At 37.8% G+C, this 72,089-nt stretch overlaps 1 long non-coding RNA gene across 1 annotated transcript; it reads left to right on the plus strand.

The window, feature by feature from the left end:
* Nucleotides 1-33,202: 33,202 nt before the first annotated feature.
* Nucleotides 33,203-37,226, plus strand: LOC107624409 (uncharacterized). Its single transcript, XR_001616880.3, has 3 exons — nucleotides 33,203-34,044; nucleotides 34,135-34,319; nucleotides 37,013-37,226. It is a non-coding gene; the product is annotated as an uncharacterized LOC107624409 (long non-coding RNA).
* Nucleotides 37,227-72,089: the final 34,863 nt, after the last annotated feature.

The following is a 72,089-nucleotide window of genomic DNA, read 5'->3' on the forward strand; positions in this document are numbered from 1 at the left end:
ATCTTTAATAAACCTTCTGTAAAAGTCGGCATGCCCTAAAAAGCTCCTAATTGCCTTGACATCACTTGGTGGGGGTAATTTTTCAATGAGTTCCACCTTAGCTCTGTCTACCTCAATGCCTCGGTTAGAAACCTTATGGCCAAGAACTATTCCCTCTGTCACCATAAAGTGACATTTCTCCCAGTTCAAGACCAAGTTGGTCTCTTGACATCTTTTTAATACCAGGGCCAAGTGATTTAGGCAATTAAGGAAGGAATCTCCGAATACCGAAATGTCATCCATAAAGACTTCAATGAATTTTTCTATCATATCTGAGAAAATGGAGAGCATGCAGCGTTGGAAAGTTGCAGGTGCATTACATAGCCCAAATGGCATGAGCCTGTAGGCAAACACTCCATATGGGCAAGTGAATGAGGTTTTCTCTTGGTCTCTTGGATCAACCACTATTTGGTTATATCCTGAATAACCATCGAGAAAACAGTAATAAGCGTGTCCTGCAAGTCTTTCCAGCATCTGATCCATGAAAGGAAGGGGGAAATGATCTTTTCTTGTAGCTTCATTGAGTTTTCTGTAGTCTATGCACATCCGCCATCCTGTGACGGTCCTTGTAGGGATTAGTTCGTTCTTCTCATTGGGGACTACAGTGATTCCTCCCTTTTTTGGGACAACTTGCACGGGGCTGACCCATGGGCTGTCAGAGATCGGGTAGATTACCCCTCCCTGCCATAACTTTATAACTTCTTTCTGTACCACTTCCTTCATGACTGGATTCAGCCTCCTTTGGGGTTGAATGGATGGTTTGACATCATCTTTCAACAGTATCTTATGCATGCATATGGCCGAACTGATTCCTTTCAGGTCAGCGAGGGTCCATCCAATAGTATCCTTATGCTTTCGCAATACTTGGAGTAATTCATCCTCTTGATCTCGGCTGAGGGATGAGTTTATGATCACTGGGTAACTTTCACTCTCTCCTAAGTATGCATATTTGAGAGTGGGTGGCAGAGCTTTGAGTTCAAGTTTGGGTGCTTCTATCTTTTCATTATCTTCCTTTGGTGCACCCTGTATATGAATCTCTGCTGTTGCAGCCTCTTCGCTAGATGTTGATTCCTCCTCTATTAACCCTTCAAGTTCTTCTTCTTCAAAGATCTCCTATACTACATCTTCCAGTGAATCCAACCTCATACATTCTCCCAATTGTTCTGGTGGGTAACTCATGGCCTTGAACACATTGAATGTCATCTTTTCATTGTGTAATCTCAGGGTGAGTTCACCTTTTTGAACGTCAATGACAGCTCCAGCAGTGGCCAAGAACGGTCTACCCAGGATGATGGAGGCTTTGGCTTCCTCCTGCATGTCCAGCACTACAAAGTCTGCTAGGAAGATGAAATCTCCTACCTTTACCAGCAAATCTTCTACTATGCCATGAGGAAACTTGAATGATCGGTCTGCCAGTTGTAGGGCCATTTTTGTTGGCTTAGCCTCCTCAACCCTCATTTTTCTCATCATAGCTACTGACATCAGATTTATGCTGGCTCCTAAGTCACACAGAGCCTTTTCCACTGTGATTTTCCCTATAATGCAAGGGATCTGGAAACTCCCAGGGTCCTTCAATTTCTGGAGTAGTTTATGTTGAATGATGGCACTACATTCTTCGGTTAGTATCACGGTCTCATTGCTCTTCCAGCTTCTCTTCTTAGTCATTAATTCCTTTAAAAACTTGGCATAGAGCGGCATTTGCTCTATTGCTTCAGCAAATGGTATGTTGATTTGTAGTTTCTTGAAGATTTCTAAAAATCTCAAGAACTGGTTGTCGTCCCCCTTCTTCTTTAATTGCTGAGGGTATGGAGCTTTTGGGACGTCTAGCTTCAGTATTTCTTCTTTTTGCTGTGAACTGGAAATGGGAATTTGGACTCCGTCTCGCTCCTTTTCCTTTTCATTTGAGTTCTTCTCTTGTGAATTCTTGGGAATTTCCTTCAATTCCTTCCCACTTCTGAGGGTGATAGCCTGGCATTCCTCTCTTGGGTTTGGATCAGTGTTGCTGCACAGGTTATGACTGGGAATTTGCTTGAATAGGTAGCCAATTTGTGTCTGAAGTTTCTTGATGGCAGCATCTTGATTCTGCATATTGGACCGCACTTCCTCTTGGAATACTTTACTGTCCTAGACTTCCTTACATATGACTTCAAGTAGAGTCTCAATCCTTGAGAGTCTGTCTTCGGATGATGGTGAGTTGAGATTGGAGGGATGAGAAGGGCCATTTTGGCTTTGGTATGGATGTTGAGGTGTGTTGTTAGGTGGGTATTGATATGATCTCTGTGTGGAATGTTGGTGAGCTGCATTATTGTTGGGGTTGTGGCGTCTCTGATCCTGGCCTTGGTCTTGTTGATTTCCCCACCCAAAGTTTGGGTGGTTCCTCCAACCAGGATTGTAAGTCTTGGAGTATGGGTCATGGTTCTGCCTAGGTGGATTTCCAATGTAGTTGGCTTGTTCCTGATCACCCTCTGCTTCTTCATTCACTCCTTCTTGAGATGCTGTTGAGGTGGTGATTACTGCTACTTGACTCCTCTCCATCTTCTTGATAAAGTCAGCCAGCTGCTTGGTGATCATCTTGTTTTGAGCTAGCAGTGCATCCACATTGTTTAGCTCCATTACTCCTCTAGTGTTACCCCTTTCAGAAGCATAGAAGTAGTCATTCTCAGCTACAGTCTCAATGACATCTATGGCTTCTTCAATGGTCTTCTTCTTGTTCAGAGATCCCCCGGATGAGTGGTCTACTGCCTTCTTTGATTCATAAGAAAGACCTTCATAGAAAATGTGTAACTACACCCATTCATTGAACATATCTGGCAGGCACCTTCTTGTCAGATCCTTAAACCTCTCCCATGCTTCGTAGAGAGTCTCACCATCCTGTTGCCTGAAAGTTTGAACCTCAGCTCTCAGCTTGTTGATTCTTTGAGGAGGATAGAATCTCGCCAAGAATTTGTTCACCACATCTTCCCAGGTTGTTAAGCTCTCTTTCGGGAAGGTTTCCAGCCATTTAGATGCCTTGTCCTTGAGTGAGAAGGGGAATAGAAGTAGTCTGTAGGTGTCAAGATGAACACCATTAGACTTTACAGTGTCACATATCCTCAGGAAGGTGGTTAGATGTTGATTGGGATCTTCTTGAACACTTCCTCCGAATGAACAGTTGTTCTGAACAAGGGTGATGAGCTGTGGCTTTAGTTCAAAGTTGTTTGCATGTATGGTTGGCTTTTGGATGCTACTTCCACAGTTTCCTGGGTTTGAATTGATGTAGGATCCCATAACTCTTCTCTCTTGCCCAGCATGATGCACTGGGCCTTCTCTGCCATGGTTGTGAGCCTCTTCTTCATGATGGTTCTCCATATTCTCATCCATGTCTGGTTCAAAATACTCCTCTTCTTCCTCCGTACCAAGTACTCTCTTTCCTCTTGCTTCCCTCCTTAATCTAAGGAAGGTCCTCTCAGGTTCAGAATCAAAGGAAGTTGAAGCCCCGCTTCTTCTACCTGTCATACAACTGACAAGACAAAAGCAAGAAGGGGGTAGATGCAGAGAGTATTCTTGTTAGAAATGTTGTTAGTGTGAGTGGTGCAATATATCAAACAGTTAGTGGGTTAGTGAACTGAATTGTAAACAACTAAGAAAAGGGTAGGGGAAAAGGAAGAAAACAGCTAAACTGAAAGTGAATTACTCAAATGAAATCAAACAAAATAAAAAAATATGCTCAATCTAGTTATCCACCAATTTAATCATTGTTGATGCAAAATCAATCCTCGGCAACGGCACCATAAACTTGATGCACGGAAACCTGTCTCTCAATAATTTCCCTCGGCAAGTATACCGAATTGTCGTCAAGTAAAAGACTCACAATAGAGTGAGGTCGAATCCCACAGGGATTGATTGGTCAATCAACTTTAATTAGAGGAATGTTCTAGTTGAGCTAAGCAGAATTTGATGTGAGAGTTGCAGAAAATTAAATGGCGGAAAGTAATTAGCAGAAAATGTAAATGCCAGGAATAAAGAGCTAAATATAAATGACGGAAAGTAAATTGCAGAATCTTAAATGGGGAATGGAGAATTTAGCATGAAAGTAAATTGCAAAAATTAAAGAGAATGGGTAAGATCAGAAATGGGGTATTCATTGGGCTTAGGAGATGTTGCATTCTCCGGATCAAGTTCATTTTCATCTCTTCCTCAATCAATGCATTCATTGATCTCCTTGGCAATCTTAAGTGATTGAACTCCAATTCCTTGGTAATTCAATCTCTCAAATCTTGATCAATAGCCAATTCCTTGGTCCAATTGCTCATGAGAAGAGATGAAGTATGGTCACTGATTATACCACATGTATTTCCAAATCAAAATGTTGGTAGGATTATATGTCACTATATCCATCCAGACCCCAATTTGGTCCAACATGAGAAAGTATTTCTAGCATGATCTCTTCATTCCTCTTCCAAGGTTCTGAAGAGATCCAAGTATGAATAGCTTCTTTTCCAAGACAACTACCCAATTGGATGAAGATTGAAAGCTTTCTAGTAAAATCAAGAGAAAAGAAAGAAGAATAATGAAAACTATTATTGATCCATCAAATTACAACAGAGCTCCCTAACCCAATGAAAGGGGTTTAGTTGTTCATGGCTCTGGGAATGGAAAACAAAGATGGAGAATGCATTCTGAAAAGTAAAACTAGAAGTTGCAGAGAAAGTAAAATTATACAGAGAGTAGTCCTCTCAATCCCCAAAAGCCCTTCTCTAGTTCAAAACTACTCCTATTTATACTACTCTTCTGATCTTCTAGTTGGCTCTTCAAGTCTTGGATATGGGCCTTTGGATCTTGAGTTGAAGCAGTTATCATCTTTAGTGGGCTCAGCTTCACTTGCAGAAAAAGTGTGTAGTAGGCATGGACTTTAGCTTAGAGCGTTAGTGGTGTTAACGTTAAGTGAAAATGTGGGGTCGAGAACGTTAGTGACAATCACCTTTTTCACTAACGTTCCTAACCCAAAATGGTCCACGTTAACTTCAACGTTAGTGGCACTAACGTGACCACTAACGTTGCCTCTTGGCCCTTCGCAAACATTACTGGGGTTTACCTTTCCCAATAACGTTGAGAGTACCCCTTTCTCCCTACGTTAGAGTTCACGTTAGTATAGTTAACGTGACCTTTAACGTAGGCTTGCCAAATCTTCGAGAGCGTTAGTGACACCTACCTTTTTCACTAACACTCCAAAACGCCCCTTTCCCACGTTAGTGCCTCACGTTAATTACATTAACGTGATCACTAACGTGGTGTTGATTGCCATCTCCAACGTTAGTGACAAAGGTGAGTGTCACTAACGTTGGCTCATCATCCCTTTCCTCCACGTTAGCTTCCACGTTAATGTAATTAACGTGGCAACTAATGTGGCTTATAGTGGCTTAGTCCAACGTTAGTGACAAAGGTGAGTGTCACTAACGTTGGCGATTCCTTGCTCCTTCCACGTTAAAGTTCTCGTTAACTAAGTTAACGTGGCTTTTAACGTAGCCAATATGGGCTTAGTCCAACGTTAGTGACAAAGGTGAGTGTCACTAACGTTGGCGTTATCTTTCTCTTCCACGTTAGAGTTCACGTTAACTGAGTTAACGTGACTCTTAACGTAGCCAATTCCCCTTTTTGGAGCGTTAGTGGCACTCACTTTTACCACTAACACTTAGAGCTTCCTTTTCCTCCACGTTAAATACTACGTTAACGTGGTATTTAACATGGGCTATGATGGCTTCGAAGACGTTATTGGCGATCACTTTTCTCATTAACGTTGCAAGCTAGCTCCCATTCCACGTTAGTGGTCACGTTAGTTAGACTAACGTGGCTACTAACGTGGCTTTTCCTTGCCTCCTTTGTCCTGAAATCAAGCAAATAAAGTGCATCAAAGCTCTAATCCAAGTTATGAGTCATGCATCATCCAATTTGTCATTAAATTCATGCATAATTCTCATGAAATCATATAAAATTCACAATGTTTGCTTGAATCAAGATGTAAGTGAAATTCTACCCAAAAATTGCTTATTTCCTAAGAAAATGCATGAAACTACCCTAAAATAGTAAAGAAAAGGTCAGTGAAACTGGCCGAAATGCCCTAGCATCAGAAAGAAAGGGGAAAATGGAAGAAAGGGAATGTGTGTGGTAAAGAGTGTGTAAGAAAGGGAAGAATAGTGAATGGTGTGGTGAAAGTGGATGAAATGAGGGGTATTAATAGGAGAGGGGGTAGGGTTGGTTCGGTCATGGGAAAGGAAAAATTGGGGGGAGGGGGAATTAAATTTGAATTTGAAGGGGGGTGGTGGGAAGAGAAATTAATGGGATTGATGAGAGGTTATTGAGTAGAATGAAAGGTGGAGTGAGGGAATCAAGGAAAGTGATGGGTGATGGGATGGATGAATATTGATGGAAAAGTGGGTGAAAGGAGAGAGAGAATAGATAAGATTGAGTTAATGATGGATTGGTGGGTGGTTGGGTGTGATCCATTGGCCAAAGACTTTAAAATTTGAACTCCCTTGCTGCCTCCCCACTGGGCATTCAGCGCTGGATTGGCGTTGAACGCCAGAAGGGATCCCCCCTTTTGGGGGGGTGGGTGCTCAATGCCAAGAATGGGTATTGAACACCCTAGATGTACCAAAACCTAGCTTGGAATAGCTCCCATTTGGACGTTTAACATCCAACTTTGCATCCCCCCTCCGGTACTGAACACCATCAAGGGGATCCTCCAGAGTGTTCTGTTTGTCCTGCTGTGCTTTTCTAAAGTGCTACACATGATCACAAACGTTAGAAAAGTGAGAAAAACTATGAAAATAAATAGAAAATAATTTAATATGAAATCAAACTCAATTAAACTAAATTGTCATAAAATAAAGGAAAAGTAAACTATAGGATACGTATGGTTGGGTTGCCTCCCAACAAGCGCTTCTTTACCATCATTAGCGTAACGGATAGCTCTTTTTATGGGGGTTCATGGGGGCTCAGATCTTCACCCCTGATGGTGAACTTCCTTCCTGTGCTCTCATAAATCAGTTCAACATGCTTCAGAGACAGGATCCGGTTCACAGTGTGTGGTATGACTGGACTTCTTGTGAAGACAACTCTCATGCCAGGTGAAAAGTCTTCAGTGTGAATCTTCTTGTTCCTCTAGCCTTTGGGTACTTTCTTCTTAAGACCTCCTCTTTCAATTGTGGGTGGTGAATACCCAACACCAAATTTAGGTTTGATGTCAGGGAACTCTGTATGGCTGTCCACTGAGAGAGAGTGAGGGTTGGGCATCTTAAACATTATATGGTCCTCCCATAACCTCAGAACCAACACTCTTCTCTCAACATCAATCAAGGCCTTCTTAGTTGTTAGGAATGGCCTTCCTAGGATGATTGAGTTGTTCTTGTCCTCTCTAGTGTCAAGTATCACAAAGTCTGTAGGGAGGTAAAGGTCTTCAACCTTTACAAGGACGTTCTCCACCATTCTAAATGCCTGCTTCAAGAACTTGTCTACCATCTCTAGTGAGATCCTCTTGGGCTGCACCTCTTGGATCCTCAGCTTCTTCATCACAGAGAGAGGCATCAGATTTATGCTTGATCCAAGGTCGTATAGTGCCTTCTCAAATGTAATGGTTCCTATAGTGCAGGGAATCAGGAAGCTTCCGGGATCTGGCATTTTTTGAGGTAGCTTTTTTTGCACTAATGCACTGCACTCTTTGGTCAGCACCACAGTTTCATCTCCCCTCATGGCTTCCTTCTCAGAAATTGCATTTTTCAGATAGGCCATATAGGGGGTTTCTTCTCCAATACCTTAGCAAAAGGAATATTAACATGTAACTTCTTGAAGACTGCCAAGAACTGAGCAAGTTGCTCATCCTTGGTCTCCTCTTGCACGTTCAGAGGGTGTTGTGCTCCAGGCTCCTTCATCTCTATAGGGGCGTGTATAGGTGCACTCCCAGTTTCTTATTGAGCCTTGTTCTCCTTCAAATCCTGAGCAACTTGCTCTTCCTTAGATTCGGCCTCCTTGTCCATAGTGAGAGTGATAAACCACTATTTTATGGTATATTTTGAATTGAATTGAGTGGATTTTATCAACTATTCTCATAGTTATTCATGTAAATTGCATGTTTTTAAGTTTCCTTCCTAATTTTGTGCTATGATTAAAAACATGCTTCCTAGGCCTTAAAATCGCTAATTTTTAATCCTCTTTCATTACCATTTGATGCCGTGATATGTGCGTTAAGTTATTTCAGTGTTTATAAGAAATGAGTGACATGGAGGATGGAAAGGAAGCATACAAAAGTTGAAGGAACACAAAGAATTGAAGATTTGAGAAGCTGATCCCGACGTGTACGCATGCTGACGCGTGAGCGTGACCAAGTGCAGCGTCCACATGACGCGTACGCCTGACAAGCGTCACGTGCTTCACTAAAGTGGTTTACCTCTGTATTGCTGGAAAGAGTGTTGGGAGGTCTCTTAGGTATCCAGCTGCTTAACTGACCCACTTGTATCTCCAAGTTCTGAATTGAAGATTGAGTCTCTTGTATAAAGCTATGAGTGGTCTTTAAGAGGTTAGAAACTACTGTGGCTAAGTCAGGGAGGCTTTGCTGAGGCGTCTCCATTTGCTGCTGAGAGGGTTGGAACTGTCTGTTGTTCAACCTTTTTGATTGGTTCTACCCTAATTGTTGTTGAAGCCTGATGAACCGGACTTTCCGCTAGTAAAGAATTTCACAATTAATATTTCGTTGAAAGTATAGTTTCTAAACCAACAGAAAATCCTTTCGTACAAAAACTTATTTGTCAGTTAAGCAAACCCAATAAAATTGATAACCGAAGTATTGAAACCTCGGGTCGTCTCACAAAGAATTGTAGGGAAGTATGATTTATTATTGGTTATGGAAAAAGGTATATTTTTTTATTTTTGAATATGAAACAAGGAAATAAATTGGCAAGGAAGTAAATTAATAACTAGAAAAACTCTTGGCAAGGTATGAGAACTAGAAATTCCATCCTAGTTATCCTTATCAGGTGTGATGAGAATTGTTATTGCTCCCACTTAGTTAACCCTTACTAAATAAAGGAAAGTCAAATGGACTAATCAATTTGATTCCTCAAGTCCTAGTCAACTCCTATGGAAAGACTAGCTTTAGAGGGATCCAAATCAATCAGCAATTTTCAATTTTCAATCAACAGCTGAGTTTGATAACTCAAGTGTCACCAATTACTCAACCAAAGCAAAGGGAGAAAAAATCTACTAGAATAAAAATGCCTTGAAAATAATAAAAGGGAACATGGTAATTAAAATTCAATTGGAAACAATTAAACAGATAATAGATTTAAATGGAAAAGTACTCTTTGCATTAATAATTTAAATGAACATTGAACCTGGAATTGAGAAGAAGAAGAAATCCTAATCCTAAAACCTAAGAGAGAGGAGAGAGCCTCTTTCTCTCTAAAACTACATCTAAAACCTAAAATTGTGAATTATGAATGTTGTTTTTTAATGAATGGATCGATTTCCCCACTTTATAGCCTATAATCTGTGTTTTCTGGGCCAAAATTGGGTCAAAAACAGCCCAAAATCACCCCCAGCGATTTCTGATACGTCCAGCCCGCGGTAAAGTCACGCGTACGCATCGTTCACGCGTACGCGTGGATTGAATTTTCTCCAGGTCACGCGTGTGCGTGATCCACGCGTTCGAGTCGCCTATCTTCGGGGCAGCTATAGCAAATTATATATCGTTGCTAAGCCCCGAATGTTAGCTTTCCAACGCAACTGAAACCGCCTCATTTGTACCTCTGTAGCTCAAGTTATCGCCAATTTAGTACCAAGAGGTCAGGCTGGACAGTTTTAGCAGTTCCTTTGGTTTCTTGTATTCCTTCCACTTTTCCATGCTTCCTTTCCATCCTCTAAGCCATTCCTACCCTATAAACCCTGAAATCAGTTAACACACATATTAAGGCATCGAATGGTAATAAGAGGGGATTAAACATAGCAAAATTAAGGCCAAAGAAACATGTTTTCAATCATAGCACAAGATTAGGAAGGAAAATATAAAACCGTGCAATTAGTATGAATAAGTGTGAGTTTAGTGGATAAAATCCACTCAATTAAGTACAAGATGTACCACCAAATAATGGTGCATCAAATCTCCCCACACTTAAACAGTAGCATGTCCTCATGCTAAGTTCAAGAGAAGCTATAAGAGTGAAGAGGAATGGTAGAATGTATAAAATGCAACCTATCTGTATGAATGTAGCTAAATGCAAAATGCTTTTACCTACTTGGTGAAAAGTAAATAAATCTTTCAAGAACAAATATGAACTGGATTTCACTAATTGAAATCATAAAAATGAAGTACAAATGGACTTGCAAGAAGAAGATAGCTCATGAAAGTCGGGAACAATGAATCGAGTATCGAACCCTCACTGGAAGTGTATACACTCTAATCACTCAAGTGTTTGAGATTCGATTCTCTCAATTCTCTACTAATCTTGCTTTCTAAGGCTTGCTCTTCTTCTACCAATCAACAAAAGTTTAATGCAGAAATACACAAATCAAGAGGTCTTTTAAGGGTTGTAATGGGGTTAGGGTCAAGGTAGGATTGTATTTGGTTAAGTGGACTAAAATCTGAATCCTTAATTAACCTAAACTTCTCACCTAACTTAGAACAATCCATGTAATCATAATATAAAGCCTAACTACCCATTAATTATGTTTTCCACATATTCATGCATCCGAATTCGAGTACAACTCATATGCATTGCTTTCACCATTTACTTTGGGGCATTTTGTCCCCTTTTATTATTTGCTCTTTTTCTTTTCTTTTTCTCTCTTTTTTTTTCTTTTTTTTTGTTTATATATATGCCTATATTTTTTTTCTTTTTTTCTTTTGTTTTTCTCAATGCATATGATTAAATTATTGAATGCATGAACATGTCCTAAACATTTCTTTCACATTTTCATAAAGAAGTTTAACATACTTAATTTCCAAAACCAAACGTTTCCAAACCCACTTTCCCCACACTTAATTCATGAGCACTCTCACTAGTCTAAGATAACCAAGGATTCAAATTAAGGACATTATTGTTTTCTGCTTAGAGTTAGTGATGAGGTAAAGTAAAGAACAAAGGGGTATAATAGGCTCAACATTGGTTTGCAAAGGATAATGAAAGGGTAAGGCCATATGGGTATGTAAGTTCAGTGAAACAAAGGCCTCAATCATATAAGTGCATGCATACATCAAACCATGGAAATATAGAATTAAGCAAGACAAATATCACAATTTTAGAGAGAACAACACACACCAAAAATAAAATATTGGTTGATAAAATACAACCAATCAAGTAGGCTCAAAATCTTACTGGTTTTGTGTGTTTGAGCTCTAAACCATGTTTCACTATAATATTTCTTCAAAAAAGTTCAATAAAAATTTTAATTCAAATTAGTGAAATGCTATAAAAAGTTTCTTGAAAAAGAAATTCGTTACTTCAACCAAGTAGTTGTAGAATATGCACAAAATCAAACAAATATGCAATCAAACATGCAAATGCAACAATGAACAAACAAAGAAAATAAAACATTGGTGTTGAGAAGAAGGTAACTAACCCACGAAAGTCGGTATCGACCTCCCCACACTTAAAGATCGCACCGTCCTCGGTGCATGCAAAGAAGTGCAAGTGGACGGGTTGCTACAACTGATGCTTTTCTCCAAAGATTGTGCAGATGGACTTGTCTGTTGCCCCATGTAAATGTTTTCTGTTTCCCTTCCTCGGTGGCCATCCTGAAAGAAGAGAAAAAAGAAGAAAAGTAACCCAAAAATAAAGATAGGAAACAATTTAAAATATGGTTGGGTTAATGCCATATGACGAGAGTCTCAATTACATGGTAGCTACAACATGCAAGTGAGAAAACAGTAGAAGCACATGGCAAATCAAGAGTGCAAAAATTTGCAACAATGGGGAAGAGAGTGTGGGTAATGCAAGAAAATATAAATTCATGTCAATGCAAAAGGGATACAGGTAACATAAAAGATTGGCAGTGACAGATAAATAATATCATCCAACAGTGTAAAACAAGTCACTCAGTACCAAAATAATACCAGAAAAGACACAACAATTGAATAAGAAAATGTGGCACCAATATAAAAAGAAGAACTTTAGAAAAGAAAATAAAAATATGCATAAAATTAAAATGCAGTGAATGAAAGTATGCAAATGCAATAGGAAAAATAGAATGAAAGAGAATAATTATGAGAAGGTAAATAAACAAAGAAAAAGAAAGTAATAAAGGAGGAAGAAAAAAAGAGAAAAGAGAGAGAAAAGGAGAAGAATGGAGTCTGTGAAGCAACGCGTAAGCGTCGCCTACGCGTACGCGTGGGTGTGCAAAAGAAGAGGCGACGCATAAGCGTCGCCCACACTTACGCGTGGGTAAGCAAGAATCCTGATGAGGCGTAAGCGTCGGTCACGTGTACGCGTGACCACTGGTTGTGCTAAATGCACAATACCAGCACCAAGGCAGCACAACTCTCGGCCAAATCACCCATTGACGCCGATCGGGCGATCCACGCATACGCGTCGCTGACGCTTACGCGTGGGGTGACTAAAATATGGATGACGCGCACGCGTACGCGTGGGTTGGCTCATGCGCAAGGCACCCTTCCTGCACAGCTCCCGCGTGACTTTCTGTAAGATTTAGCGTCGCATGTGATGCGTGCGCGTGATTCACGCGCACACGTGGAACACGCTTTTCTCCTTTTCTCTCTCTCTCTCTCTCTCTCTCTCTCTATATATATATATATATATATATATATATATTTATGCAGTATGCAGAATGCAGAATGCAAATGCTGATGCAGGCACTATAAATGAACACTAAGAAAAATAAAATAAAATAGAACTAAGAATAATACAAAATAAAATAAAACTAAGACTGAAAAAGAACGATCCTACCATGGTGGATTGTCTCCCACCTAGCATTTTTAGTTAAAGTCCTTAAGTTGGACATTTGATGAGCTCCCTGTTATGGTGGCTTGTGCTTGAACTCATCCAGGAATCCCCACCAATGTTTGCAATTCCAATATCCTCCGGGATCCCACACTAGTTGCATAAATCCTTCAAGCAAGTTAAAGCAAGTGACAAGGCCCCAAGAGTGTTGATTGCCAGAATGAATTCCGGGGTCCCAAACCTTGCTTTTGCACCCGTCTTCTTGTTGATCATCATTTTTCCACTTGGGTGGTGAACAGTCGGAATTCTCATAGAGACATCCAAACAATTTCCTAGACCCATTCAATTGAGAATTATACCAACCCTTATACTTCAATTTAGAGCATGCAACCATATTGAACCTTTCATGACAACTCTTACCACTAACCATCTCCCTCTTACTCTTATAGCCACAAAGAGCTCTAAGTTGCCCATCCGTCTCAAGCAAAGCATATTCAAGTGGGCTAATTAAGCTTAGAGATGAAAGATTTACCCATTTGAATGAAAGAATGGACGGTGATGGCTTTGGGGGAGAGGTCTCCAACAATTTTGGCAAGGTGATTTCCAGCTTCATTCCCTTGAGCTCTTCCTTGACAACTTCCACCTCCTTGCAAGCTTCTTCAATTTCAACCTCTTCCTCTTGGTAGCTTTCTTCCAATTTGATCTCTTCTTCATTGTTTACCAAGGGCATGGAAGGTTGTGCTTCTTCTTCTTTAATCTCTATGTCAAGTCCAATGGGAGAGGATTCAAATGTAGATAAGAATTCATCAATGATTGAATCCATCTCTTGATCATCCCCTTCAAAGTCTTCAACCATGATATGCCTTGGAGGTTGTACACCCTCCTCAACATCAAATTCAAACTCCTTAGAAGGGGGTTCTATGACTGGGCTTTTCCATGGACATTCCGCATCTCCTAAGTCTTCGACCACTTCTTCCTCTTTAACAATTACGGCTTCCTTCAATTGTTCCAATACAAAGTCATGCTGCTAACTGTCCACCGGAGTTTCTAGTGTCTCATTCATGCTACGTTCTTCATTAGATTCTCCACATGAAGCCATGGGTGTTCCTTGAGTGTCCGAACATCGGGAAGTGACGTGGCGGAAATTGGCGAGTTAAGAAATTATCATAAGAGATGCGTTGCAAGTATAGTTCTTAACCAACCAAAAATCCGCTTATCAATTTAGAAGGGGTTGTCACAAAATTAGAATTAAAATACTGGGAGTATGAATCCCAGGTCATCTCCCAACGAGTTACAGAAAGGTGTGCTATTTTATTAATCAGATGTTTTCCAAAAGGGGTTGAGTTTGCTAGACAGAAAATTAAATCAGAGAATTTGTGTAATTTAAATAAAAACCTTGACCGGGAGTAGATTAGTCGGAAGTCCTATCCTTGTTGGAGTTTTCCCAAGATAAAAGTGATAATTGAAGGTTGTCTGCTCAGTTATCCTTTACCAGATAAAGGAAAGTTAAGCAAGTTGGAAGTCAGTTTCTATTCACAAGTTCTAATCCTCTCCCTTAGGAAGGACTAGTGTCAGTGATTAGGGGCGACCCAACGCTAAACCCAACTATAATTTTACTCTTGAGCATCCAACTCAAGGTCCTCCTTTCAACCAACTCCCAATCAAGTTATGGAACTACTCGCTCATTATGATTGTAAAATTCACAAAATAAGAAAGGGAAATAAAAAAAGACATGATAAATAATAATCAAAAGGATCAATTAAAAATAAAAATAGTTCTTGTATTAATAAATTCTAAAAATAATCCAATAGTAACTCTGAATAAATTAAGGATATGAAAGAGTAAGTGACAAGTAAGGAAACAAACTAGAATGATGAAGTCTTGATGGAGGTAATAACTCTTCCCAATATCCCAATCCAAAAAACAATAAAATCAAAATCCTAAGAACTATGAATGTATAGAGAGAAAACCTAGAGGAGGAGTAAAATCAGATCTAAAAAAATAAAATTATGCGGAATGAATATTGTTGTTTGTCTCCGCATATTCCCTGGCTCTAATCTGCTTTTCTGGGCCGAAAACTGGGTCAAAACAGGGCCCAAAATTGCCCCCAGCGAATTCTACAGATTCTGCAGATCGCGCATGTCACGCGAGCGCATCCTCCACGCGTTCGCGTCATCCAGCGTTTTGCCTTGCCACGCGTGCGCGTCGTCCATGCATTCGTGTCACTTGTGCAGTTTCCAATCCATGTGTTCGCATCAGGCACGCGAGCGCGTCACTGTGATTTCTTCTATTTCATGCGGTCGCGTGAGCCATGCGTCCGCGTCACTTCTCGCTGGTCATCTCCTTAATTTCTTGTGTTCCTTCCATTTTTGCAAGCTTCCTTTCCAATCTTTAAGTCATTCATGCCCTATAAAGCCTGAAACACTTAACACACAGATCACAGCATCGAATGGAATAAAGGAGAATTAAAATACATAATTAAAAGTCTCTAGGAAGCAAGTTTTCAATTATGGAGTAATTTTGGGAAGGAATTGTAAATGCATGCTAATTTAATGAATAAGTGGGTAAAGATTTGATAAAACCACACAATTAAACACAATATAAACCATAAAATAATGGTTTATCAACCTCCCCACACTTAGACATTAGCATGTCATCATGCTTAGTTGAAGGAGATAAAATAAATGAGTAGGAACATGTAAAACTCATGCAATGCAATACAATCTATATATGTGAATGCAACTATATGATTCTTGTCCACTTGGTTAAAAGTAAATAAGCTCTTCAAGACAATCACAAATCAAATTCCACTAATTCAATTCTTATATAGTAACAACAGATAAAAATGCAAGAAGGTAGCTCATGAAAGCAGGGAACATAGAATTCAAGTATTGAACCCTCACTGATAATGTATGTACACTCTAGTCTCTCTAGTGTACAGGGTAATCACTCTATCCTTCTCTAATCATGCTTTCTAATTTTTGTTTTTCTCCTAACCAATCAACAACATTTAATATACCAATGCAAACATCATGAGGTCTTTTCAAGGTTGTAATGGGGCCAAGGTGAGGGTAAGGGTACATATATGGCTAAGTAAGCTTATAAATTGAATCTTTAATTAACCCAAGATTTCACCTAACACACATATATTTTCTTTATAACTTAAATTTCACACCTAGCTACCCAAAATTTTTTCTTTCACATTCCATACTCATGTATCAACTTTTATTTTAATTTTATCATATATGCATTAATCTTTTAATTTTAATTTAGCATTGGGGTAATTTTGTCCCCTTATTTAATTATTGAATATTGTTTGATCTTTTTAACATTAAAATAAACACAGCTTATCAATGCACATAGAATTTCAATTTTATTTTATAGTTTCACATGAGTAGGTACCCAAATTCCCATTATATTATCATGACACATTCCCTTATTAACTTTTGTTCCCACATCTTCCCATACTCAATTAACACACAATTCTATCTCAAGCTAACCAAAGATTCAATTGGGATATATAATTATTTTTCCGCTTAAGGCTAGTGATGTGGTAAAATAAAGAACAAATGGGATTTAAAGGCTCAAAATGGCTAACAAAGGTAACTTAAGGGGTAGGCTTAATTTGGATAAGTGAGATAAACAATTAATGGCCTCAGTCATATGCAAGCATATAAATATATTAAACATTAGACATATTGGATGAAACAAAATATAGATTACAATCATAGAGAAGTGAACACACAAGAATAAAATATTTATGGTTAAATAATGTAACCATGTGTTTAGGTTCAAAGTCTCACAGGTTGTGTGTTCTTTAGCTCAAAAACCATGTTCCAAATACAACTTCAAGCAAATTTAACATAAAAGTTTTGATTAAAATTAGTGAAATTTTGTTCTAAAAATAGAGTTGTAGAAGAAACTTATTATCTTTTCAATCAAGTAGAACATGCATGCAACTAACCTATTACTATGAAAAAAAATCCTATTCTGCAAAAGAAAAACTAACCAAATATCCTATTTTATTGGTGTTAGGGAAGAGAAATTACCTCCGGAAGTCAGGTACTGACCGACCTCCCCACACTTAAGGCTTTGCACCGTCCTCGGTGCCATCTGTCAGGAACAAAGGTGGGCTGGTAGCAGTATCTCTACAGTCGAGACCGTCATGGCTCCCTGTGCTGGTAAATGAAGTGGAGTCTGGGGTGTCTGGGTCTTTGTATTTTCCCATAAGTAGCTCCTTGAGGTATGTGAATCGGCACCTGTTACGGCGCTCTCTCAGCTTTGCTTTGTGTTCCTGCCGATCCAACCTCTCAAGTACTGATGGAGCAGTTGGTTTGTTGTAGGTGCTTGTGGTGTTGAAGGAGGAATGTTTTCAGCCGGTTCAGTAGGCTGGCTTGTAGTGGCTGCTGGAAGTCTGATATATTTCCCGTTACTGATCATCCTGTGGGAGCATGGCTTTGGTGTCTCCAGCTCTGTAGGAGACTCTGGCTGCTGAGATGAGATCTGAAACCAAGGCAGGAAAAGGTAAGTTGCCGCAATTTGTACGTGTCCCATGGCATTCCGGATGTGTCTTGGTAGGTTCAGAGGCTGGTCTGTAAGGATGCACCATAGTAGAACGGCCATGTCTGCAGTGACGGAGGACTTGTGGGTGCTTGGAAAGACGTAATGGGACATAATCTGTGCCCACACACGAGCCTCCAAGGTAAGTGCAGAAGCCAATATTTCCTTAGGTCGGAAATGATGGTATCCATAGATCCATCTGCTACCAGGTAGTGCAATAACTCTGAGAACAGCGTCCTAGTCAAATTGGTATGTCTGGCGCTTGAATGAGGCTTCTTGAAATGCGTCCAGTCCTTCTGGAGTAGGGGGAGATCTAGAGCTCGCTGAATGACCTCTTCTGTAATGGGGACTTGCTTCTGACGGATATAGACAGACTGCAGGGTTGGCAAGTGAAAGTTAGAGTAGAACTCGACTACCCGGGAAAGATTAACCTATCGTGGCTGTCTTTGTAGGAAACCCCATTGTCTTTGTTCAATTTGCGGCTCAACAAATTCAGCAATACGGGTCGAGAGGATAAGAAGGTATTCGTTGTTGTAACTCCTTTCTACCAGTATGGGGAACATCTGCTCACAGTAGCGATTGGTAAGTCGTGCAGTGTCCTTTGCTGGGAAGGCTTTCTCTTTTTCATCAACCTTTATAATCCTCTTAATTCTTTTTGTTGAGGGCTTAACTGCAGTTGAAGATGGCTCTGCCACTAATGCTCTTTTTGTTCCTCTTCTTGCAGGTGGTTTGGGAGTAGCTTTCCCCTTGCCTTTCTTGGTGGCCATCCTGAAAGGGGAAAAAGAAAGTAGCTTGAATTCAAAGGGATAGAGCAAGGAAGAGAATGGGGAAGGTGGTAATCATTGCACATTAAAAGATGGATGATGTAAGCACATGGTCATGACTACATGTGGAAAATCATCAATGAAAATATAGCAAGTGCATATGGGGACAAGTAAATGCAAGGTGTTTATTGGCATGCAGGCAAAGGCATGAGTAGCATAGATCAAGCATTCAATGTCCAAGTTAGATTACCAAGCCTTTCAAACTAATAACATGTTTGTAATAACAATTATATTTAAATAATAAAATAAAAGAAGGGTTTTTGTGAAAAGCAAGCATTTTAGAGGAGTAGGATAAAAGATATCAAAAAACAGTGCACAATGCCATACGGGCATTTTCACAAACACATAGCATGCATGGTAAATAAGCTAAAGAAAATAATAAATTGAACATGCAAGCAACCTTTAAAAATTAATATATAATTGCCAAATAATTTTGCAACAATCCACAAGCATATAATAAGAAACAATGACCCAAATAAATTTCCAACACCAATTAAAAGAAAAAGAAAGAAAAAGAAAACATGGATAATGAAAGAGAAAAGAAAAAGAAAAGAAGAAGAAAACATAAATTAAGAAGAAGAATAGAAAAGTAAGGAGGGAAGAAGAAAAGAAAAACCTTATTAATGGTGGTGAGAGAGAGAAAGTAGAAAGTGAGAAAGAAGGAAGAAGGAAGAAAGGGGAAGAAAAGAAAAAGTAGGATTAAGGGAGGAGAAAGAAAAGATATTTTGGCAGATTAGGATAAGCTGTGCGGCACCAGCGACGCGGACGCGTGGGGTACGCGTTTGCGCGAATAGCGCTCATTTGAATCGACGCGGTTGCGTCGGTCACGCGGACGCGTTACTCGTTTTATGCTACTGGCACGAGGGCAGCCTCGCTCTCGCACAACTCTCTGTTCGAAACTCATTGTTGCCAAATTCCAGGGTGACGCGTTCGCGTGGTGGACGTGATCGCGTGGGTGGCCAATGTTGGACTACGACGCGGACGCGTGGGGCATGCATTTGCGTGGTAAGGCTTGTGCGTCTAGTGCCAGTCCAGCCTCACTCCAGCACAACTTTCGGCCATGCACCCTTTCTTAGGTCGATTTTTAGGACACGCGTCCGCGTGGGTGACGCGGACGTGTGGGACGCATTTTTCCCAAATGACGCGGACACGTCAGCGATGCGGTCGCGTGGGGCGATTTGTGCCAAAGGCACGCCTCTAGCCACGCTCTCGCGTGACTTTCTGTTCGATTTATTTTTCTTTCATACTCACCTGCGACGCGGGCGCGTCGCGTGCCCCCTTTTTTTTTATTATGCAATATGCAAATGAAGATGTAAACTATAGACACTAGTACTGAGAAGAGTTATTGAGAAAGGAAATAAAGGAATAAAAGAAAGAAACAATCATACCATGGTGGGTTGTCTCCCACCCAGCACTTTGCTTTAACATCCTTAAGTTGGATGCTCCACTAGCTCAGTCTTCTGCTGTGGGTGGATCCTCCAAGAGGAAGATCTCTAGCTCCTTGGTTTTTGACGCCTTCTCACCATGATATAGCTTTAAGAGATGTCCATTAACTTTGATGAATTCAGAGCTTGAAGGATGACTCAGGTGGAAAACTCCGTATGGCTCAGCCTTCTCTACTCTGTATGGACCTTCCCATCTTGATCTCAACTTGCCTGGTATGAGCCTTAGTCTGAAGTTGTAAAGGAGGACAAAGTCCCCAGGTTTGAACTCTCTCCTCTTGATGTGCTTATCATGCACAGCCTTCATCTTTTCCTTGTACAGCCTTGAGTTCTCATAAGCTTCTAGGCGTAGGCTCTCTAATTCTTGCAGTTGCAATTTTCTCTCAGTTCCGGCCTTCTCAAATTCCATATTGCACTCCTTTACTGCCCAAAAGGCTTTGTGCTCTACCTCAACTAGAAGGTGATAGGCTTTTCCCTAAACTAAGCGGAAGGGACTCATCCCAATGGGTGTCTTGTACGCTGTTCTGTATGCCCAGAGTGCATCTTGTAGCCTGGTACTCCAGTCTCTTCTATTAGGTTTGACTATCTTCTGCAATATACTCTTTATTTCTTTGTTAGATACCTCAGCTTGCCCATTAGTTTGGGGATGGTAGGCTGTTGCCACTTTATGAACTATCCCATGCTTCTTCAGTAATCCTGTTAGTCTCCTGTTACAGAAATGGGTGCCTTGATCGCTCACGATTGCTCGTGGTGATCCAAAGTGACAAATAATGTGGTTTCAAACAAAGAAAACAACAGTGTTACCATCATCAGTGTGGGTAGGAATTGCTTCCACCCATTTAGAAACGTAATCTACAGCTAACAATATAAAAAATAACCATTAGAATTTGGAAATGGACCCATGAAGTCAATGCCCCAAACATAAAAAATTTCCACAGAAAAGCATAGTCTGTTGAGGCATCTCATCCCTCTTGGATATATTACCAAACCTTTGGCATGGGGGACAAGATTTATAAAATTCAGCAGTGTCTTTAAAAAGAGTAGGCCACCAGAATCTACAGTATAAAATTTTTCTAGCTGTTCTTTGAGGAGTGGCAGGCCTCTAAAATAGACTAGAATTCTGATTGAGGCACACATCGTCTAATTACCTGGTCAGCGCCACATCTCCATAAATATGGGTCATCCTATATATAATATTTGGACTCGCTTTTCAGCTTGTCTCTTTGATGCTTAGTAAAGTTTGGAGGAAAAGTGCGGCTAACTAGATAATTAGCTATAGGTGCATACCAAGGGGCTACTTCAGATACTGCTTGTAAGTTGTCGAATGGGAAATTATCATTTATAGGAGTGGAGGTATCCTTAATGTGCTCAAGGCGACTCAAGTGGTCTGCCACTAGATTCTGGTTACCACTCCTATCCTTGATTTCTAAATCAAATTCTTGTTGTAGCAGTATCCAACGTATAAGTCTTGGTTTGGACTCCTTTTTAGCTAATAAATACTTTAGAGCTGCGTGGGCTCAGAATTTATCCAGAGCAAAAACAATAGCAAGAAGCTCTTTCTCAGTAGTAGTGTAATTAGACTGAGCAATGTCCAAAGTCTTAGACGCATAAGCAATTACAAAAGGATCCTTACCTTCACGCTGAGCCAGCGCTGCTCCTACTGCATGATTGGAAGCATCGCACATGATTTCAAATGGCTGGCTCCAGTCTGGTCCTCTCACAATTGGAGCTTGAGTCAGGGCGGTCTTCAGCTTATCAAACGCTTGTTTGCAATCCTCACTGAACTCGAACTCAATATCTTTCTGCAGTAGTCTGGATAAGGGTAGTGCTACCTTACTGAAGTCCTTAATGAATCTTCGGTAAAAACCTGTATGGCCAAGGAACGAATGAACTTTCCTCACAGAGGAGGGGTAAGGTAAACTAGAAATAACATCCACCTTTGCTGGATCTACAGAAATGCCAGTATTAGACACAACATGTCCTAGTACAATCCCTTGTTTAACCATAAAGTGACATTTTTCAAAATTCAATACAAGGTTTGTACTGACACATCTATCTAATACTCTAGATAAACTATCCAAGCAAAGGCTAAATGAATCACCATAAATGCTAAAATCATCCATAAAAACCTCCATACAGTCCTCAATAAGGTCAGAGAAAAGACTCATCATGCACCTTTGGAAAGTAGCTGGGGCATTGCACAAGCCAAAGGGTATTCTCTTATAAGCATAAGTGCCAAAAGGACATGTAAAAGTAGTCTTTTCCTGATCTTCAGGAGCTATATGGATTTGAAAATAGCCTGTATAACCATCTAAAAACAATAATGGGATTTACCTGACAGGCGATCAAGCATCTGATCAATGAATGGCAAGGGGTAATGATCCTTGCGAGTGGCTTGGTTGAGACGCCTATAGTCAATGCAAACTCTCCACGAATTTTGTACTCTAGTTGTCAGAAGCTCTCCATGCTCATTTCTTACTATTGTGATTCCAGACTTCTTGGGCACCACTTGTACTGGACTGACCCATTCGCTATCTGAGATGGGGTAAATGATATTTGCTTCAAGTAGCCTAGTCACTTCTTTCTTGACAACTTCTAGGATGGTGAGATTCAGTCTTCTCTGAGGTTGACGGACGGGATTTTCTCCCTCTTCTAGGAATATTCTGTGCTCACAAACTTGAGGGCTGATACCTACTATATCCGCCAGGCTCCATCCAATTGCTTTCTTGTGTTTCCTCAGCACACTGAGTAGCTGTTCTTCTTGTTGGGAAGTGAGTTCCCTTGCAATGATAAATGGAAACTTCTGCTTGTCATCAAGGTAAGTATACTTGAGGTGTGGAGGGAGGGGCTTTAATTCCAATTTCTGCTCATGGTCAGGCTCTGAATTTATCTGGGGCTGGTGATAATGGCAAAGTGCCCTCATTGTCCTCTGAAAGTGTCCCCACACTTGGACCTTGTCCTGTGTACTTCTCTTCTAATTCTTCCTGGTGAACTTCAGCCACAGTTTCATCTATGATGTCACACTGGGAGATAGAAAGATCATCTGGAGGGTGCTCCATAGCTCCATGTAAACTGAATTTCACTATTCTGCATCTATTTCAAAAGAATAAGTTCCGAAAAATGCGTCCAACTTGAACTTTGAAGTCTTCAGGAATGGTCTTTCAAGCAGGATTGATGATGGCCTTCCTGAATCATTAGGAGGCATTTCCAAGATATAGAAGTCAATGGGAAATGTGAGCCCCTTAATGCTCACTAATACATCTTCGGCAATTCCAACCACTGTAATAATGCTTTTATCTGCTAACACAAAACGAGCTGCCGACCTTTTTAAGGGAGGGAGCCTCAAAGTATCATATATAGACAAAGGCATTATACTAACACATGCTCCTAAATCACACATGCAATCAGAAAATATCACACCTCCAATAATACAGTTAACCATACATGGACCTGGATCACTACACTTTTCAAGTATACCTCCCATTAAAGCAGATATAGAACTACCTAAAGGAATAGTTTCTAATTCATTAATTTTGTCTTTATGTATGCACAAGTCTTTTAGAAACTTTGCGTATTTAGGTACCTGCTGAATAACATCAAAAAGGGGAACAGTTACCTCAACCTTTTTGAATATTTCTACCATTTTGGGATCAAGTTCCATCTGCTTCCTGGGCTTCCTTGCAATTTGTGAAAATGGAATAGGGAGGGGGTTTTTTGCAGGGTCTGCATCCTTTGGTGCTTCCTTCTGTGGTTGAGCTTCTTCTTCTTCACCCATATCTTGTGCGTCATCTTCCTCTTCAGCATCCTCTACTTCCATCACCTTTTCAGCTGAGGCGTGTTCTGATGGGATTGGCACCTCCTGATTCCTCTCTTGTAGTGTGGTTCCGGACCTTAGGGTGATGGCATTGATGCCACCCTTTGGATTGGGTAAGGGTTGAGAAAGAATTCCACTGGATCTTGCATGTTGAGTGTTTGAAGTATTGGGTGATGCCAGCTGAGAGATGAGAGCTTGTATAGCGGATGCTAGGCCATTAAGTGAACTTTCCATATTCCTTTGTCCTTATGCAATGGATTGAAGTGCTTCATCACTCGGAGAGGAATTAGATTGAGTGATCTGCAGAACTTGTTGTTGGTTGTGTTGTGGTCCTTGGGATTGCCTCAGGTGAGGTACTCTGTAAGGCTGGTTCTAGTTCTGCTGCCTGTTGTTGTTATTATTCCACCTCTGATATCCTTGATTATCTCTGCCTTCTCTGTTATTGTTGTCTCTCCAGTACTGGTTAGAATTATCTCTCCAACCTTGGTTGGAATTGTCTTGCCATCCATGGTTGTAGCTGCCACCTTGATTGTATCCTTGGTTGGGGCGGTCATAGAAGTTATGAGTAGCTGCCACAATGTTGTCTTCGTGCTGGAGCTGCGGACATTCATCAGTGTAATGGCTATAATCAGCACAGATCCCGCACACTCTCTGTGGGACTAACTGTTGGCTTTGCTGTGCTTGTTGTTGATTCAACTGCATCTGCTTCAGTAAGTTGGTCATTTCACATATACTCTGAGTCAGAGCAGTAGTTTCCTTGCTAGAAGATACCTCTACAACAGCTTTTGACCGGCCTTGTTTCTGCCTGTGATTCCTAGTAGATTCAGCTAAGTCACTGATCAATTGCCATGCCTCATCAGTGGTCTTGTACTTTTTCATAGACCCATTACTAGCACTTTCCAATGTGGTCTTATCTTGGGGCCTCATGTCCTGTGTGACGTAGCCGAGCAACACTATCTTGTCAATCATATGGTGGGGACATGCTTCCAGAAGGTTGTTGAAGTGATCCCAGTATTCGTAGAGAGTCTCGGACTCGTCCTGGACAATCATGGAAATGTCTTTCCTCAGCTTATCAGTAACTTCAGCTGGAAAGAATTTTTTCGAAAATTCTCTTCTAAGTGTATTCCAGTCAGAAACAGTTGCCGCGGGTTGAGTGTAGTACCACTCTCTCGCCTTTCCCTCAAGAGAGAATGGGAAGGCTTTCAACAGAATAGAAGTTTCATCTACACCATCACGCCTGACAGTAGAACAGGCTGCTTGATAGGCTCTTGAGCAGGTAAACCATGAAACTTAGGTATCAAGTTGAGCAGTGCAATCTTTATTTCAAAATCTGTAGCCACTGCTGGGTGATGTGCTTGAAACGGTTGCATTGTAAAATCAGGGGCTCCAGCCTCCTGGATAGTAACTCTTCTAGGTGCTGCCATGTCACCTGCACGTAAATCAACCGAATCAGTAGAACGGGAGCTTGTTTCTTCCTTACGTGACGTTTCAGATTCGCCCTCGAGGAGGACTAACCGACGCCGAGCTTGCCTTATATGTGAAATAGTTCTTTCAATCTCAGGATCAAATATTGGCAAGCTTGGATCAGGAAGTGAACGCGTCATTTAACGAAAGAAACATGCAGCTCATAGTAGCAAAATAAAATAAAATGCAAATAAATAAATTCCAATCAATAACTTAGCACTCTATTGCAACTCCCCGGCAACGGCGCCAAAAATTGACGTGGCGGAAATTGGCGAGTTAAGAAATTATTATAAGAAATGCGTTGCAAGTATAGTTCTTAACCAACCAAAAATCCGCTTATCAATTTAGAAGGGGTTGTCACAAAATTAGAATTAAAATACTGGGAGTATGAATCCCAGGTCGTCTCCCAACGAGTTGCAGAAAGGTGTGCTATTTTATTAATCAGATGTTTTCCAAAAGGGGTTGAGTTTGCTAGACAGAAAATTAAATCAGAGAATTTGTGTAATTTAAATAAAAACCTTGACCGAGAGTAGATTAGTCGGAAGTCCTATCCTTGTTGGAGTTTTCCCAAGATAAAAGTGATAATTGAAGGTTGTCTGCTCAGTTATCCTTTACCAGATAAAGGAAAGTTAAGCAAGCTGGAAGTCAGTTTCTATTCACAAGTTCTAATCCTCTCCCTTGGGAAGGACTAGTGTCAGTGATTAGAGGGCGACCCAATGCTAAACCCAACTATAATTTTACTCTTGAGCATCCAACTCAAGGTCCTCCTTTCAACCAACTCCCAATCAAGTTATGGAACTACTCGCTCATTATGATTGTAAAATTCACAAAATAAGAAAGGGAAATAAAGAAAGACATGATAAATAATAATCAAAAGGATCAATTAAAAATAAAAATAGTTCTTGTATTAATAAATTCTAAAAATAATTCAATAGTAACTCTGAATAAATTAAGGATATGAAAGAGTAAGTGACAAGTAAGGAAACAAACTAGAATGATGAAGTCTTGACGGAGGTAATAACTCTTCCCAATATCCCAATCCAAAAAACAATAAAATCAAAATCCTAAGAACTATGAATGTGTAGAGAGAAAACCTAGAGGAGGAGTAAAATCAGATCTAAAAAAATAAAATTATGCGGAATGAATGTTGTTGTTTGTCTCCGCATGTTTCCTGGCTCTAATCTGTTTTTCTGGACCAAAAACTAGGTCAAAACAGGGCCCAAAATCGCCCCAGCAAATTCTGCAGATTCTGCAGATCGCGCATGTCACGCGAGCGCGTCCTCTACGCGTTCGCGTCATCCAGCGTTTTACCTTGCCACGCGTGCGCGTCGTCCACGCATTCGCGTCACTTGTGCAGTTTCCAATCCATGCGTTCGCGTCAGGCACGCAAGCGCGTCACTGCGATTTCTTCTATTTCACGCGGTCGCGTGAGCCATGCGTCCGCGTCACTTCTCGCTGGTCATCTCCTCAATTTCTTGTGTTCCTTCCATTTTTGCAAGCTTACTTTCCAATCTTTAAGTCATTCATGCCCTATAAAGCCTGAAACACTTAACACACGGATCACAGCATCGAATGGAATAAAGGAGAATTAAAATACATAATTAAAAGTCTCTAGGAAGCAAGTTTTCAATCATGGAATAATTTTGGGAAGGAATTGTAAATGCATGCTAATTTAATGAATAAGTGGGTAAAATTTTGATAAAACCACACAATTAAACACAATATAAACCATAAAATAATGGTTTATCAGGAAGCTAATTGATTTATCGCTTGTTCCAGTTGATGAAGGGTTGCATGAAATTGATCTACTATTTCCTTGAGGCGAGCCTGTGATTCTTGGGTCGATGGATATGGACATGGTGCATATGGAAGTGGTGGTTCTTGGGAGTAATTGGATTGGAATTGGGGTGGATAAAGGTTAGGGTCATATGGTAGTGAATGGTTGTAGGTGGCTTGTGAGTAAGGTGGTTCAATGCTATGTTGAGGTGGTGGTTCATTGGCATATGATGGAGCTTGCTGGTAACTACAAGGGGGTCCACCATATCTATCATTCTGGTATGCACCTCAGAATGGCTCTTGACCATAGTAATTTGGTGGAGGTTGTTTGTCATGAAAAGATCCACCATAACTATTATCTTGGCATGCATTGTAGGATGGTTGTTGTCCATGGTATCTTGGAAGGGGTTGTTGCCAAAAGGGTTGATCAGATCCACGTGGCTCCTTCCATCTTTGATTGTTTTGACCTTGATGCATGTTCCTGTTATAGCTTCCATTCCTTACAACAACATTGGAACCAAACTTAAAGCTAGAGGGGTGAGAACTCATAGTAGCTAATAAAAATTAAAAACAAAAATAAAAACAATTAAGCAAAAGAAAATATTTACAATAACCAATAATAAGGCACACAATTGCAATTCTCCGGCAACAGCGCCATTTTGATGAACTGGACTTTCCGCTAGTAAAGAATTTCACAATTAATATTTCACTGAAAGTATAATTTCTAAACCAATAGAAAATCCTTTCGTACAAAAACTTGTTTGTCACTTAAGCAAACCCAATAAAATTCATAACCGAAGTATTGAAACCTCGGGTCGTCTCTCAAGGAATTGCAGGAAAGTATGATTTATTATTGGTAATGGAAAAAGGTATATTTTTGGGTTTTTGAATATTAAACAAGGAAATAAATTGGCAAGGAAGTAAATTAATAACTAGAAAAACTCTTGGCAAGGTATGAGAACTGGAAATCCCATCCTAGTTATCCTTATCAGGTGTGATGAGAATTGTTATTGCTCCCGCTTAGTTAACCCTTACTAAATAAAGGAAAGTCAAGTGGACTAATCAATTTGATTCCTCAAGTCCTAGTCAACTCCTATGGAAAGACTAGCTTTAAAGGGATCCAAATCAATCAGCAATTTCTAATTTTCAATCAACAGCTGAGTTTGATAACTCAAGTGTCACCAATTACTCAACAAAAGCAAAGGGAGAGAAAATCTACTCGAATAAAAATGCCTTGAAAATAATAAAAGGGAACATGGTAATTAAAATTCAATTGGAAACAATTAAACAGATAATAGATTTAAATGGAAAAGTACTCTTTGCATTAATAATTTAAATAAATATTGAACCTGGAATTGAGAAGAAGAAGAAATCCTAATCCTAAACCCTAAGAGAGAGGAGAGAGCCTATCTCTCCCTAAAACTACATCTAAAACCTAAAATTGTGAATTATGAATGTTATTTTTTTAATGAATGGATCGATTTGCCCACTTTATAGCCTCTAATCTGTGTTTTTTAGGCCGAAAATTAGGTCAAAAACATCCCAGAAACCGCCCCCAGCAATTTCTGATACGTCTATTATGCGGCAAAGTCACGCGTATGCGTCATCCACGCGTACGCGTGGATTGAATTTTCTCCAGGTCACGCGTGCGCGTGATTTACGTGTGCGCATCGTCTATCTTCGGGGCAGCTATGAAAAATTATATATCATTGCAAAACCCCGGATGTTAGCTTTCCAACGCAACTAGAACCGCCTCATTTGGACCTTTGTAGCTCAAGTTATTGTCGATTTAGTACCAAGAGGTCAAGCTGGACAGCTTTAGCAGTTCCTTCAGTTTCTTGTATTCCTTCCACTTTTGTATGCTTTCTTTCCATCCTCTAAGCCATTCCTACCCTATAAACCCTGAAATCACTTAACACACATATCAAGGTATCGAATGGTAATAAGAGGGGATTAAACATAGCAAAATTAAGGCCAAAAAACATGTTTTCAATCATAGCACAAGATTAGGAAGGAAAATGTAAAACCATGCTATTAGTATGAATAAGTGTGAGTTTAGTGGATAAAATCCACTCAATTAAGCACAAGATGTACCATGAAATAGTGGTGCATCAAAGCCTTGTTGAGGCCTCTGCTGCTCTCTCCATCCAAAGTTAGGGTGATTCCTCCATCTCTTATTAAAAGTATTTGCATAGGGATTATTGTTGGGATTTCTAGAGAAACTTCCCATGTAATTCACTTCCTCCATGGTGGTTTGAGCAATCTCACCAACGTCTCTCCTTTATAGGGTACATCTTGAGTGTTGACAGCTGAAACCTGCATCCCATTTAAGTGTTGGGAAATCATACTAATTTTCTGGGACATAAGCTTGTTTTGAGCCAAAATGGCGTCTAGTGTATCCACTTCCATGACTCCTCTCCTCTGAGTAGTCCCAGTGTTCACAAAGTTCTTCTCAGAAGTGTATATGTACTGGTTATTGGCAACCATCTCAATGAGCTCATTTGCTTCCTCCGGCTTCTTCTTCATGTGCAGTGATCCGCCTGCAAAGTGATCCAGTGACATCTTGGCCATCTCAGAGAGGCCATCATAAAAAATTTCCAGCCTGGTCCATTTTAAAATCATGTTAGGAGGGCATCTCCTGATTAGCTGCTTGTATCTCTCCTAGGCCTCATATAGAGACTCTCCCTCTTTCTGTCTGAAGGTCTGGGCTTTTACTCTAAGTTTACTCAGCTTCTGGGGTGGAAAGAACTTGGTCAGAAATCCAGTGACCACCTTGTCCCATGTGTCCAGGCTCTCCTTGGGCTGAGAATCTAGCCATAGCTTTGCTCTATCTCTTAAAGCAAAAGGAAAGAGCATGAGCTTATAAACCTCAGGGTTCACTCCATTCGTCTTGACCCTATCACAGATCTGTAGGAAATCAGATATGAACTTGTTGGGGTCCTCCTGCGGGAGTCCATGAAATTGACAGTTCTGTTGCACCAAAGTGACCAGTTGAGGCTTGAGCTCAAAATTATTGGCACCAATGGTAGGTACGGATATACTGCGCCCATAGAAGTCAGATGTGGGTGTAGTGTATGAGCCAAGCACCTTTCTTGTTTCCTCTCCAGCGTTTGGATTGTTAGCTACCATAGTGGTGTCTTCAACTTCCTTCTCAAAAGATTCTGTAATATTCTCTCCATCTTTGTAAGCTTGGGTTTATTGCAAACGCCGCCTTAAGGTCCTCTCATGTTCAGGATCAAAATCAAGAAGGGGTTCCTTATCCCTGTTCCTGCTCATAAACAATAAGAAACAAAGAAAGAAAAAATGTGAGAGTCTCTATGTCAAAGTATAGAGGACTCCCAGTGAGATATCCTAAAAGAAATAAAATAAGATAAAGTAAGCAATTAACCAAAAAAATTTCGAAACAAGAATGTAAGAAATAACCTAAAATTTTTGAAAATTAAAAAGAAAAGGTTTAAATTTTTTTTTTTGAAATTCGAAAAGAAAGAAAGAAAGAAAAACTAATGAAACACCAAACTTAAAATTTGAATTTAAATAAAATAACTAACACAAAATTCGAAAATCAAGGAGAAGATAAATAAGATAAAGATCGAGAATCAAGAAAAATAAACAAGATATGATTCAAAAATTAAAAAGAAAATTGATTAAACCAAAAAGAGAAAATCACCAAAGGGACACCAAACTTGAAATTTTAAAACAAATAAAAATAAGATAGCCAAAATAAAAGAAAAAATTCAAAAATACGAGAAAGATAAATAAGATAACAATCAAAAATTAAGAAAAATAAATAAGAAAGATTTCAAAAATCAAAAGAAAGATAATTAAACAAAAACTAATAAAAATACCTAATCTAAGCAACAAGACAACTGGTAGTTGTCAATCACGAACAATCCCCAGCAACGGCGCCAAAAACTTAGTGCGCGAAATTAGAACTCGCACAACTTTATCGGCAAGTGCACTGGGTCATCCAAGTAAAACCTCAGGTGTGTGAGGGTCGATCCCACGAGGATTGTCAGATTAAGCAAGCAGTAGTTATCTTGCTGGGCTTAGTTAGGCGAACAGTAAAGAGAGTTATTATTGAAAACGCATGAAACAAGATAATAAAAAGAACAATTAAAGGTAGGTGTAAAATCAATAATAAGAAAACAGTTAAGGTCTTGGAGATGTTTATCTTTCCGGATTAAAACTTCTTACTAACTATTTTAACAATGAATGATTCATTCTATGGCAAACTGTAAGAGAATAAACCCTAATTCTTTAGCAATTTAATCTCCTCTGATTTTCATCAAACGCCACTTCCGTGGTCATTCAATTTGAATTAGATGGTGAAGTTCAGAAAACTAGTTTATACCACAAAGGCCCTAATCACCCCAGATCCCGGCTGAACAGATGTTCCCATGTCTCCAACAGGTTGTGGATTAGCCGTCTAGGAGGTGTGTTCTCAAGCTGTAGTTCAGGTGACCTGGGTCAGAGTATCACCAGAACTCATGTAGAAAAAAGGGGTCATACTTCCATTTCACCCAGTTTCATTAGATTAAGAACGAGACACACCTTAGAATTGAATCAAACATATATTAAAATAGAAAAGTAATAATATTAATCCATAGAAATAAATAGAGTTCCTAACCTTAACCAAGATGTTTAGTTGCTCATAACTTACAAATAAAACAAGGTTCTCAAAAGTGCGGGAGGAGGAAGATCTCATAAACCTAAGTGATCTTCTCCTTAAATACTAACCTAATAATAAATGCTAAACCTAAAAGATATTATTTTTAATAAAAAATTACAAAGATAAAATAAGATAATACTAATAAGTGCTAAAATCCACTTGGAGGCCCAATTGTTGTGTGAAATGGACAGTAAGGTGGCGTTCAACGCCAGGATTGGGCGTTGAACGCCTAGAAGGGAAGCACGCCTCTGACTTCATGCCCACCTACCTGGCGTTCAACGCCCAGGGGGGAGCCGACAGTATTTTTGTTTCTTGCTCTAGCCTTCTCCAAACTGCTCTGAATTTCTCCTAAAACCATAAAAACACAAGAAAAACTCAAAGTAGTATCCAAAGATGAATTTTGCACAAAAATCAAGTAAAAGTAATTGAAATCTAACTAAAAACAATGTAAAAATAACTAGAAAAAGGGTATAAGATGCTCATGCATCACTTGTCGTGTTTCATTCATTAACTCCTCTTCTTTCACTTGAGGGTTCAAGCTTGCATCCACCCAACATTCTTTGCTTGATTCTTTACATTCATCTACGAAAGTAATTTGACAGTCGTATGAGCGAAGTGAGGCTAGACGAGTTAAGGTTTCGGTTAAGGTAGCCATGATAGTGTCTTGCCTGTTTTGGGATTCTTTTTGCTCTTGGATAAATAATTGGATTGCTTCTTATGTGGATCAGTTATCACATGGAGGTGGGGCTTAGATTGATGAAGGTTGAAAAGGATAATCATGAAGGTAAGGATCTTGGCTTTGTACATAGGGAGGTAGTAGCTCAAGAGAATTTTGAAAGTGATAAAGTTGGAATGGTTGTGGTTCTAAGGGTGGTTTGTAACAACCCTAGTTTTTGAAAATCAAATGATTAGTTATTTGTGATTTATTATATTTGTTGATAATCTTATTTTAAGAAAATTATTTTACTAAAGGTAATTAAATATAGTTTCATGATAATTGAAGTTTAAATTAATTAGAATTTTTATATAATCTTTATTAGATATTTAGTATAATTAAAATTATAATTTTGATAATTGAAAAATAAGAAGAATTGTATAATTTAATTCTATTTTGAATAAATTATGTTATTAATTTGAACTCCTAGAAAATGATTTTATTAAAAATAATTAGATTGATATTTATAAATACTTTAAGTTTAAGTCAATTAATATTTTTGTACAATTTTTATTATTAGTTATTTTACAATTTGAAATTAATGTTCCGGTGATAGAAAAATAATGAAAAATTATACCATTTGATTTGAATAATTAATATTGAGTTTAAAACTATATTTTATAAAAATATGATTAATATGTTCATTTTATATTTTAAATTAGAAATAATTGATTGAACTTAGCAATATGTTGATAAATAAGGTTTCTAAATATTTTTAATAAAGTACATTTAATTTTAAAATTACTCTACCCTCCAATTTTATCAAAATATCTATTCATATATATCCATATTCTTTTATAAAATCCTAATTTCTAACCCTAAATCCTAAAATCCCCAAATTCATTCGGAAATCCTAATTTCCCAAATTGAAAACCCTAACCCTAGCACCCCTTACCACAGCCACACCCCAACCCTTCTTCCTTGCCTCAGCAGCAACGCATACAAGATTTCCTTTTATGAAAGAAAGAAAAGCAAAAAGCAAGGGGGAAAACTGGGGAAGGGACTGTCGATCTGAGAAGAGAGGAAGGATGGCGCCGGCGGGCGTCACTGCTGCCGCGCCGCCATGTTGCACCAGGGAGGATGAGAGAGCGAGGAACGGACAAGAGAGAGAGAGGGTCGCGCCGCCATGGTTGTCCAGGGAGAACGCCGGGGAAGGAGATGTTGCTGCGCTGCCCGGAACCGCGTCCAACTCGCCGCCGTTCAGGCTCCAGTTGCTGTCACCATCGTGCAGTCGCCGCCGCGAAGTAGCCTCGCATCCGCCGCCGTCTTCGCGGGGTTTGCGTGACCTTGGTCGCTCCTCACCGTGGAGCCCATGTTGTCGCCGTTCAGCTCTGCCGCCGCCGTCACTCGCTCCTTTGCCGTTGAAGGTGGTCAGTCACCGATCGGGTCTGGGGGAGAGCGAACGCGACAGCCAGAGAGAAAAGCAACACTGCTGCCATCGCTGCTGTCACCGTGGTGGCCGCCGTCACGTCCTGTTCACCGTCGCCGTTGATTTGCCTTAGAGCCACTGTGTCACGCGTCACCGACGGAGAATAGAGAGACGCACGCAGAAGAGAAGCCCGCGACCAGCCTTGTCGCCGTCACCGCGGGTTGCCGTCGCCAAACCACCGCGCCGCCGTAGCTGTCTCCGGGAAGGTCGTTGGAGCTTGCTGAGGATATTGTTCTGGTTCTGAAGCAATCCATCCATGTCAGTGCTCATTTTTATCCCCTGTTCTGCCTCTGCCTCTGGGTTCTGTGAGTTGCCGGAGCTCTCTGCCACCAGGAACCAACATTCGAGCTGCCCAGGAAACCACCATTAGAACCACTACTGTTTTGGTAAGCTCTGCCCCCTGTTTCTGCTTCCTTGTCCTACCAATTTGTTTCTACTTTGAAGCTTGTCCCTGAAACTGTTTGTATTGTATAAAGAGATTATTGTAAATTACCTTGCCGCCGCCGTTACTGGAGGTAGCTGCCGGCACTATTTGGAGGCTGCTGCTAAGTCACCACCGAAGCTAAGAACAGGTGCTAGGATTTGATGGAGCACAGCTGCTGCTGTGGATTCGTAATATTGGGTTTACCGCGTTTAAATTCTTCAATTACGGCTAATTGAGGTAGGGGATTTAACGTTTTTAATTTAGAATGCCTACAAAGTTATTGGATAAGTGCAAATGGTTAATAATAGTTAAGAATTTCTTAATTGACATGAATGACTTGAAATGCATTTGAAATTAGTTAGTTGTGATTATTCTGAACTGTGATTGAAATTAGATGCTATTGTGGATAATGATTAATTTAGTGTAATTTATTAAATTGAAATATGCTGAGTTAATTATTGAAAAGCTGTTGAATGGATAATTGATGAATTGAGTTTGGATTGTTGCTGTGAATGTATGGTTTTGTTATGAGAAATTGGTTGGTGGAATTAAGTTTGGAAGGAGGTTGTGGGAGTAAGATTGGTGTGGTATTAAAACTGATTTTGATTTGAGGCTGTGAATTGTGATTTGTGAGCCATGATTGAATTATGTGAAAGTGACTAATTATTCGAATTCCTGGTTATGCTGATTTCTTGATTTAGTTGTGAAATTGAAATGCAATTGATGATGGTGGATATTGTTGCAAGCTTGTTTGAGAAATTGGTTACTGGATATGTTAACTTGACTGGATAATATTGTACTGAGTGTTGAACTGATTCAAGCTTGTGCTCGGTTTGGAATTGTTGTGATAATGGTTTAATTGTGACTGCCTTCTGATTATTTCAGAGTTGTTGGAAATTCAGATTTTAGTTGATTATGTTGAGTTGGTTGTTATTGTTGATTTAAGGTTAACCAGAGTTGATTTTGAGAACAGTTAAAGGATTGAAGGTTGATTACTAAAGTATTTTCTTAAAGTATGATCTTTAGAATAAATTGGTAACTTTGCTAATAACTAAATAACTTTAAGAATAATTGGAAATATGAAAGGATGGGTTTGGAGTATTAGTTATGAATTTTCGAAGCTGGCTTGATTCACTTTTAAAGAACGGTTTATGAAAACTTTGATTTTAATTAATGTTAGGATGTCGATTTGTTAAACTGATTTATGATGAATTGATTACTGAGATTCTGTTGTTGTGAAAACTGCTGATAAAAAGGGCTGGTGATTTGTTGGGAAAGAGGGAACCCGTAAGGGTGGTTAAGTACGAGTTTTAGGGGAGGTGCTGCCGAAATTTTATAAAAAATCTGAGGTTTTATTTGAAAAGTTATTTTAGAACTTTTGAATTTGGAAAATTATATTACCTGACTTTTATTTAGTTAAGAAAAGAATTATTCTATTTTAAATTCGATTTACCAAAGAAAGGTTTAGGTTTCAAAATTAAACTATTTAAGAAAGAAACTATGTTTTGAGATTGATTCAATATGAAAAGAATTATGTTTTAAGCTTGAAATAAAGGTTTACTTTTTAGAAGTTTGATGAATTTATAATATTTGAATTTGAATAGTAAAGAGAGAGATGATTTTTGAGTCTTTAGGAAGTTAGTAAACTTGGAAGAATTTTATTTGAATAATTTTAATGAGAGGATTATATTTCAAAAAGTATTTAGTGAATTTAAAATATATGATTTACTTAAGTCTTTTGAAGAGGGTTAAACTAAAAAAAATATAGTTCTAAAGTTAGTTTTGAATTAAGATTGTTAAAGTAGAGATTATGAACTGAAATGAGGATTAAGATTTTTATGAACAAATGCTTGAGAAAGTTAAGAAAGGTTTAAGAAGATGTGTTAAGGATTCAAAGGGAAAGAGAGAATGAAGATTGATTTGTGGATTGTTGAGATTGAGAAAAGGATAATGAAAAATGATAAAAGGCGGGAATACCCCCACGAACTGTTAGTTGTTTAACTACGGGGGAAACGCAAAATTGATAATTCGTTAAAATCGGAAGTACCCACGAACTGAATGATCATTGATCTCGGGGAAACCTATATATTGTTATTTGTTTTATATGCGGGAAAAATCCACGGACTGATAATCATTGATTACGGGAATAACCCATGAATTGTTGTATGTTGATCTCGGGTATAACCCACGAACTGAAGATTGCTATGTTATTGTGTATTGATCTCGGGTATAACCCACGAACTGAAGATCTCTGTTTTGTTTGTGAAATGATCTCGGGGACGCCCATGAACTGAGGATCACTGTTTCCCCTTGTGCGTATATAATGGGGTCGGGCTTCGCGCCGACTGCCGGTAGTCACGAAGGAGTGGTATTCTTACCACCGACACATGCACTAACGACACAAAGGGAAGCCATATCTGGAACTTGTTCCTAGGTAATGTCGGGCTGTAGGGTGTAAACCGACACGTGAGCTCATGGCCTGCTTAGGACAGACATGCATCATATTGGTTGTGCATTTGCTTTTGGTTGTGTTTGCTTGTATTACTTCTCTGCGATTGTGTTGTTTGTTTTATTGTGATTAGTTTGTCTGTTGAATTGAGTTTCTTACTTGCGCTAGTAGTCTGTGAATATATAGAACTGATTAATACCTGTTTGTTGTGACTGAGAATCAATTGTGACTGAGATTCAATTATGTGGCTAAAAGATATTTAATATGACAAATTGTGATTGAGATCTGTTTTGGGTTTAGAAATTTAAAGAAAGTAATTATTTATCTAAAGTAATATTAAAAAGTACTTCAAAAGGTTTGACTAAGATGGTTTATTAAGCAAAGTTAATTATTTGCATGTTAATCATTACTTTTACGGCATTCTCATTCCCTACTGAGAACGTGTGGTTTGTTCTCACCCCAAAATCTTCTACCCTTTCAGTGACACAGGTTTGAAGATTCAGTTTGAAGCTGCGGGCGATTCTAGAATTTACTTACGAGTTAAGTTTATGACTTGAGTTTCTTTCATAGAATTCCCTTGCCCTTACTGCTTAAGGTTTTATTTTATGCAGAGGGATAGGAGTTGTACCTGAATTTTATTTAAATTCTTTTGTGTAATATTACTATTATTAATAATTATGTGATTATTATTATTACTTGGTGATATTTGCTATATGATTTTAATTAATAAAAACAAAAATTTCTGGTATTTTCTATAAAATTGATTCGCGATATCGAACTAAAGGCTTAATAGTAAATAGTTAATAAGGAAAACAGGTCAGTAACACCTTACTTTTGGTACGATCATGACGTATTGGAAGTTGGGTCGTTACATGGTTGGTATGATTCATAAGGTTGGTGATACGGTGGATAAGCATTTGGATCCTGTGGAGGTTGTTGTTGGTGAAATGGGGCTTAGGAGTATTGTGGTTAAGAAAAGTATTGAAAATGGCTGCCATAGGAGTAAGTTAGTTAAGGGTTATAACCATAGCAAGGGCCACCATAGTCATTCGGTTGGTATGCACTATAAGATGATGCATGATCATAATAGAGTAGGGTTGATACCATGAAGATTGGTCTTGAATGCGAGACTCCTTCCTCAATTGATAATTTCTTTCTTGGTGCAAACCGTTATTAACATTGCCATTTCTTACAATATTTTCACAATCATACCAAAAACCATAAGGATGAGAATTCATAGAAAAGAGAAAAAATAAAAATAAAGGATATCTAGGAACAAAGAAAAACAAACTCCTAACTACTAACAAAAACAAGAAAATAACCAAAAAGCAAGTTATTCATAATATTCACATATTCATAATAGCCAAAAATAAGCATACATTGAAAGTCCTCGGCAATGGCGCCAAAAACTTGACTCGAGTCAAACGTCGGTCTAGAATTTCTCAATAAAATTTTGTCACAAGTATAGTTCCAAACTAACAAATGACCCGAATCAGAGTTTAGAAAGATGTGTCACAATACTGATCAATAAAAACCAGGAGTTTTAAATTCCAAGTCGTTCTCCCACGGAATTTCAGTGAGGGAGGCGTATCATTGGCTATGCGAGATCGAGGGTGGGATAGCAATTGACAAGAATTTAAATAGCAAGAAAGCAAATAACAATTAACTAATAAAAGAAAGAAAATTCAAATGCTAAAGGACATCTTGGCAAGGGTTGAGAGTCAGGGTTTTCTATCTTAGTCATAGACCACAAACACGACAATTATAAAGAGTTAATCCCACTTAGTCAAACCCTAACATAGGGAGTAAGTCAAGTAGGCATAATTAATCTCAATTCACAAATCCTAACCGACTCACTAATTAGGCTTAGTGAAAGGATGGTGGTGCGCAGAAATTGTGATTACACTTTGATTATGTAAAATTCATCGCTCTTTCTTTCCCTGGTAATGGCGCCAAAAACATGATGTCAATACCATGGTTCACAACTTCGCACAACTAACCAGCAAGTGCACTGGGTCGTCCAAGTAATACCTTACGTGAGTAAGGGTCGAATCCCACGGAGATTGTTGGTATGAAGCAAGCTATGGTCACCTTGTAAATCTCAGTCAGGCGGATATAAAATAGTAATGGGGTTTTCGAAAATAATTAATAAAATAGTGATAGAAATACTTATGCAAATCATTGGTGAGAATTTCAGATAAGCGAATAGAGATGCTTTCGCTCCTCTGAACCTCTGCTTTCCTGCTATCTTCATCCAATCAGTCTTACTCCTTTCCATGGCTAGCTTTATGTAATGCATCACCATTGTCAATGGCTACTTTCGGTCTTCTCTCGGGAAAATGATCCAAATGCCCTGTCACGGCACGGCTAATCGTCTGGAGGCATCACCCTTGTCAATGGTTACATCCTATCCTCTCAGTGAATATGGTCAACGCACCCTGTCATGGCACAGCTATTCATCTGTCGGTTCTCGATCATACTGGAATAGGATTTACTATCCTTTTGCGTCTGTCACTACGCCCAGTAATCGCGAGTTTGAAGCTCGTCACAGTCATTCAATCATTGAATCCTACTCGGAATACCACAGACAAGGTTTAGACTTTCCGGATTCTCTTGAATGCCGCCATCATTCTAGCTTACACCACGAAGATTCTGATTAAGAGATATAAGAGATACTCATTCAATCTAATGTAGAACGGAAGTGGTTGTCAGGCACGCGTTCATAAGGAATGATGATGATTGTCACGTTCATCACATTCAGGTTGAAGTGCGAATGAATATCTTAGAAGCGAAATAAGATGAGTTGAATAGAAAACAGTAGTACTTTGCATTAATCTTTGAGGAACAGTAGAGCTCCACACCTTAATCTATGGAGTGTAGAAACTCTACCGTTAAAAATACATAAGTGAAAGGTCCAGGCATGGCCGAATGGCCAGCCCCTCTGATCTAAGAACCCGGCGTCCAAAGATGATCAAAGGATCAAAAGATAATCCAAAGATCCAGGATGTCTAATACAATAGTAAGAGGTCCTATTTATAATAAACTAGCTACTAGGGTTTACAGAAGTAAGTAATTGATGCATAAATCTACTTCCGGGGCCCACTTGGTGTGTGCTTGGGCTGAGCTTTAACTTTCCACGTGCAGAGGCCATTTGTGGAGTTGAACGCCAGGTTTTGATCCATTTCTGGCGTTCAACTCTGGTTTTTGATCCATTTCTAGCGCTGAACTCCAGAATTGGGCAGAGAGCTGGCGTTGAACGCCAGTTTGTGTCGTCTAAACTCGGGCAAAGTATGGACTATTATACATTGATGGAAAGCCCTGGATGTCTACTTTCCAACGTAATTGGAAGCGCGCCATTTCGAGTTCTGTAGCTCCAGAAAATCCACTTTGAGTGCAGGGAGGTCAGAATCCAACAGCATCAGCAGTCCTTCTTCAACCTCTGAATCTGATTTTTGCTCAAGTCCCTCAATTTCAGCCAGAAAATACCTGAAATCACAGAAAAACACACAAACTCATAGTAAAGTCCGGAAATGTGAATTTAACATAAAAACTAATGAAAACATCCCTAAAAGTAACTAGATCCTACTAAAAACATACTAAAAACAATGTCAAAAAGCATATAAATTATCCGCTCATCACAACACCAAACTTAAATTGTTGCTTGTCCCCAAGCAACTGAAAATCAAATAGGATAAAAAGAAGAGAATATACTATAAATTCCAAACTATCAATGAAACATAGCTTCAATCATATGGGCGGGACTTATAGCTTTTTGCCTCTTGAATAGTTTTGGCATCTCACTTTATCCATGGAGGTTCAGAATGATTGGCATCTATAGGAACTCAGAGTTCAGATAGTGTTGTTGATTCTCCTAGTTCAGTATGATGATTCTTGAACACAGCTATTTTATGAGTCTTGGCCGTGGCCCTAAGCACTTTGTTTTCTAGTATTACCACCGGATACATAAATGCCACAGACACATAATTGGGTGAACCTTTTCAGATTGTGACTCAGCTTTGCTAAAGTCCCCAATTAGAGGTGTCCAGGGTTCTTAAGCACACTCTTTTTTTGCTTTGGACCTTGACTTTAACCGCTCAGTCTCAAGTTTTCACTTGACACCTACACGCCACAAGCACATGGTTAGAGACAGCTTGGTTTAGCCGCTTAGACCAGGATTTTATTCCTTTAGGCCCTCCTATCCACTGATGCTCAAATCCTTGGGATCCTTTTTATTTGCCCTTGCCTTTTGGTTTTAAGGGTTATTGGCTTTTTGCTCTTGCCTCTTGGTTTTAAGAGCTTTTGGCTTTTTCTGCTTGCTTTTTCTTTCTGTTTTTTTTTTTTTTGCCTATTTTTTTCTACAAGCTTTGTTCTTTGCTGCTTTTTCTTGCTTCAAGAATCATTTTTATGATTTTTCAGATTATCAAATAACATGTCTCCTTGTCATCATTCTTTCAAGAGCCAACATATTTAACATTCTTAAATAACAATTTCAAAAGACATATGCACTATTCGAGCATACATTCAGAAAATAAGAAGCATTGTCACCACATCAATATAATTAAACTAAGTTCAAGGATAAATTCAAAACTCATGTACTTCTTGTTCTTTTGAATTAAAACATTTTTCATTTAAGAGAGGTGATGGATTCATAGGACATTCATAACTTTAAGACATAGTTACTAAATACTAATGATCATGTAATGAAGACACAAACATGGATAAGCACATAACATAGAAAACGAAAAGCAGAAGAAATAAGAACAAGGAATGAATCCACCTTAGTGATGGTGGCGTTTCCTTCTTGAGGAACCAATGATGTCCTTGAGCTCTTCTATGTCTCTTCCTTGTCTTTGTTGTTCCTCCCTCATTGCTTTTTGATCTTTTCTTATTTCATGAAGGATGATGGAGTGCTCTTGATGTTCCACCCTTAGTTGTCCCATATTGGAACTCAATTCTCCTAGGGAGGTGTTGATTTGCTCCTAATATTTATGTGGAGGGAAGTGCATCCCCTGAGGTATCTCAGGGATCTCTTGATTTGCAGCCACATGTTCTACCACTGAGCTATAGACCCTTGAGATGAATCTTTCCATCTCCCATGACTCGGAGGTGGAAGCCTTTGTCTTCTCTTCCCCTCTTTTAGAGGTTTAGGTGCCATCAATGGTAATGGAAAAACAAAAAGCTTATGCTTTTACCACACCAAACTTAGAATGTTGCTCGCCCTTGATCAAGAGAAGAAAGAATAGAAGAAGAAGAAGATATGGAGGAGATGGAGGGATGTGTGTATGGATGTGATTGGTGAATGAAGAACAGAAGGGATGATCATGAATGGAGAGAGAGAGGGTGAGGTGGGTGGGGATCCTGTGGGATTCACAGATCCTGAGATGATCCTGTGGTGTCCACAGATCCTGAGGTGTCAAGGATTTGCATCCCTGCACCAATTAGGCATGTAAAATGCCTTTGCACACAACTCTAGGCGTTCAGCGCCAGGTTGGTGCTCATTTTGGGCGTTCAACGCCCATTTGTTGCCATTTCGGCGTTGAACGCCAGAACCATGCTTGTTCTGGGCGTTCAGCGCCAGGATGCTGCCCATTTTGGGTGTTCAGCGCCAGAACCATGCTCTGTTCTGGCGTTGAACGCCAGGCAGGTGCTTCCTCCAGGGTGTGATTTTTCTTCTACTGTTTTTGATTCCGTTTCCAATTTTTATATTTATTTTGTGACTCCACATGATCATGAACCTAAGAAAACATGAAAAACAAAAATATAGTCAGATAAATAAAAATTGCGTTGCCTCCCAACAAGCGCTTCTTCAATGTCAATAGCTTGACAGTGGGCTCTCATGGAGCCTCACAGATGTTCAGAGCATTGTTGAAACTCCCCAACACCAAACTTAGAGTTTGGATATGGGAGTTCAACACCAAACTTAGAGTTTGGTTGTGGCCTCCCAACACCAAACTTAGAGTTTGACTGTGGGGGCTTTGTTTGACTCTGCTTTGAGAGAAGCTTTTTCTGCTTCCTCTCTATGGATGCAGAGAGAGATCCTTGAGTTGTAAACACAAGGTTGTCCTTATTCAATTGAAGGATCAATTCTCCTCTGTCCACATCAATCACAGCTCTTGCTGTGGCTAGGAAAGGTCTTCCTAGGATGATGGATTCATCCTCTTCCTTTCCAGTATCCAGGACTATGAAATCAGCAGGGATGTAAAGGCCTTCACCCTTTACTAACACGTCCTCTACTTGTCTATAAGCCTGTTTTCTTGAATTGTCTGCCATCTCTAATGAGATTTTAGCAGCTTGCACCCCATGGATTCCCAGTTTCTCTATTACAGAGAGGGGCATGAGGTTTATCCCTGAACCAAGGTCACACAGAGCCTTAAAGATCATGGTGCCTATGGTACAAGGTATTATGAACTTTTCAGGATCTTGTCTCTTCTGAGGCAATGTCAGTTGATCCAGATCACTTAGTTCATTGGTGAACAAGGGAGGTTCATCTTCCCAAGTTTCAATACCAAATAATTTGGCATTCAGCTTCATGATTGCACCAAGAAACTTGGCAGTTTGCTCTTCAGTAACATCCTCATTCTCTTCAGAAGATGAATACTCATCAGAGCTCATGAAGGGCATAAGGAGGTTCAATGGAATCTATATGGTCTCTAGATGAGCCTCAGAGTCCTTTGGTTCTTCAGAGGGAAGCTCTTTATTGATCACTGGACGTCCCAGGAGGTCTTCCTCCTTGGGATTCACGTCCTCCTCTCCCTCATTGGGTTTGGCCATTTTGGTTATGTCAATGGCCTTGCACTCTCCTTTTGGATTTTCTTCTGTATTGCTTGGGAGAGTGCTAGGAGGGATTTCAGTGATCCTTTTACTCAGCTGGCCCACTTGTGCTTCCAAATTTCTAATGGAAGACCTTGTTTCATTCATGAAACTCACACTGGCCTTAGATAGATCAGAGACTAAGTTTGCTAAGCTAGATGGATTCTGCTCAGAATTCTCTGTCTGTTGCTGAGTGGATGATGAAAAAGGCTTTCTATTGCTAAACCTGTTTCTTCCACCATTATTAAAGCCTTGTTGAGGCTTTTGATCCTTCCATGAGAAATTTGGATGATTTCTCCATGATGGGTTATAGGTGTTTCCATAAGGTTCACCCATGTAATTTAACTCTGCTATTGCAGGGTTCTCAGGATCATAAGCTTCTTCTTCAGAAGATCCCTCTTGAGTACTGTTGGATACAGCTTGCATTCCATTCAGACTCTGAGAAATCATATTGACTTGCTGAGTCAATATTTTGTTCTGAGCCAATATGGCATTCAGAGTATCAATTTCAAGAACTCCCTTCTTCATAGGCGTCCCATTACTCACAGGATTCCTCTCAGAAGTGTACATAAACTGGTTATTAGCAACCATGTCAATGAGTTCTTGAGCTTCTGCAGGTGTTTTCTTTAGGTGAATGGATCCACCTGCAGAAGTATCCAATGACATCTTTGATAGCTCAGATAAACCATCATAAAATATATCCAGGATGGTCCATTCTGAAAGCATGTCAGAAGGACACTTTTTGGTCAACTATTTGTATCTTTCCTAAACTTCATAGAGGGATTCACCTTCTTTTTATTTGAAGGTTTGAACATCCACTCTAAGCTTGCTCAACTTTTGAGGAGGAAAGAACTTGGCTAAGAAAGCCGTGACCAGCTTATCCCAAGAGTTCAGGCTGTCTTTGGGTTGAGAGTCCAACCACACTCTAGCTCTGTCTCTTACAGCAAGAGGGAAAAGCATGAGCCTGTAGACTTCAGGATCTACTCCATTAGTCTTAACAGTATCACATATCTGCAAGAATTCAGTTAAGAACTGAAAAGGATCTTCAGATGGAAGTCCATGAAACTTGTAGTTCTGCTGCATCAGAGAAACTAGCTGAGGTTTCAGCTCAAAGTTGTTTGCTCCAATGGCAGGAATGGAGATGCTTCTTCCATGTAAATTGGAATTAGGTGCAGTAAAGTCACCAAGCATTCTCCTTGCATTATTGTTGTTAGGTTCGGCTGCCATCTCCTTTACTTGTTCGAAATTTTCAATAAGGTTGTCTCTGGATTGTTGTAATTTAGCTTCTCTTAGTTTTCTCTTCAGAGTCCTTTCAGGTTCTGGATCTGCTTCAACAAGAATATTCTTGTCCTTGCTCCTGCTCATATGACAAATAAGAGGGCACAGAAAAATAATAATAATAGAGATCCTCTCTCTTTTTTTTTTAGAGTGAGGGAGAGATGTTAGTAGATGAATAAACAAATAGAAGGAGATGAGAGAGAAGAGAATTTTCGAAAATTATTTTTGAAAAAAGAGTTAGTGATTTTCGAAAATAGTTTTTGAAAAAAAAAGTGTTAGCAATTTTCGAAAATAAAAATCAAAAATTAAAATAATTAGTTAATTAAAAAGAAATTTTTGAAAAAGAGGGAGATATTTTCGAAAATTAGAGAGAGAGAAAGTTAGTTAGGTAGTTTTGAAAAAGATAAGAAGCAAATAAAAAGTTAGTTAGTTAGTTGAAACAAATTTTGAAAAGATAAGAAGTTAGGAGGTTAGAAAAGATATTTTGAAATCAAATTTTTGAAAACGATAAGATGAGAAGATATTTTTGAAAAGATATGATAGAAATTAGTTTTTAAAAAAGATTTGATTTTTAAAATCACAATTAATGACTTGATTCATAAGAAATCACAAGATATGATTCTAGAACTCAAAGTTTGAATCTTTCTTAACAAGTAAGTAACAAACTTGAAATTTTGAATCAAAACATTAATTGATTATGTTATTTTCGAAAATTTGATATAAAAATAAGAAAAAGATTTTTGAAAAATATTTTTGGAATTTTCGAAAATAACTAAGAAATTTGAAAAAAGATTTGATTTTTTGAGAAAGATTTTGAAAAAGATAAGATTTTTTTTTAAATTGAAAATTTGATTTGACTCATAAAAACAACTAGATTTTAAAAATTTTTGAAAAAGTCAAATCTAATTTTCGAAATTTTAAGAGAGAAAAAGGGAAAGATATTCTTTTTATTTTTGAATTTTTATGATGAGAGAGAAAAACAAGAAAAATGATGCAATGCATGAAAGTTATGGATCAAAACAATGAATGCATGCAAGAATGCTATGAATGTCAAGATGAACACCAAGAACACTATGAAGATCATGATGAACATCAAGAACACATTTTTGAAAAATTTTTAATGCAAAGAAAACATGCAAGACACCAAACTTAGAATTCTTTAATGCTTAGACATAAAGAATTCAGGAATGCATATGAAAAATAAGAAAAGACACAAAACATGCAAATGCAAAGATCAAACAAGAAGACTTACGAAGAACAACTTGAAGATCATGAAGAACACTATGAATGCATGAATTTTCGAAAAATGCAAGATGAGTATGCAATTGACACCAAACTTATAACATGACACATGACTCAAACAAGAAACACAAAAATATTTTTTTGACTTTTATGATTTTCTAAATTTTTTTGGAATTTTTTTCGAAAATTATTTTGAAAAAGGAAAATAAGGATTCCAAAATTTTTAATATGAATTCCAGGAATCTTATACTCTTTAGCCTAAAGCTCCAATCAAAGGGTCAGGCATGGCTTAATAGCCAGCCAAGCTTTAGTATGTAACTCAGACATGACACGCCTGACATGCCCTACACAGAAGAATTAGACATGGCTTTATAGCCAGCCAGGTTTCCACATGCTTCATGAAACACTAGAATTCATTCTTAAAAATTCTGAAGAAAAATATCTTTTTGAAAACATTTTTATTTTAAATTTTTTTTTTTTCAAAAACAAAGGAGAAATTTTTTGAAAGATTTTTGAAAAATTTTTGAAAACAAAACAAAAAGAAAATTACCTAATCTGAGCAACAAGATGAACCGCCAGTTGTCCAAACTCGAACAATCCCCGGCAACGGCGCCAAAAACTTGGTGCGCAGAAATTGTGATTACACTTTGATTATGTAAAATTCATCGCTCTTTCTTTCCCTAGTAATGGCCCCAAAAACATGATGCCAATACCATGGTTCACAACTTCGCACAACTAACCAGCAAGTGCACTGGGTCGTCCAAGTAATACCTTACGTGAGTAAGGGTCGAATCCCACGGAGATTGTTGGTATGAAGCAAGCTATGGTCACCTTGTAAATCTCAGTCAGGCGGATATAAAATAGTAATGGGGTTTTCGAAAATAATTAATAAAATAGTGATAGAAATACTTATGTAAATCATTGGTGAGAATTTCAGATAAGCGAATAGAGATGCTTTCGCTCCTCTGAACCTCTGCTTTCCTGCTATCTTCATCCAATCAGTCTTACTCCTTTCCATGGCTGGCTTTATGTAATGCATCACCATTGTCAATGGCTACTTTCGGTCTTCTCTCGGGAAAATGATCCAAATGCCCTGTCACGGCACGGCTAATCGTCTGGAGGCATCACCCTTGTCAATGGTTACATCCTATCCTCTCAGTGAATATGGTCAACGCACCCTGTCACGGCACGGCTATTCATCTGTCGGTTCTCGATCATACTGGAATAGGATTTACTATCCTTTTGCGTCTGTCACTACGCCCAGCAATCGCGAGTTTGAAGCTCGTCACAGTCATTCAATCATTGAATCCTACTCGGAATACCACAGACAAGGTTTAGACTTTCCGGATTCTCTTGAATGCCGCCATCATTCTAGCTTACACCACGAAGATTCTGATTAAGAGATCTAAGAGATACTCATTCAATCTAATGTAGAACGGAAGTGGTTGTCAGGCACGCGTTCATAAGGAATGATGATGATTGTCACGTTCATCACATTCAGGTTGAAGTGCGAATGAATATCTTAGAAGCGAAATAAGATGAGTTGAATAGAAAACAGTAGTACTTTGCATTAATCTTTGAGGAACAGCAGAGCTCCACACCTTAATCTATGGAGTGTAGAAACTCTACCGTTAAAAATACATAAGTGAAAGGTCCAGGCATGGCCGAATGGCCAGCCCCTCTGATCTAAGAACCAGGCGTCCAAAGATGATCAAAGGATCAAAAGATAATCCAAAGATCCAGGATGTCTAATACAATAGTAAGAGGTCCTATTTATAATAAACTAGCTACTAGGGTTTACAGAAGTAAGTAATTGATGCATAAATCTACTTCCGGGGCCCACTTGGTGTGTGCTTGGGCTGAGCTTTAACTTTCCACGTGCAGAGGCCATTTGTGGAGTTGAACGCCAGGTTTTGATCCATTTCTGGCGTTCAACTCTGGTTTTTGATCCATTTCTGGCGCTGAACTCCAGAATTGGGCAGAGAGCTGGCGTTGAACGCCCATTTGCGTCGTCTAAACTCGGGCAAAGTATGGACTATTATACATTGCTGGAAAGCCCTGGATGTCTACTTTCCAACGTAATTGGAAGCGCGCCATTTCGAGTTCTGTAGCTCCAGAAAATCCACTTTGAGTGCAGGGAGGTCAGAATCCAACAGCATCAGCAGTCCTTCTTCAACCTCTGAATCTGATTTTTGCTCAAGTCCCTCAATTTCAGCCAGAAAATACCTGAAATCACAAAAAAACACATAAACTCATAGTAAAGTCTGGAAATGTGAATTTAACATAAAAACTAATGAAAACATCCCTAAAAGTAACTAGATCCTACTAAAAACATATTAAAAACAATGTCAAAAAGCGTATAAATTATCTGCTCATCAGATGGCATTAGTAGAAACCAAATCAACTAACAATCCTAAATTACCAATCAATATCGGACATCAATGACTCAAGGTCACATAAGTCCTCAATCCCAAGTCAAGAACAAGAAAAACTACTTAAAAACTAAAAGAGGCATTTTATCAAACACATGGTAGGAATAAAAGAAAAACATTATAAATTGCATGAATTAAGGAATAAAAGAAAAGCATTATAAATTGTATGAATTAATAAAATCTATGACTAACTAATGCAAAAAATCAATATTAACAACTCAAACAAGCATCAATAAACATGAAAGCATCAAATTACATTAAAGAAAAATTGAAATTTAACAATTGTTCATACACTAAAAAGTAGCAAAATAGAGAAATTAACAATAAAAACTAGACAAATTAAGGTACTAGAAAAAATATAAAGAAAACTAAACTAAAACAATATCAAAACCTAAAATTAAAGAGAAAACTAAGCTAAAACCCTAAAATTCTAGCGAGTAGTTAGAGTTCCTCTCTCTAGAATTGGCCTAAAACATGATTAAAACCTAAACTAAGAATACCTTGTTTATTCCCCTTCAATTCTTGGTTCAATAGCTTCATAAATGAGTTGGATTGGACTCAAAATGGGCTAGAAATTGCGGGTCACGTGCATTTCTAAATGAGGCATGCATTCAAATGCTTGCGTACGCACTCTCAAACTCAATGTCCATTATAGACATATGCATATCATTTTGAAGCCCAAGATGTTATCTTTCTAATGCCACTACAATCGCCTCATTTAGATATTTATAGCTCAAGTTATGATCAATTTAGTATGAAGAGGTCAGGATTTACAGCTTTATAAATTCTTCATTGCTTCATGAATTCTTCCACTTTGCATGATTTTCCTCTACTTCTTCAAGCCATCCTTGCCTATTAGTCCTGAAATCACTCAATAAATATATCAAGGCATCGAATAAAATAAAAGTAGAATTAATTTGACAATTTAAAGTATAAAAAATATGTTTTTAACAATTAAGCACAATTAGGAGAGAACTTACAAAAAAGCATGCATTTTCAAGGCACAAGTACAAGATAAGTTGATAAATTTCCACTCTTTTTAACCCAAAAATCATCGTAAAATATGAATTTATCAGTCCATCCATTTTACTAAAAAGGTCAGGTTTTATGACAGATTTTCTATCGATAATTAGAACATAGAAAAGTATTTACAACTTTGTATATAGATGAATTTTTTTTTTGTAAATTGTCAACAAGGTCAAGCAGAATTTTTTTAGATTTTTTCTTTGTAAAATAAACTTTTTTCCTACAAAATATAAATTTAATCAATACAAATTTTCATCCAATTGTCATCTAACTTATATTTGAACTTTTATAGTATTTCAAAAAATAAACAAGTTTATCATATTATCAAACTAGAAAAAAAGTACATAAACAAACAAGTTAATTCAAAACATAAACACAAGTGTATTAATAAATCAATTATAATTCCAGTGTATTGTTTAACCATATTAAAAATATTAGCTATAATCCTCAGTATCATCGAATCACTCATCTTCATTCTCATCATCCTCATAGTCCTCATCATCAATCCGAATTTGTGACACACTTTTTCCCAAATCAAGTCTTTATCAATTGATGGTAGCTTCATTTCCAGTGCTTGAACCTCGACATGTTGGATTTGGACTTCTATCAACTTTTTTTATAAACTTCTGCTGCTACACAATATTTATATTAATTATATAAACCAAGCTTCAAATAGTATAGTACACTATTTTACAATAAATATGCATATAATATATGGCAATAAAAAAGTATTGATTGAAGTAACAAATGCATGACACAGAATAATAAATAAATGTGGATACTACTATGAAGATTTTACAATTGTCTTTATATGAAGTTTTTTTTTTATTATTATTAGATGATGAACTGTAAAGTTTGATTTTGATATATTGTAAAAGTGTTATTTTTTTTAAGTGTAACTAATAAACAAAGCACACTTTTAACACAAGAATCTTTATAAAAATATATTTTTAGCATCTTCATTTGAGTAGGTGTCATAAATAAAAGCGGTGCTAATCATCTGCAGCATATAATATATATGAAATCCACAACACAATTTTTAGTTAGCCCAATCCATTGAAACAGTTTAGGAAAAAATTTGAAAATTGTCCAACCTAAACATATATATGAAATTTATTTCACAATGTTAGAAAAAACTAAAGTAGAAAATTCCTCCTAAATTACATGCTCTGTGGGAAATCATTAGTACTTGCACTCATAGTTGCACTGTCTAATGGCACCATCCTATGTATATGCCTATGTATTTTGTATATACTATTATATTATCATAATCACGCTCTTCAAAGAGTAATATGCTATTATATGAATAAATAAAAAGCAGATAAGATGGAGAAAAAATCTAAGAAAAGCTCTAGTCAAGCTAGCAGTCAAACCTTACATTCTTCAGTTCATCAAAGTAATTGAGTTTACTATAATGCATCTTCAAAATCAATTAGTCTTTACTTCTCTTGTACCTGTAATTGAAAAAATACAATAAAAAATAAGTTATTTCAGCTAAAGAAAAAACAAAGCTAATGTGGCAGAGTCAAAAACTAAATTAAGATTCTCAACCTCCCAATAGAGATAACAGATACAAAGAACTCACCTATCCTCAGTTGAAATTTTTAAAACGGAATATACAAAAAAAATGTAGCAAAGCAACCTAAACTCTCCACTTCCCACCTTGCTTTAACTGAATTTCTTGTTTATTATTAGACATTCACATGAACCTATACTCACCAGCTGGCAATATTTTCAAAGTAATAAGAGATTATGGCAACCAATTCTTATTCGAAAATAAAAAACCAGATTGGGTGATAAGCAACAAAACCATACCAGTCTATCACATGCATCATGAATCGTTTTAGACTTTGTAGCTACTGCCTGTTGCTGCAATTGTAGCTCATTGAATAAGTCTTCAGTTTCAATTATGGTATAATAATCAAGTCATCTAAATTACTAAGTGTCCAATTTCAAGTCCATATGATATTATAATTTACTCACCATTGCACAACTACCACAACGATCGCTTGCATATAAATATAAGCCATTCAAAATGTGCACAACAGATTTATTGCTTTTATATGGTAGTTGTAGGATCAAAATATCACCCTTCCTGTGTGACTATGTATGCCATATGCATCAGCAATTAAGGAAGAAAATGTGAACAACGTGATAGAAACATGTTTGTGGATGTAACTTGACTCACATAAACAAATAATCATTCCCATTCACTTCAATCCTAATACATTATGTTTTGTATTCTATTACATCTATTATCTATTATAGAAATAACATAAAATTAATTAACACAAAGGGTAGAAACTACATTATTAAAATAAGAAACATGTCATTGCATTTTTTATGAATCGTTGTCAACACAAATTCATTGGAAGAAACCCACCAAACAAAAACAAATCCCAAACTATTGTCTCTCTTACGGAATCTTGATCCCTCAGCTAATATCACCTCACCTTACTTGTCCCTATCATATCATGCATCCGAATCCTTCTTCCCATTATGTTGATTCCCCTTTACCAAAATCCTTATACCACATTAAGTAACAAACAAGAACAAATAACCAACTCAACTGAAATCTAGAGCAATTTTGCATGTTTTTTAGAAGAACTTTTTCTTTTAAGAAAAAAGGAACTTCTTGGTCTTCAATCTCAATGGCATGAATTATTCTTCTTTATTAAATACTCAAATAAATCATATTCTTAAAACAAAAGTCATGTTGCAAATTTGTTCTATTATGCATATAAGAAAAAGGCAAATCCTACTTTCATTGATTATTATTTATTTTTTGTTCTAATTTAAAAATAAGTGCTAGTAATAACAAAATTATTTGTACCTCTTCTACTCTTATCTTATTTCTTGGTTGTCTTCAATAATGCTAGAACAACAGCACAAGAGCTAGAGACTCCCAAATCAACATGTATATAAAGATGAACCTCTTTCATCACAAACATGGCTACAATTACAACAAGCTCAATCAACATCAACAGCAACAATAAGTTAGAAATTGCTTATATAGATACTACAAAGCTAGATTAACAAAGCGCAAAAGATGAGTATAATAAACTTAAAATTGGCACAGAAAAATTGAGCCCTAAGATTTATCATGAAAAACAGAATCACAAAATTAGAGTATACATGAAATTCACAGAGAAAATAATTGAGAGAGCAAGTTGAGATTAGATGGAAGCGGCACCAGAGGGAGCAGATACGATGAGAGCAGTGGCGGAGGGAGTATATGCGATGAGATCGGTGGCGAAGAGAGCTCGTATGACGTTGGCGACGAAGAGAGCAAACACAATAAGAACGGCGGCAAAGAGAATTAAAATTTCAATTTTATCAATAGAATTATTGGCAGATCTTATAATTTGTCAGTTATTTTTTGGAAAATTTTTCAATTTTTTACTTATAGAAATCCGTCAAAAAATCCATCCATATTTTTTACAGCAACATTCTATCTTAAAAATCCGTCTGTAATCTGCTATTTTCTCGTAGTAATTTGCATTTTCAACATTGTCAGTTCCAGTTTTAGTAATATTAGTGACTTCAACAAGTGTAGAAGATAATAAGACAGATACAATATTGGTATTAGTGGGAGCTTTATCATAAATGCCTATGCGAAGAGGATGAAAGGTATAGGTGACTGATGGTGCAATATTTGATTGTTGTGTTTGGTTAGTTTGTGTTTGGTTACTTTGGTGGTTGAAAAGTGTTGGATACAGGAACTCTTGTTTACAAAACATAACATTTTTTGTGATATAGATTCTGCCGGATGGGGATAGCACTTATAGCCTTTGTGATCAGAGGTTTAACTCAAGAATATGCTTTTGTTGATCTGTGATAAAACTTGTGTCTATTGTATGGTCTGAGCCAATGATAATACAAATAGCCAGAAGGTTTTAATGCAGCATAGACTAGTGTGGTATTAAAGAGTACTTCTAATGGGTTTTAAGGTTTAGCACTGGTGCAGGGAGTCTGTTGTTTAGGTATGTTGAGGTTATAATTTCTTCTTCCCAAGATAAGAGAGGTAAAGAGGCTTGACAGAGAAGGATGAGGGAGGTTTTTGTTAAATTTCTGTGTTTTCTTTTAACACATCCATTTTCTTGATGTGTGTGGGGACAAGTAAGTCTGTTAAGGATTCCTTGGTCTCTAAGGTACTATTTAAAGATGTTGGAGAGCTTTGATTCTATGTCCAATTCTATTTTCTATCATAGTTTTGTATTAGAGAAAGGCTGAAAAGGTTTGGGTTTTGGTTTTTAGAAGGTATATACAAGTGTATCTGTTGTATGCAACAATGAAGTATATATAATATCTAAAGACTAACTTGCAAAGTTGTGGTGAAGGACCCCAGAGATTAGAAAACACTAATTTTAAAGGCTGTGTATATTGGGTTTGAGAGAGAAGAAAAGGAAGTTGGTGAATTTGTTGATGATGTAAGGTTCACAAGGAATAGGGATTCTGGTGGTTTGAGATAATGGAATTTTTTGTTTGGTAAACATGGTTTTGGTGATGTTGTGAGAAGGATGCCAAAGTCTTTTATGCCAAAGGTCAAGGTTGTTGTGGGATTAGATTTGGGGGGTGGAATGGTTAGTAATTTGCTGTTGGTTTTGTTTGCATTTGGTATATCAGATGCACTAGTGTGGGAGTGATTTGCGTTGGAATTGGTATCAACATTACTGTTAGAGTTGATATTGACATCATAGATGACACTTGTGAGTAGAGTAAGAAATTTATTGGCAGTAGCAATATTAAAATGTACAACTACATCAGTAGGATTATCAGAGTACAGAAGTACATCATTAGAATGCAAATTTACATGAGAAACAACAGTTGCACTACACACATTGCTATCAAATTTAATGATTTTTGAAGGTTTGTTAATGGCCTAGAGAAGGGTGGTTGAATCTATGGCCTCCTTTTAAAATTTGTTCACTTTTGCTTCAAACTAGATTTGGAACTATTTGACTGATGAGTCTGTTAAGTTGATATTTTAGAAGACAATTTTATTTTTTCTCTTCAAAATAAGATCAAGAATAGAGCAACTATTTACTTTTTAGATTGCTGTGACTTTTGTGAAATTGATCAATTCAGGAGACACTTTTATTTTATCTCATATCGAAAAAAAACAGAAGAAGAATAGAGAAGACAGAATCACAGCCATATATCCTAGTTCAGCCACCATGTGCAATGTGACCTACACCCAGTCTCTACCACAATAGTAATGGAATTTTTATTGCTTTTCACAAAGATTACAATCACCAATTTTGCTAGAATTCAACCTAATTCTATCTAGGACAAACCCAGCTTCTACCAAAGCTAGATTTGGCTAGGTTTACTCCCTATACTTTCAACCACTAAGTACTCATCCAACTTAACAAGAGAATCTCCTTAGGATCATGTGTACAAAATAGAAATACAAACAAAAGAGTTTGACATAATTTTTTGGATTTTTCTAGATAACTCTCTTTGCCTTTTCTCTCAATGGCTTTTACTGATACATCACTGGTAGCACGAATCCCCATAACTTCGTATTGTTGTACCAGCAAGTGCACTGGGTCGTCCAAGTAATACCTGAGCGAGTCAGGGTCGATCCCACGAGAATTATGGTTTAAAGCAAGCTATGGTTATCATGCAGGTCTTAGTCAGGCAGATCAGAAAATTGTTGGATATGGAATTGTATTAGGACTTTTGGATTCAGTAATAGGGATATGTTGAAGGATTAGAGTTGCTTTGTCATTCTGAATTAACTCCGGAACTACTATCTTCTCTACTTGTGAACGATCTTCTTCTATGGCATGTATGTGATCAACGCCATGGTCCAGGGTCATTGATCTCCTCTGCTATAGATTGAATGCCATTGGTCGTGGTCATCCAATCTGACGAAGGGTGAAGCACTTAGCAGTCCATTCTCTTGGCGATCCTACTCAAAACGCCACAGACAAGGTCGAATCTTTCAGATCAGAGGATGCTGCTTCTTTGGATTCTAGCCTATATCACGGAGACCTTAATCTCCCCGAAAATCGGCTGAACTGGTGACTCGAGAAGTCCCCAACGAAGTCGTGGATTAACCGTCTGAGAGATGTATAAATATAGCTGTTGGCTCGTGCTTTCCAGTCACGTATTCACACGAGCCCAAGTAGACACGGGTGATTGTCAAGCACGTTCATCTTAATGTGATGAACAGAGATAATTTATCATATCATCCTATTCACCATGATGAAGATCGGATATACATCTTAGAGATAGATCAAACACGGATCAGAGAATAAATAGTAGTATTATATTAATTCATAGGACTCAACAGGGCTCCTTCCCTCAACCTAGGAGGTTTAAAAGCTCATGCTAAAGTGAAAACAATGATGAAATCAAAAATATGATCCAAAAGCTCCAAATTACATAAAATAAATCACTTAAATACTAAACAGATGACTAGTAAGGGTAAAACAGTCTTTTTAGTGCTAAAATTCACTTCTGGGGCCCACTTGGTGAGTGTTTGGGCTGAGCTTTGATGAGATCCACGTGCTATCAAGTCTCTTAGACGTGGAACGCCAGCTAGGGGGTCCTCTTTGGGCGTTTGTACATTGGTCTCTACTCTTTGGGCGCTGAACGCCTAGAAGGGGACAAGAAGCTGGCGTTGGACGCCAGTTTTGGGCCTTTTAATCTGAAGTAAAGCATAGATTATTATATATTTCTGGAAAGCTCTGAAAGTTAGCTTTCCATAGCTGTTGAGATTGCACCATTTGAACTTCTGTAACTCCAGAAAAACTCTTCCGAATGCAATGAGGTCAGATTTGGACAGCATCTGCAGTGCTTTCTATGTTTCTGAATCAGACTTTTACTCCAACTCCTCAATTTCAGCCAGAAATTACCTGAAATTGTAAAAAAACCAAAAAACTCATAGTAGAATCCAAAAATGCAAATTTAACACTAAAACCTATAAAAGCTCAATAAAAACTAAACAAAAACTACTAAAAACTATATGAAAATGATGCCAAAAAGTGTATAAAATATCCGCTCATCACAACACCAAACTTAAACTGTTGCTTGTCCCCAAACAACTAAAACATGGTAGGATAAAAATAAAATTAAGATACAATAAATTTCTAAGTTTCAAATGAAGCTTAGTTAAAATCAGATGAGCGGGACTTAGTAGCTTTTTGCTTCTAAATAGCTTTGGCATCTCACTATCTATTGAAACTCAGAGATGTTGGCATCTTTAGGAACTTAGAATCCAGATAATATTATTGACTCTCCGAATTCAGCTTATTTTGATTCTTGAATATAGCTTTCGGAGTCTTGGCCGTGACCCTAAGTACCTTGTTTTCTAGTATTACCATTGGATACAATAATGCCACAGACACTTTAACTGGGTGAACCTTTTTAAATTGTGACTAAGCATTGCTAGAGTCCCCAGATAGAGGTTTCCAGAGTTCTTAAGCACACTTTTTTTTGCTTTGGACCACGACTTTAACCGCTCAGTCTCAAGTTTTTCATTTGACACCTTCATGCCACAAGAACACGGTTAGGGACAGCTTGATTGAGCTGCTTAGGCCAGGATTTTATTCCTTTGGGCCCTCTTAACCACTGATGCTCAAAGCCTTAGGCCCTTTTACCCTTGCCTTTTGGTTTAAAGGGTTATTGGCTTTTTCAATCTATCCTCCTTTTCTTGCATTTTTTTGCGGTAATGGATTTTTCTGCTTTTTATTTATTTCTTTTCGCCATTTTTTCTTTCTTTTTCGCATGCATATTATTTTTTTCTTTTGCAACATGCTTTTTCTTTTTCTTTTGCTGCTTTTTCTTGCTTCAAGAATCAATTTTCAAATTTTTTAGATTATCAATAATATTTTTCCTTTTTCCTTATTCTTTTAAGAGCCAACATTCATAAATTTCAACTTCAAATATGCACTATTTAATCATACATTCAGAAAACAAAAGCAAATGACACCACATCAACATAATTAAACTAATCTTATTTTAAGCTAGAAATTCATGCACCTCTCAATTCTTTTCAATAAAAATTTTCTTTTAAGCAAGGTGAGAGATATATTGGAACATTTTACAACTTTTAAGACATCAAATACAAATGATCATGCAACTAGAACGAGAGAACAACATAACAGACAGAAAATAGAAAATAAAACAGGAAAGGGGTGTAAAAAAGAACGAATCCACCTTTAATGGTGGCTTCTAGTGCTCCTCCTTGAGGATCCAAAGTGATGCTTGATCTCTTCTATGTCATCCATTTGACTTTGTTGCTCTTCCCTTATAGCCCTTTGGTCTTCCCTAATGGCTCTTTGATCTTCTCTTATTTCATTGAGGGTAATGGCATGTCCTTGACGCTCCATCCTCAATTGCTCCATGTTAGTGCTCAATTCTCCTAGAGAAGTTTGTCATTGATCCCAATAGCTTTGGGGAGGAAAATACATCACTTGAGACATCTCAGGAATCTCATACTGAGGCAGGTGCACAGGCTCTTGTGCACGCTCTCTAGTTTACTCCATTCGCTTCTTAGTGATGGGCTTATCCTCCCCAATGGAGACATCTCCATTTATGATAATTCCAGCTAAATTGCATAGGTGACATATGAGGTGTGGGAATGCCAACCTGGCATTGGCATGAGGCTTCTCAGCTACCTTGTATAATTCTTGAGGAATCACCGCATGTACTTCCACCTCAGTTCCAATCATGATGTAGTGAATCATGATGGCTCTGTCAATGGTCACTTCTGACCGGTTGCTAGTAGGGATGATGGATCTTTGAATGAATTCTAACCATCCTCTAGCTATGGGCTTTAGGTCAACCGTTCTTAGCTGAATGGGCTTGCCTTGGGAATGCCGTTTTCACTGTGCGCCTTCTACACAGATATCTGAGAGCACTTGATCCAATCTCTCATCATGGTTGACTCTCCTAGTGTAAAGATGAAGGTCTCCTTGCAATAAAGACAAGTTGAACGCCAGCCTCACACTTTCCGGGCTGAAATTTAGGATTCTTCCTCGGACCATGGTGATCCAATTCCTTGGATTTGGGTTCATACTAGTGTCATAGATTTTGGTAACCCATGCATTAGCATAGAACTCTTGCACTATGAGAATCCCAACCTCTTGGATGGGATTGGTTAGGACTTCCCAACCTCTTCTCCGGATCTCTCTTCGGATTTTCGGATACTCATTCTTCTTAAGATTGAAAGGGACCTTAGGGATCACTTTCTTCTCAGCCACTACTTCATAGAAGTGGTCTTGATGAGCTTTGGTGATAAATCTCTCCATCTCCCAAGATTCAGAGGGATTGGCTACTGCCTTTCCTTTTCTCTTCTTAGAGGAGTCTCCAACCTTAGGTGCCATGAATGGTAATGGAAAGAAAACAAAGCTATGATTTTCCAATATCAAACTTAAAACTTTGCTCGTCCTCGAGCAAAATTAAAGTAAGAAGAAGCATGGAGTAGAAGAAAAAGAAAATAGAAGGAGGGAGAGGGAGAGAGAGGGCTCGGCCTTGTGGGTGTTTTAGTGTATGAGAGGTGTGTGTATGAAGGGTGATGGAGAGGGGTATTTATAGGAGTGGGTAGGGCTTAGGTTTGGCCATAAGGTGGGTTTTGGGTGGGAAATTTGATTTTGAAGTGGGTGAGGGTAGGTGAGAGTTATGATGGATGTGGGGAAGTGGTATGGATTTGATTAGGCTATAGTTTATAGAAAAGTGTGTATGGAGAAGTGTGAAAGTGAGTAGGGTAGGTAGGGTAGGTGAAGATGTTGCGGGGCCCACAGGTCCTGCTAGGGAATTCCAGATTCCCTACTCTCTTGCACTGGCATTTGAACTCCCAGAGGCTGCTCCCTGGCTGGCATTCAACGCCAGCAATGCTCTCCTCTTGGGGCGTTGAACTTCCAGTGAGGGCTTCCTCACTGGCGTTCAACTTTGACACTCCATCCAGAGTGCTCTGTTTTCACTGCTGTGAATTATGTCTCTTGACTGATGCACATGATCATGATTCTAACAACTAAAAGAAAAATAAAATGAATACAGTTGAGTAAAGTTGGGTTGCCTCCCAACAAGCGCTCTTTTAAAGTCACTAGCTTGACCTTTAGCTCTTTATGGAGGAGAGTATGGGCTCAGATTTTTTTTCCCTTACAGTGAAATTCCTTCCTGTTCTCTCATGAATGAGCTCTACATGCTCCAGAGATAGGACACGACTCACTGTATGTGGTAGGACTGGATTTGTAGTGAAGACAACTCTCATGCCAAGTGAGAGGCCTTTAGTTAGGACTTTCTTGTCCTTCCAGCCTTTAGGTACTTTCTTCTTAGTACCTTTAGAGCTTGTAGAGGGCTGCCTAACACCAAACCTAGAATTGATGTCTGGGGGCTCTGTAAAGCTCTGCATAGAAAGAGAGGGTTGACACACTAGGTGTTGCACAGTTGTCTCTTTCTTATTGGAGGAAAAATTAGGATTGGACATCTTAAATAAGATGTAGTCCTCTCCTAATTGGAAAACCATTTCTCCCTTAGCTACATTAATCAAGGCTTTTGCAGTAGCTAAGAAGGGTCATCCAAAGATGACACAGTCATCCTCATCCTCTCCAATGTCCAAGACAATGAAGTCTGCAGGGATGTAATGGTTTTCAACTTTAACCAAGACATCCTCTACTAAGCCATATGGCTTCTTCATGGTCTTGTATGCAATTCTAGTGAGATGTGTGTAGGTTGTACTTCAAGGATGCCCAGCTTCTCCATTACTGAGAGTGGTATAAGGTAAATACTTGACCCTAGGTCACACAGAGCCTTTTCAAAGGTAATAGTGCCTATAGTGCAAGGAATCAGAAAGCGTCCAGGATCTGGAAGCTTCTGAGGTAACTCTTGCTAAACCAAAACATGGAGTTCTTTGGTAAGCAGTGGAGGTTCTTCCTCCAGAGGCTTTGTACCAAATAACTTGGTATTTAGCTTCATTAGAGCTCCTAGGAAACGAGCAACTTGCTCTTCCCTAGTGTCTTCATCCTCACTTGAGGATGAGTAGTCATCAGAACTCATGCACTGCAGACGTGCATTCAAAGGAACCTCAATTGTCTTTATAGTTTCCTTTGGTTCTGGGCTAGAGGGTTCTTGAGTGGGATTTAGGCACTCAGAGGGTGTGCTTTGGTTGGCGTTCAACGCCAGCTCTGTTAGCTTATTGGGCGTTGAACGCCCTTCCTGTTAACGCCAGTCCTTCTAGCATTCTGGGTGTTGAACGCCCAGCAGGGATGTCCTTGCTGGTGTTCAACGCCAGCTTCCCTGAGCTGGTGGGTGTTGAATGCCCGGTGAGGGGTTCCTCACTAGTGTTCAGCGCCAGAATAGCTGCCTGGTTGGGCGTTGAATGCCCATGGAGGGGTTCTTCACTGGCATTCAACGCCAGAAAGCCTTCCTGTTTGGGCATTGAACGCCTAGCCAGTTCTCCCTGGCCGGCATTCAATGCCAGCTTTTCTGCCAGGATGGGCATTAAACGCCCAGTGAGGGCTTCCTCACTGGCGTTTAACGCCAGGCTTGCTGCCATTGTGGGCGTTGAACGCCCAATGAAGGCTTCTTCACTGGCGTTCAACGCCTTTCCAATCTCCTCTGTTTTGGCCTCAACCTCCATGGTTATGACCTTACACTCTTCTCTAGGATTAACCTCAGTATTACTGAGAAGAGTGTCTGGAGGAATCTCAGGGGTCCTCTTACTTAGTTGACTAACCTGTACCTCCAAGTTTCTAATGGAGGACTTTGTTTCATTAATGAAACTATGGATGGTCTTAGTGAGGCTGGAGACCAGAATGGCTAAGTCAGAAAGGCTCTGCTTAGAGGTCTCCATATTCCCTTGAGAAGATGGGAATGGTGGTCTATTATTGAACCTATTCTGGTTCCTACCACCTTGGTTGTTATTGAAACCTTGCTGAGGTTTCTGTTGATCCTTCCATGAGAGGTTAGGATGATTCCTCATGAAGGGTTGTAAGTGTTTCCATAGAGCTCTCCCATGTAATTCACCTCCTCCATGGTAGGTTGATCAGAATTATAAGCTTCTTCTTCAAGAGAAGCTTCCTGATTACTGCCAGCTGCAGTTTGCATCCCAGTTAGATGTTGAGAGATCATGTTGACCTGTTAGGTCAGGATCTTATTCTGAGCCAGGATGGTATTCAGAGTCTCAACTTCATAAACTCCTTTCTTCTGAGAGATTCCATCGTTTACAGGGTTTCTTTCAGAAGTATACATGAACTAGTTGTTAGCAACTATTTTAATGAGTTCTCTTGCTTCTATAGGTATTTTCTTCAAGTGGAGGGATCCACCTACAGAGCTATCCAATGAAATATTGGATATCTCAGACAAGTCATCATAGAACATGCCTATGCGGGACCATTCTGAAAGCATGTTAGGAGGACATCTCCTGATCAGCTGCTTGTATCTTTCCCAAGCTTCATAGAGGGATTCACCTTCTCTTTGTCTGAAGGTTTGAACTTTCACTCTAATCTTGCTCATCCTTTAAGGAGGAAAGAACTTAGCTAGAAAAGCATTTACAAGATTTTCCCAAGAGTCAAGACTCTCTCTAGGTTGGGCATCCAACCATAGCTTAGCTCTGTCTCTTAAAGCAAAGGGAAAGAGCATCAGCTTATAGACTTCAGAATTAACTCCATTAGTCTTTACAGTATCACAGATCTGTAAGAATTCAGCTAAGAACTTATGTGGATCTTCCATTGGAAGTCCATGGAATTTGTAGTTCTGCTGTAGAAGAGAGACTAACTGAGGTTTAAGCTCAAAATTGTTAGCTCCAATGGCAGGTACAGCAATGCTTCTGCCATAAAAGTCAGAGGTAGGCATAATGAAGTCACCAAGAACCTTTCTGGGCTCCTCTTGTGGTTCGGCCATGTCCTCTGTTTCTTGTTCAAAACTTTCTGAAAGGTCTCTTCCGGAGTGTTGTGCTCTAGCTTGATGTAGACGCCTCCTTAGAGTCTTCTCAGGTTCAGGATCAGAAGTCAAGAGGGCCTCTTTATCCTTGTTCCTAGTCATAAACAAGAAGAAAAGAAAAGAAAGAAAAAGAAGAAAACTTTCTGTACCAATAGGCAAGAAGCTCCTCCTTAGAGTGAGATGTGAAGAAAGAAGAAGAAAACAGAAAAGAAATAAAAGAAGTAGAAGAAGAATACTTTGAAAATAGGGGATAGAAATAATTAAGAGAGAATGAAAGATGAGAAAGAAGAATAGAGAGGGGGGTAGAGTTCGAATAATATAGATGTGAGAAGAAGAGCAGAGGTATAAATAGAAAAAGTAAATAAGAATTAAAATATTTTTGTTTTTATTTTATTTATTAAATTAATTAATTTTCAAAAATTAAGTTAATTAAATTAAAATAATTTAAAATTTAAATGCTAAATTTTTGAAAATAGATGAGAGAGAAGAGAAGAAATTTCCGAAAATAAAGAGAAATGAGAGTTAGTTAGGTAGTTTTGAAAAAGAAGAGAGAGAAGAAGGGGGAGTGTTTTCAAAAATTAATGAAGAGAACAGTTAGTTAGGTAGTTTTGACAAAGAAGAGAGAGAAGATAAGATATTAATTAAGAAAAGATTTTAATTTAAAATAAGATAGAAAATAAGATAAGAAAATATTTGAAATTAAAATTTAAAATTAGAAAAAGATAAGATAAGATTTTTTATTTTTGAAAAAGATTTGATTCTTTTTTTAAAATTGAAATTTGAAAAAGATAAGAATTTTAATTTTGAAATTTGAGATTTGAATTCTTAAAATTTGAAAATTGAAAAAGATAAGATTTTTGAAAAAGATATGATTTTTATTTTTGAAAAGATTTGATTTTTGAAAACTTGACAACTAAGATAAGATAAGATAAAAATTTTGAAAATTATGTTAAAATTAAGTTAGAAAATAAATTTTTTATTTTTGAATTTTATGATGAAAGAGAAAACAAGTAAAAGACATAAGACTTAAAATTTTTAGACCTAGCACCCTTGATTTTCGAAAATTTTTGGAGGTAAACACAAAGGGAAACCAAACTTAAAAATTTTAATATCAAAACACAAAAAAGACTCAAGAACACTTTGAGGACTAACAAGAACATGAAGAACAAGACTCAAAAATTCAAAGAACACAAGAACATGTAAAGAACACCAAACTTAAAATTTTTTTTTAACATCAAACATAAAATTTTCAAAAAATTGAAAGAAAAATAAAAGAGAACACCAAACTAAAAGATTTGATAAAAGAATTAAATAAAGAAAATATTTTTAAAAAATTTTTGAAAGAAAGATACCAAAAAATCGAAAATTGCAATAAGACCAACAACAAAGACTCAAACACCAAACAAAGAATTGAAACAAGACTCAAACCAAGAACAAAAATTGAACAAAGAAAAGATAAATATTTCTTGTAAAAGGTTTACGAAGAAGTTTTAAAATTTTTGGAATTGAAAAACAAGAACATGCAAGACTCAATACCAAAAATAAGGATTAAACAAAGAAAAGAAAAATATTTTTGAAACACTTTTTTTATTTTTTTTGAAAAATTGAAGGAGAAGAAAATAAAAAAAACTCAACAAGAATACAAACAAAGAAACTCAACCAAAATCAAAGATTAAACAAGGAAATTAAAAATATTTTTAAAAAAGGTTTTTAAATTTTTCGAAAATTTAAGGAAGAAGAAAACAAAAATTAAAAGGCTCAAATATGAATGATAAAGAAAAGAAAATAAAAATTACCTGATCTAGGGAGCAAGACAATCCTTCAGTTTGTCTAAACTCGAATAATCCCTAGCAACGGCACCAAAAACTTGGTAGCATGAATCCCCACACCTTCGTACTGTTGTACCAGCAAGTACACTGGGTCGTCCAAGTAATACCTGAGCGAGTCAGGGTCGATCCCACGAGGATTGTGATTTGAAGCAAGCTATGGTTATCATGCAGGTCTTAGTCAGGCAGATCAGAAAGTTGTTGGATATGGAATTGTATTAGGACTTTTGGATTCAGCAATAGGGATATGTTGAAGGATTGGAGTTGCTTTGTCTTTCTGAATTAACTCCGGTACTACTATCTTCTCTACTTGTGAATGATCTTCTTCTATGGAAGGTTGTATGTGATCAACGTCATGGGCTGTGGTCATTGATCTCCTCTGCTATAGATTGAACGCCATTGGCCGTGGTCATCCAATCTGATGAAGGGTGAAGCGCTCAGTAGTCCATTCTCTTGGCGATCCTACTCAAAATGCCACAGACAAGGTCGACTCTTCCGGATCAGAGGATGCTACTTCTTTGGATTCTAGCCTATACCACGGAGACCTTAATCTCCCCAGAATTCGGCTGAACTGGTGTCCCGAGAAGTCCCCAACGAAGTCGTGGATTAACCATCTAAGAGATGTATAAACATAGCTGTTGGCTCGTGCTTTTCAGTCACGTATTCACACGAACCCAAGTAGACGCGGGTGTTTGTCAAGCACGTTCGTCTTAATGTGATGAATAGAGCTAATTTGTCATATCATCCTATTCACCACGATGAAGATCGGATATACATCTTAAAGATAGATCAAACATAGATCGGAGAAGAAATAGTAATACTTTTATTAATTCATTGGACTCAGCAGGGCTCCTTCCCTTAACCTAAGAGGTTTAGAAGCTCATGCTGACGTGAAAACAATGATGAAATCGAAAATATGATCCAAAATCTCCAAATTACATAAAATAAATCCCTTAAGTACTAAACAAATGACTAGTTAGGGTAAAACAGTTTTTTTAGTGCTAAAATCTACTTCTGGAGCCCACTTGGTGAGTGTTTGGGCTGAGCTTCTATGAGATTCACATGATATGAGGTCTCTTGGGTGTGGAACGCCAGCTAGGGGGTCTTCTTTGGGCATTTGTACATTGATCTCTGCTCTCTGGGCGCTGGACGCCTGGAAGGGAGCAGGAAGATGGCGTTGGACGCAAGTTTTGGGCCTTCTAATCTGTAGCAAAGTATAGACTTTTATATATTGATGGAAAGCTCTGGAAGTCAGCTTTCTATAGCCGTTAAGAGCACTCCATTTGGACTTCTGTAGCTCCAGGAAAGCTCTTCCAAATGCAAAGGGGTCATATCCAGACAGCATTTGCAGTGCTTTCTTTGTCTCTGAATTGGACATCTGCTCCAGCTCCTCAATTTCATCCAGAAATTATCTGAAATTATGTAAAAACACAAAACTCATAGTAGAATCCAAAAATATGAATTTAACACTAAAACCTATAAAAACTCAATAAAAACTAAACAAAAACTACTAAAAATTATATGAAAATGATGCCAAAAAGCGTATAAAATATCCGCTCATCACTCACTTAAAGCCTTTTTTCCATTGAAAAAATAATAAAGATAAACACTAAAGAACAAAAAATTTAACGTAAACCCATGGAGGAGAAGAAGGGATAGCTTGTAAGCTATGAGAACCCAAATTGTGTGCTCACTCCTTACTTCAATTTCTTGCCGTTTATCATTTTTAAAAAGGAGTAAAGCTTCCAAAAACTTGAAATTGGTTTGAACACCTTTGACTTATTCTTCTTTCCCAAATAACATAGTAGCATTGCAGAGAAGATATGGGACAACAGTAGCGATTAAAGTTGATCTGCAATCTTACCTAGCTGCTTCTCTTTCTTCCTTTTTCAATTTTTTTTTAGGGATCTGAGCCATTCATCAATTCTTTGGCTCCAAGTTTTGTTCTTGACCCTTGATTTGTAGCAGAGATTCATAACCTCCCTTTTCTTCAATTTTTTCGAATGGTGAATGCAGGTGGAAGGCATCTTTAACAAGTTAAATAGAAGTACAAAGATGAAAATACTTTTCTGATTCACCCTTTAATTTGATATTTGCTTTTGTGACTTAGCCTCTGACTTTTCTTCTTCTTTTTTCTTTATTACTTGATTTTAGTAATCACCTTTTTCTTCTTGATTTGAACCCTAATCTGAGCTTCCTTTTTTTTCTTGTTCTTGGAGCTAATCACGTGGGTTGGAGAGAGAAGAGAGAGAATGAGTTTAGTTGCTTTGGCTTTGGTTCAGAAGTGAGAGTGTTGCTTTTGTTCTTGAATTATGATCAGCAATTATTTTCTTGGGCCATCAAAGAATGGAATGCCTTTTGGTTTTGGACCTTCTAAAACTAAATTAGTTTGTTATTGGGTCACTTATTTTATTTGGCTTGTTTTTTAGTAATATAAATTTGTGCATAATGAACAAACAATTTACACACAAAATTGGGCGTTTGACCTAAGATGATAATGTTAGTCATCATCAAATTATTGTTCTTATTTTTTCAAACTCAACAATCTCTTTCTTGATGACAAACATTATAAAATAAATTGTAAATAAAATAAATGAGAAGAGTTTATTGAAACTTTCCTTTGATGAATCAATCTTCAAGTTTAACTCCCCCTTTCTTCTATTTTCTTGGCTCTCCCTGAATGTGAGCTTTTTCTTAACCTGTGATTGTCATTCAAATATTAGTATTTCTGTAGAAAATTATACTCACATATAATGCCAAATACCTAAGATTTATCCTTTTGATTTAATCAAACCAATTTGAACCAGTCTGATAAATCAATTTTCAGAAATCCTCAAAATATCACAATTCAGCATCAACCAACCATAAAGCAATTTGAACAATCAGAAAAGTGAACAATAAGCAATTTAATTAATTTTAAACAGTTCTAAATTAGCCTAAAATAGCAGCACCAATTCATGAATTAAACAGCCTAATTCAAATGCAATTCATTTTACATACTTCACTCCCTCTTTGTTATCAAGGAGGTATAATATGTCATGCACACAAAAAATGTTAGGCACAAAGAAATGTATCAATCCAGAGTTAAAGATCTAAAGTCACTATTACAGTCATCCATTAAACTAAAGAGTATCAAAATATCAGAACATAAATATCAGAAACAGTTTTCATCATCGGCAGTAAAAATAAAGAGCTAAACATCAAATACATCATTCTCAGTTTCCAAGATTTCTTTTTCTTCTAGATGAGATAGCATTGGTTCATCTTCCAAGGATTCAATATACGTTAAAAGTACTTCAACTCGGCTTTAAGATTTCCTTAATGAATTCTCATTTTGAATGGCTAGTATCCTAGCTTGCTGGCTCGAGTTGATCATATGCTTGGTCAGATTCACAAATGCTTGTAAGACATCTTTCACAGTGCCATTTACCAAGTACTTGTTGGATGATAATGTACTAGCAGCAGATGAAGGAGGGATGCTTTCATCTTCTTCTTCTTCCAAAACCGTGTTTCTTGTAGCCTTAGTCCATTTCCCCTAGTCTGTTTGACTACACCAGTGCCTTTAAAATATGAAGTTCTATTCTCTTAGGTCTCATTATTCATATCAACACTAAAATACTCGAAAAGACAGGTTAAAAATATGCCAATTGATAGACTCCATGAGGCTAATCGGTGTTGATGATGATGAAGATTGGCTTCTCATCCTCTATATTCAAATGTCGTTCTTGTTACTAGGGGTGGCAAACGGGCCTAAACCCGCCGGGCCGGCCCGCGTAACCCGCCAAAAAAGGCGGGCCGGGCTGGAAAATTGGGACCGCCAAATAGCAAAAGCCCGCTTAACCCGCACCGCTTAAACCGCTGGTTTTGGCGGGCTTTGGCGGGGCGGGGCGGGCTTCCCCGCCGGGCTTAGTCTTTTTTTAGCAAGGGGTATTTTTATAATTTTTTTTACCAAAACCCAACATCCCCAACCCAACTTACAAGAGAATGAAGATGAAAATTGGGTGTTTTAGATTATGTTTGTTTTGTTTTAGAGACAATATTGTTAATTATATTTTGGATTATGTTTATTTTGCTTTGGAAACAATATTTATAATTACAAAGACTTTAATGTTTGTGAATACAAAAATTATAATTTGTTTATACTTTTAGAAATTATAATAGTTAAAAGTAAAAAATAAAAGAGATTTTTTTATATCTTTATATATATTATTTAATAGTTAAAAGTAAAAAAAAAAAAAAAAAAAAAAGAGGATATTTGGCGGGCTTAGCCCGCCGGCCCGCCAGCCCGCCGTTAGGCGGGGCGGGCTAGGATTCTGGGACCGCCTCACTAGGCGGGGCGGGGCGGGCCAGCCCGCCAAATGGCGGGCTTCTGGCGGGGCGGGGCGGGGCGGGGCGGGCTTCCCCGCTTGCCACCCCTACTTGTTACTAACAACCATAAACAAGGTTTCTCCCATCCACCTGCCGCCAATGTTTCGTGTGGACACCATACATGAGTGAAATTAGGGTGGCCATATCCTCAACTTCCTCATCAAGGGCATAAGTGAACACATATTGAAAATGAAAAAACCCGTTGATGGCTTCCTTTATCCTCTCATGATTGTATACTTTTATGAATCCACACACAAAAATAAGTCGGTGGATATAATCCATGGACCACCTTGGTTACAGCACTGGATTAAGGAGTTGCTACTTGAGAGGATAGAAGATGAAATTAAGGGTCATATGTGACGGAGGAAAAATGTTGGTAAAGATTTTTCACAAAAATATCGCGTTGCAAGTATAGTTCTAAACCAACAATTAAACCTCAATCAACGTTTAGATTGTTTGTCACAAATACAAACCAAATAAAATTAACCGAAGTATTCAAACCTCGGGTCGTCTCTCAAGGAATTGCAGGGAAGTGTATTTATTATTGGTTATGAAAAAGCAAATTTTTGGGTTTTGTAATAAGAAACAAAAAAGTAAAATGGCGAGAAAATAAATTAATGACTAAGAACACTCTTAGCAAGGAAAGAGAATTAGAAGTCCTATCCTCATTATCATCGTCAATTGTGATGGTAAATGTGAATTGCCTTCACTTAGTTAACCTCTAACCAATGGAGGAAGGTCACGTGCATACAATTAACTTGAGTTCACAAGTCCTAGTCAACTCATAGTGAGAAACTAGCTTTGGTGAAGTTCAAGCTAACCGGCAATCTTCAATCAGCAATCAACAAAAGACTTTTGATAACTCAAGATTCACTAATTAATCAATCCAAGTCAAGAGCATAAAAATCTAATTTAAAATCCAACCAAGCATTTTATCAAACACTTGGAAGGAATAAAATAAAAACATAGAAAACTAACAAGACATAGCAAAATCTAAGACTAACAATTGCGAGAGGAAACAATAACAACAAATTAAAGAAAGCAATCATAAACATGGAATATAAATTGCATTAATATGGATTAAAGGAAACAAGAAGAATTCATAAGCTAAATTGGCAACATAAAGAAATCAATGAGAGAAATAGATAAACTAAAGTACTAGAACAAATAAAAGTAGAAGAGAAACAAAATTAAAGTAAGGTAGAAATCTGAATTTGAGAAGAAACAAGACGAAAAAACCAAAAACTTAGAGAGAAGAGAGAGCCTCCTTCTCTAGAAAACTACATCTAAACTTAAAATTGTGTATGAATGAGAAGTGAATGATTCCCCCTTCCAGCTTCACTCTGCAGCCTCTAATCTGTATTTTTAGGCCTGAAACTAGGTCAAAAACAGCCCAGAAATCGCCCCAGCAAATTCTGTTTAATGCAGCACGTGACGCTCGTCACGCGTACGCGTCAGCCACGCGGACACGTCGCTGGACTTTTCACTGGCCATGCATAGGCGTCAGCCACGCGTGCGCGTCATCTGTCGCATGCACCAGTCATGCATATGCATCGTCTATGCGTGCGCATTGCTACCAGATTCTAAAATCCTTAATTTCTTGTGTTCCTTCCACTTTTGCATGCTTTCTTTCCATCCTCTAAGCCATTCCTGCCCTATAAACCCTGAAAACACTTAACAAATGTATCACGGCATCGAATGGTAAGAAGAGAGGATTAAAATTAGCAAATTTAAGGCCAAAGAAGCATGTTTTCAATCATAGCACAAAATTAGGAAGGAAAATGTAAAGCATGCAACTTATATGAATAGGTGTGAGAATAATGGATGAAATCCACTCAATTCAATACAAAATAAACCATAAAATAGTGGTTTATCAATATGGTAACTCAACAGAATCCTTTCTTTAATTTGGTGTATTTGTTATATATATATATGATGTAAACTAATGTTTTACCTGTTTTAAAACATTGCCAAGAGGGCACAACTGAAAGAGAAATTGACGAGAATGAAAGAGGAAGAAAAGAATGAGAAAAAGAAGACACTTCTTCAGAAAGTGATAGTGGTACTGACTCTTTGTCTGATTCTGAACAAGACTCAGAGGAGGCACCAAAAACAAGAAAACAACCAACAAGAAAAGTAAAAAAGTAAGTATTATTTTTCGGTGTATTTTGTCATTTTTACTGTGTTTATTGCGTCGTGATTGTTTGCTGTCCAGGATGGTATCCAAAAAGAGGAAGCACATTGTTCAGGATTCATCTTCGGAAAGCCAAACTGAATCTAATGATGAATAAGATTCTAAAATTATCAATGGAATGCTATGTTTTCTGTTTATATCAAAATTTTATGTATTAACAAAATATTTTCAATTTATTTTCAGAAGTGAAGAATTGGAGCAAATAATAAAAGAAAAATCGAAGAAAAAAGTTCACATTCCTACAAAAAAATATGCATTGCTTTCGGGGGTATTTTATCAATTTTGTTGTGTTTGTTTGCCAGATAATTCTTTGCTTTCCGGGATGCAATAAAAAAAAGCACATTATTGAGGATTCATCTTCTGAAAAAGAAACTGAATTTGATGACGAGTAAGATACATTGTATAGCTATCTTTTCTTTTTCATCAAAATTTTATTTGTTAACATAATCTTTTGCATATATTGTCAAAACTGAACAAATACAAGAATTTTTAAGAAAAGAAAAAAAGAAGAAATCAAATGACAAGCATGCACAAAGGTATGTTATTTTTCGGTGTATTTTGACAATTTTACTGTATTTTTGTTGGCTGATGATTGTTTTCTTTCTCAGGATGCAGGAAAAAACGACAGATATACCAAAAGGTGGGCTCCACTCCACAAAAGCTCATTGTGATGCTTTCCTAACGTAAGATTCTTTATTTGATAAAATTTTCTAAATCCTGATATAATTAATTACTCTAGTTTTACTGAATAATGTTTATACTGAATAATATTTAGGTTTAATTACTCTGTTGGTCCCTATAGTTTTACCAAATTTTTAATTAGGTCCCTATACTTTTTTTTCCCTTTTAATTGAGTCCCTACACTGCTTTAATTTTGTAATTAAGTCCTTCCTAGTATAAAAAATATTAGAGTTAACTGAATATTTTTTCGTAAATTGAAGGTACTTATAATTAAAAACTTAATTAAATCTTTGACCGCATGTATTTTGGTAAAAATATTATGTTAATTTTAATATTTTTAACATGAAAAGGACGTAATTACAAAATTAAAAACACTGTAGGGACCCAATTAAAAAGAAAAAAAGTATAGGGACCTAATTAAAAATTTGGTAAAACTATATGGACCAATAGAGTAATTAAACCTAATATTTATTTTATCCTTAGAATTCTGGATGTGAACTTGGCAAGTAAAAATGATCCTGTGTTTCAAATATAGACAGATCAGAGCAGTATAAATAAGCCAAGTGATAACATGTAATTTATGTTTCTATTGCCATTTTCTTAATTCTTGTATTACCATGTTCTGCTTTTGATTTCATATATATATATATATTTTTTAGAAAAAAAATCCTTTACTATTTTATTCAAAAAAAAGGCAGAAAAAAAAAGAAAAAATACATGTATGTAAGTTCTCATAAAATAGAAGTTGTATTTCTACTCAATGCTTGAAGTGTATTGCTGAGATGATTTCAGTGTATTTTAGGTTCG

Source organism: Arachis ipaensis, chromosome B10 (assembly GCF_059453495.1).
Source record: "Arachis ipaensis isolate K30076 ecotype BB chromosome B10, ASM5945349v1, whole genome shotgun sequence".
Lineage (NCBI taxonomy): Eukaryota > Viridiplantae > Streptophyta > Magnoliopsida > Fabales > Fabaceae > Arachis > Arachis ipaensis.